The sequence below is a fragment of the Rhopalosiphum maidis genome, chromosome 3 (genome assembly GCF_003676215.2).
Source record: "Rhopalosiphum maidis isolate BTI-1 chromosome 3, ASM367621v3, whole genome shotgun sequence".
Taxonomy (NCBI): domain Eukaryota; kingdom Metazoa; phylum Arthropoda; class Insecta; order Hemiptera; family Aphididae; genus Rhopalosiphum; species Rhopalosiphum maidis.
Genome location: NC_040879.1, coordinates 13263217 through 13325598, shown reverse-complemented (window position 1 = coordinate 13325598; position 62382 = coordinate 13263217). Strand labels below are relative to the sequence as shown.

Here is a 62382-nt window from a genome sequence, read left to right as displayed (position 1 = left end):
TACGATAACTTAAATTATCGCTATAATATACATACCAATATCACAATAAATAAATATTTTTTACTTTTTTAGTTATTACTGCATTAATGATGCTCCATAATTTTTTTTTATTTCGAACTTATAAATAAATAACGGACATGTGTTTGATAAGATTAAATTATAGTAAGGAAAAAGCTCTCCTTTCGCCCGTCCTTGATATAGTATCTATGTGAAAATGAGGGCATTCCATAACTCTAAGACAGTAGGCTTTTACCGGTCCATTGCACCCTTCATTCTCGATAAGTTATATTTTACATGAGTACTTACTAATAATGTTAATATTAAATGTAAATCGTCTTAGAGTAAGTCACTGTAATGCACATGTTAAATTTCAAACTTCATCACCCAAAATTAAATATTCTTAAAAAAAAAAAATCCGAAAATAAAAGAATAATGAGTATACATAGACACACGCATCGGTAAGATAGGTACTAATAATTTTTGAAAATAGTACCCAACTGAATAATTTTGATCATATATTTGTTTCACAACGAATATGCCACAAAAGTCACGTATTTTTCTTGGTCACAAATGTTTTATTGTGTTTCATATATTATTTTTAGTCAACAATATTATAAGCTGCTAAAAATCGTTTCCTTGATCACATAGTCTTACAGTAATTACAATTTACAATAATGCATTTTTTACAATTGTAATATGTAATAGCCCTGTACGTAAGTTGAAAATATTGTTTTGTGATTCTTTTGACGTACGATTGTACGTCACGAAATTCGAACTGAACACTAGTTAATCTTTTTGTTATAATCCACATAAATATTAATACCATAATAATGTAAACATAATATTTTTTATAGATTTTTATTGTAATTTTTCCCATCGTGTAATAGCATTTTGCGTGCGAGCATACAGCAACAACCACTATCACGATTATGACTCCGACCCTATGAGTACTTGGCGTTTAGCAACAACCTAACCTAACTTACGGTCGACGGGTACCGTAATATGTTCTGAAGGTACATCGTAAATATTATTCATTTATTCAGGGAATAATAATGCAAATAATAATTATTTTTCATAGGCAGTTCATTAGTTTTCGATATCTCTCGATAAGTCTGTTGAATTGATTTACGTTAGCATGTTTTATACACTTATCCACTCGTTACTAACAAACAATCAAACAATAACAAACGATAATTATTTTTATTTTTGCCTTTTAATTACTTAATAAGTAGTTATTGCAATACTCTGATGTATACAGATATACCTAGGTACGTGTCTACAACAATCCATAATAATGTTTTAAAATGCAATCAGTTGTAAATAATATGTATATTATTTTATAACAATACTATATATTGTATGTAAACCTATAATATAAAAAATGTTTATTTATGAAATAGTAGGTATTTAATACTTATACGAGTATAATATAATTATATGCAACTATATTATATAAAGCTGAAATTGTATTGCTACGAATAACGAAATTGTTATTAACTTTTATCAGCTAAATCTTTATATAGTTTTTGTACAATAATAAATTATTATAGATAAATATAGAATGTACCATTAATTAATATGTAAATTGAATTTGCTTTTTTAACGAATTGTGCACTATAAACGTCACAACATTTAAAATTTAAAGCAAACACATATTCTATAAATATAATTTTCACATGGCATTGCATAATTATGTTTAAAATTTCTTTTTTAAAAGGATATGGTTAATTATAATATTTACATTATTATTATGCCATAAATCTTAAAATGACGGTTCAGCTGAATAGTTATTAACACCATCTAATATTCACAATATTATTTTTTAATATAAATACAATTAATAAACGTAACAACTAACAATATTATTGTAGTTAAGATGTATTTGTGTAAAAATTACAATAAATAAATAAAAAAAATGTCAGTTATTAAAAATAATAAAAAGTAAACAACTCATTATCTATGTATAATATAGCAATAAATATAGTTAATAAATAAATTATGATATAAATTTGTGTACTATTATTGTACCTATTATGGTATTGCAGGCTTCACAAAACTTGATGCTTTTTTTTTCTTTAAAAAATACTTTGTCATAGTTTATTGGAAGTGAATAAAAGTGAACATTAAGAATTTAAGAAAAAAAGAAAACGATTGATTAAAAAAATTAACATTTTTGTTATTACTTTATTAGATAGGATTTATTCATTTTTATAAGTATATAATAATTATGTACTTATTTAAAATGGCGATAAATTGTTTAAGTAGAAAATTGGATAAATCAAATTTTATGATTATTTATTTTTATTTTATTTTTAAAATGACAACAGAAAATGTAATATTTAAAAGCAATGAAATAATCAATTTTTTCTCTGTTTAAGGCTTAAGCCCTAGAATCTTAATAGTTAATAGTTAATATTCTACATACACATTGTATTTAGAAATCGTTATAACTTTTATGAGCACTGCCGCTTTGTGACGACCCAGAGATAGTGTTCATTTTTGTCGACTCACTGTGATCCATAGAACCTCTAAACTTTTTCCGTAAGCTTATAAGAACTTTGCGTTTGGCCACAAATATAATAAATATCATCACTCCCTGTAGTGCGTTAATTTCATCTAAAATGTGCCATATGAACCAATCATTTTGTAAGATTTTAGATAATATCTCGAATGTCCATGGAATTCCCATAACCAGAAATAGTTTAATGCTCATTACAAATCTGTTAAAAAACAATAAATTAAAAGTTATTTTAAACCAAATGAAAAGTCCTTCGACATTTTTTGATTTATTAATCAAAAATTGTTTGGAAGATTTATATTGACTAGTATTGAAGATTAAACCTAAAAACTACAAAAGAAAAATATTTGATAAATAAATAATATAGTTGTACGAGAGCTTAGAAGAGTAATTAAGTTGCATTAGTCAAAGAGAACATTAAATAATAAGTAATTTAGTTTAGGTTAAAGAGAAAAAAAAGCTGATGTGTACCTAAGGCTCGGAAGTTGTAAATATTGCATACTTTTTTTTTTACAATACACTTTTGAATTATAGTAGATCAAGCTGGATCAATTCTCTACAATGATGACTTATAAGTTTAAAAATTAAAAATTGAAAGTATATATTTTACATATTTTGTCAATTCAAGAAAAGAAGAGCATATTTCTTCATTTTTGTTTACAAAGTGAATTAAATATATTATATTTAATGCTTTTTAATAAAAAATTGATGTTTTTATTTGATGTCTTGCGTAGATATTTCAGTATGCAATTTCAAAAATACTGAATATATATTTTTTATAAAAACTGTTTAGCTACCGATAGTATTTTTCAGTTAAAAATAAATTAATATTCGAAATTAACCTAAACATAGTTCTCTGCACATGAGTTCATATTTATTTTATTTTTAATTAATTTAATTAAACAATTTTTAATATAATATAATTTTAACAATGTAACAATAGTAATATATAAATTTATAAATTTGATTACATATTATAACAGTTTATTTTTGTTTATACTTTAAGCCCTATACAAATCCTAAAGCTCTTCTAATGAGTATTTTAATTTAATTTTGTTATGAAGATATGCCTGTTTATATTTTTTAAAGAACCCTTCAATAAATGATCACAGATAAATGTGCCGAAATTTTATAACATAAAGATTATAGATATTTACGGTCATTAGTGACGGTTTTTTGTTGCAAGCGACAAATTTTCTACTTTTCAGGATAGCTAAGAAGGATATTGACGTTTTTTTAAAACTTTTATAATACATTTCGTCATATGGAAGTACATATACACACATATGTATATATGTATATATTTTTCTACAGTAATAACATACGAGTATTTTTTTGTATTAAACTATTAAAATATAAGTTAAAATATGATTTTTTCATTATTTTCATAATCTGTAGTCACTCGTCACTTATATTTTGACTTACTTGTGTGATTAAAGATTACACCATTGTAGATATAAATGTTGTGAGCTCCCCTAAAATAAATATTAAGTAATATTGTTTGTCGCATACTGCAAACAAATTATATCGTTACAGTACGATTATTTTTTGTCGGATAGTGGTTACAGATTTGTTTTCAATTTTATAACTCAATTTAATTATTCTTTAGCTACCAATTGTCTAATTTATGACAATAAAGTACGTAGATGGTAATCTAGATTTAAATAACTCACAATCAAGACAATTAAGTTATTGTACAAAAATATTTTAACCAAAAATCGACGAATTATAATGTCATTTATAGTGATTATAGCTCGGTATGGCTTATGTCCTTTACTGAAAAACTGTCACTTACAACAAAATAAAGTTCTTTAAACCATCGATAATAATATATAAATACATACATAGAATAAATATAATAAATTCTCGAAGTAGGCACGTACGATTATTTATTATTTCACGTATTGTATAGTGAATGAGTTTAGATAATATAAACTGAAATTAGTTGATCGACTACACGATAAAGTCTTTACCAGAGGTAGTGAATCTTTTCCTGATCAAGTGCCAAAATTGTTTAATTAAAGTTTTTGAAAAAAATCGAGTGCCAGTTATATGCTCAGAAGTACCTATTCAACATTTTTTCTCTGGGTGTGGTAGTTTTAAAAAAAAATCCATTGTCATTTTTAATATCAATTGTGTATTTTGTTGTCTTACATATTTTAACAACATATAAGCAGCATTAGCTTGCTTCATCCCACCACATGTTATCAGTTTTGAATTGAAATAATCCATTGTAAAAAATAAATTTTCACATACGAGTATGTTGACATGTGAATTTAATATTTTAAGTATATAGTATTATGTATGTTTTAAACTTTTAAAACTGGTGACTTTATTAACTACAAAATTAAACAATGAAATAAAAATATTTTAACTTAATATTAAAATTTGGCCAACAAATATATGGCTTTATGTCATCATAGGTTCACTATCTCTGGTTTAGATACCTACCAAGAGTATGTAGTGTATCTCACGCTTCATATACTTACTTTTCTTTGTCAACAAGAAATCGCTGTGTTTTTGAATCGGTTCGTTTGAATTTATTGAGTTCAGATTTTATTCTTGAACAGTGAATAGCAGTTAACATGAACAAAATTAAATTGGCAGACAGCATAACAGACACGGGCAGTATGAAGAAAACTATATTTCCGTAGTTAGTATCGTCTAAAAAAAATTTAAATATAAATTAGTAGTTATATATTTGTATGTTATGTTATAACCATTCAATATACATATTTAATATAAACATCCAGTAGCGCCGACGTGCATTCAATGTCATTTCGTGAAATCATAAACTTTAAACAAACACCCACCGCCAATTATTATTTTTTAAGTCTAGTGGTGGGCTTTGCCGCCCGCAACACCACCCAATTAATATCTTCACTTGTTTATTAATTGTATAGTACCTACTGTAATTGGATAATTGCGTTATGGGTAAACTAAAAATGTAGACCTTGGCTAATGGATTGTATATGGTTTTGACATGTCCGTTGTGACATATGTATTATAATAGTACTTAAGTAGATAGTTTATTTGTATAAGTAGAATAATATATAAATATTAGTATAGCTATATACTAAGCTTCTATAATGGATTCAACAAAAACTTTTTTCACGACCATAAAACAGAGTTATAATGCAATGAAAAGCGTTAATAAGAAATAAAATATAAGTAAAAAATATTTTTTAATCAAAATTAAGCTAATAAGATAATCTGTAAAACTATATTCCTATAATTGTGTATTTGTGTTTTTTGTATAATAAAGATAATACGTGATACTGTGATTAAACTGATTACCGTAATACCATTGTATTCATCAGGAATGAGCCAACTCCTATGCAAACTAATTACAATAATTTTTAAAGAGAAGTTTTTTATTTAAAACACTTTTTTAAATGTTTATAAAATAATAAATAATTTATAAAATTTAAGTTGCCAAAATGTTTATTATTTTTTCACAAAAATATTTTTCAAATACTTTGTACGATAGATATAGTACAGAAATTGTCATTTAAATGTTTTTCAAATAAATATTATTAAAAATATATTATTATTATTATTATATATTTTATGGTGATTTTATTCTGGGCATAGTCCAATCACTTCCTCGACTGTCAACAGTATTTAATAGTATAAACATAAACATACAACACATTGGCCCATATTATAATAAGCAAATGCAAATATACCGTATAAATACAATTAGTACAATTATTAGTACAATTTTTATAAATATTTTTAGAAAATTCGTCAGCAAAATACCTCAATCAGTTGTTTATGCTTATGTCCGCAGTTATGGTTAACAGATATAGGTATGTTTAATCAATATTATGTATCAAACGTAAACCATTTAATATTTATACGTTTCTAATAAAGGAATATTTTATGGTTTGTTTTAAATTTATTGATTTAAAAAAACCAGTTGAAGTAGATTTTATTTTAAATAATTTTGTGAACTTACCAGAAAACCAACAACTACGGGTTCCAATATCAGGTGAAAATTTCAGTAGCATTTCGTTGTGTGAATGTTGAAATAAATAACCAGTAGATACACAAATACTTGATAATCCCCAACAATAAATATGGTATATAATGGTACGTACTGATATAGACGAATTTCTGTTTATTGAATTGTTGTACCTAAATTAAAAATAAGTTGAAATTATTATGAGCAGTTATATAAATTATTATGAGTATTTTTAGATTTTAGAAACAGTACTTTATAACTTATATTATGACACATAATATTATAAGCAATAGATTGAAATCAAAATACAATTTTTTGACATTATTTTAAGTTTGGTTTATTTAAATAATAACTATAGTTGTTTTGATTTCAATTTAAAATTATAAACCGATATTTTTATTTTATCATTTTTATATTATTGCACAATATCGATTCTATTTTTTTTTATTTGTTATCGCTTTAAGATCGATTTTAACTTTGATTTCTATCCACAAGCTATATTTTCAAGATCGCCGTTTGCACGTTTCATAAACGTGTCGTCACGCATAAATCTAAGGCATCTATTTTAAGTTTTTTCCTATTCCAATTTCAATACAAATTTAATATTTATAATATTTATCATTATAAAAGAATTTTAATTTTGATATTAATTTTATTTCAAAGAGGATTTTTAACGATTTTTTTTTCGACATTTATATAATAAGTATTTAATTATAATTATTATCCATGAATTGTTTCTTTTGTTATTAAACTACTAGTTTGTAGGAATTTTTTACACGACTTTAATATGATAATTGCTATTTCTGATTATTGTTTATTAACTATTATAGACGATTATATACTTATTCGAATATACGACCAGGGGCGATGTATGATAAATTCCAAGGATGAAGGGGGAACAAAATATTTTACACATAGGTACAGCATATTTCATTTTTACTGTTGGCCATGATAAGTACTTTTATACTTATAACAACTATACACTTTATACCTGTAGGCATATGAAATAATTTTTATTTATAGGTATTCAATGTCTCGTGTTTTGATGACTTTTAAATTTACTACACATTTACACATGCCATGGAGAGACCCACTCAACGCCCTACCTCACCCATAAAACGACCACTGGTTATAACAGTAAAACTAGTACAATCAACTATAATAAATATTAAATTTTCTAATGAAAAGGCTTACTAGTAGTAATAAGTTACTAACACAACGATAATATTATGTGTGTCGCGAAAATATCCAGAAAGTGAAAACTTCACATTCGTAAGGTTAAATTATGGTGATATAAAACGATTTGTAAGTCTTAACAGTAAAATTATAACAGAAAATTACAAATTATTTATATTTAATTAATTATTACTTATAACTTATAATTATCCATCTCTTCATTTATGGCCTAAAATTAGGGTGGCCATACTCTCGTTTTTGAAGATTATGCTCCCTTATTTCCACACATTTCGGAGGAGACACTTTGCTACGTTTTTAAAAAATAATTCCGTTATTTCCGTAATATTGTAGGTTTATGTATAAAAGAAAAAAACATTGTACACGAAAAAAATACGAAACAATATTTTTACAATTTTATATTGAACTATTGAAATCAAATTTAATAATTAACTATAAATTACAGTTTATATTTTTATAACGAGCATCGAGTAACGACGACGAACAGTAATAATTGTTAGGTATAGCATATTATTATGAGATATCGGGATGTCGTAATGGCGAATATTACGCAGTGTAATTTTATATATTATGAATAACTTGCATCCTCTTCGCACGGACATCATTCTTTCCAACAACATGCGCCTGCACACGATTCTACAACATTTGTGGAATCGTTTAATACAGTATTTCAACTAAAAGGAAAATATTATCACTAAAATACGATTAAAAATTATACAATTTTGTACAATTTTCGAATGTCATTTTTTAGAGTTGAAGCAAAATTGTTCTCGTGCCGTTTTTCCTTTGTAATATAATAATGGACACCCTAGTTTAGAAGTTTATAACTTTACAAAAATACTCATGCTTAACATTGTTTTATTTTATTATATAAGAAGATAATTTACATACCTTAACATCCAGTAAATATCGAAGCATATTACATTTAACCAGCAAAATGTTGTCAGAAATGCAAATAATGTAAAATAACCTGAAATTATACTTGAAATTAATTAAAAACACATAAACAAACATTATTAATTAATAATAAATATTTTATGAAAGTCAAAATATTAAAGACAGTCATAAAAATATTAACTGAAATGTTTTTATTTATTATTGTTTAGTTTTAAGAACTTTGAATTATTTTTGAAGTCTTAATTTATTTTATAAAACAGTCCAACCCAAGGACCTCCAACTTTTATTGCGGTGGACTCAATCTAAAATACGCTTTGGCACGCGATTCAATATTGGTTAGAGAGGAATAATAAGGTAAAGACAATTTAAGAAAAAAAAGAATAATTTTATTGATATGAAAATGTCTATACGCATCCTTATCAAAAAATGTATGGCTGTTGAAATTTCATGCAAACAAACGAACCCGCGTTACTGTAATAAATACAAATTACTAATGGCTATAATTTCAGAAACTACTTGATCAATTTTAATAAAAGTTATATAAATAAAATTTCTGAAACTCGTAGGGTGTTTTTAGTTTCTTTTAAAAACTTTTTTATTATGTTGCAATAAAGTGGTTTAATGAATTTTTTTTTTTTTTTTTACTCACGAATATGGAATACTTATAAATTGACCCCATTGGCTAACATATTATAGTACCTATTACTATTACAAGGTTAAAAATATGGTAAAATTTTCAATTCTCTTTTATACATTATATTATAATCTGTTACAATTGAAAAGAGTTAGGATGGTTATAGTATTATCATACTTAAAAAATCAAATTTCTAAAAAAATAGTTTTGTAGAATATGATGAGTGTTAGAATAAGTTGCATATTTTATTTACAAATTTTTATTAAAATGATATTTAAATAAGATTCTGATTTTCAATTCTGTAAAATGATTTATTCGAACAAATTCTATCAGTGTTGATGGCATAAAATCATAAGTAATAATATATCGTTTAAATACTCACGTACGATTCTACAACAAAATATTCCGATCATCTCCGATTAACTATTCCAAAACTAAGATATGGTTGCCCCAAAATATTATTAAAGTTGTGATTATGAGTAGGTAAAATTATCGCACATCATTTAAAATGATTAAGTGTTTTTGTTATTTTGATTATGGTATTATATATTCGCGGTATAATTGTTTTCACTTTTTTTTTTTTTAATTTAGAATTTCAAAAATGTTAGAATTTGTTCTAACGATGTCTGCAGGAAGCCAAAAATTGAACTTAAAACAGCTGAGGCAATTTAAAAAGAAGTAAAAAAATAAAGTAAGTAAATATAAATGATTAGACCAGCGATTAAATAAAATCGTTACAGGTTATGACAGAACTAATAACTCATAAAAATAAATCACTTCAATAAATTGCATATAATTTGATGTATTGTACTTTAATTTAGATTTTATTACATATTTTTGTAAATTTTTAAATAATTAATTAAAAAATGTATTTTATTACTTTTTATTACATTTTTTCACAACATGCATTTTTTAAAAGAAGAATGAACGTTTCTACGAATTTTAATATATTAAATTATTTATTTATGCTTATTATTTCTTATAATATACATTTATGAACAATGCATTTTTTTCGGTTAATTTAAAACTAATTAGTTAATAGTTATTTTCGATATAATATAATATAATATGACTGTATTTGTAGGCGGAGGTTATTTTCATAGAATGTTTTTAGCAAAATATAGTAAAATTAATTAAAAATATAATTTAGTTTGAAAAAAAAAAATGTAAAATTATTTTTTTGTGACACATCATTATCGCGGAATTATATTGTATGTCGGAGGTATTATGACCGGAATATTTTGACGTGTCACTCTCACGTAAGCATTAAAATAATTGTCTGTCCAACAACCCTAATAAAAGGAGTGCTTACAACCCCATTGGACTGTTCTACCGTATCGCATATGCATTGTAATGCATATTCGCACGCGAGTGTCAACAGGTATTATATTAATGGGCAATGGCGGTGTGTAGCGTACATAATTATCATTACGACGGACACTGATGACTTTTTGGACTCGGACGGTATACTTTCCCGTTTAAATACAATACATGCCTTTAGGTACCCATTCATTAAACCAATATTTCCAATTCGTATTATTTTTTTACATATATATGTTTTTAGGTATTATTCTTAAAACCGTATTCCGTGGGACATTTAATTACGGCGCGGACACATCGGTCCTTGGATGTTTGTTTAATTTGCTCGAAACGATTTAACGAAAACAATGTTATCCGGTCGGCGCGCACACTTCATTGTTATCGAACAACGATAAACGAATAAAATGAACAGCCGACACGGCGGTATCACAACATACCGAAGAACACGCACGGCTGGCCGTCGATGGCGTCCTGCAGCCACTGGATGGTCAGCAGGCAGACGAACGACAGGAGCAGGCAGGCCACGTAGCACATGACGTTGTAGCCGTGTACGTTGCGGAGACCGGACAGCGTGGCGTACACGAGCAGCGTGAGCGCTAGGCACACGATCGACGGCACGGAACCGGCCAGGATGACGAAGTACTTCCAGCTGCCGCGCGTGTCCACGGCCGCGGCCGCCGGGCCGGCCACCGAGGCGCACACGAACGCCTCCAGGCCGACGGCGGCGGGCGGCCCGGCCACGGCGTAATACTCCACGCAGTAACGGGTGGCCGGCACGAGCGCGGCGTCGCCGGTCAGGTAGAGGCTGCCGCCCGCGGTCAACGCGAACCCGCCGCGCACCTTGTCCCGCTTGGCGCACGCGAGCCGCGCGTAGTACGGCAGCACCGTGCTGTTCGCCCGACCCGCCGGCCGGCCGCCCGCGTCCGTCTCGTAGGCGGACAGCGCGAACGGCGTCTCGCTCTTCTTGCACCCGCCGGTTCTGGATAACACGACAACATAATATGCTCGTTAGTTGGATTGCCGGGGCGGAGGGCCGAAAAGTCGTAGTTTCAAAAATATACGAAAATAATTTTATTTTACTCCGACCTTGATTTCATATAGCGTAAACAATTACGATCGGCCATAAAAGATGAAAGCTAAATACTTATAGAAAATCAGAAGAAACATTACCGTTTGCAAAAGAATGGCATATAGGTAGCTTTTATAATGTTAAACGGAATTCAATGATATATATTTTTTCCTAATACCGTTTCAAATTATTATTTTAAACTACAAAATCGTACGATTTGTGTTTTGGAAAAATAATTTTCTAAATTTCATTCAGAAAATAGACACTGGTAAGGTTAGGTATTTTTATATCTAGTCAATAGTTGACTCGAATAATGTTCGTAATTTATGTAAATAATTTGGACAAATAGATAATTATATTTTTAAGTAAATCGATTTTGAAATAAATATAATGTGTGTCGGATGCCGACGAATCGGGCGTCGGCCAATCGGTACGCCATGGACTCACGGATGAGAGTTTGGATATTGGGATTTTTTTTCTTTATACGTCATAACGTATAAATAATTTTAAATTTGTGATACGACGTTATGTGTATTGTGTATGTACTATATTATTATCACAATATTTTGATTAATTATTTAATAATATAATCTATAAACATGCGTATGGTAGTGTATTCACTGCGGTGAAAAACGAAAAATGACTGGAAAATAGTGCAAAACGCTTCAATCGGGTAGAATAAAAAATAACGACCGTTTTTATAAATGTATAAAAATAGTACATAATATTATGTACAAATACAATACAGTATATTATGTGCATAATATATATATTGATATGCTGGCCGCACGTGCATGGACGTTGTTTAGATAAACACATAGCGTATCGATAATAGTATGTAAATAGACAGTAAATATTATGTACACATATGCATGTAATGCACTAATAATAGATTCCAATAACAATTTAAAAAATCGGTATACCGGCCAATACGTTTCGAAAACAGTGTTATTCGGATATATCGGTTGACGCGTATTGACGTTCGGGCAATAGAGAGTTTGTGTAACAGAGATTCGGATAATCGAGGTTCTATAATATATGAACGAGTATATTGTACATTCATATAACACTGTAGACGCAATTTAATTTTTGCTTTTATTTTAAGGTGGGGGAGGAGGCTAAATTAATATGTTTCTTATATAAGCCCCTTAAGGTCATTACAGAATAAACATTGTTTTTGTTTTTTTTGTTAGAGGGGACCAACATTTTTTTAAATATAAATTCTGAAAATTTATAGTCGATAAACTATTTTCACCACTAAAATGTTTCTACTTTTGAAATTTTCGTGGTAACCCCGTTACAGCCTTGAAGCACCTCCCTTAGTTTATTTCGAACAATTTTTTACATATTACAAGATGTATAGGCCACATTTTATTGATTTATTGTTATTATTATTCAGGTCTATCTAGATAGGGGCTAACACCCATACACACTCGTGGACGAAAAAATTATTAACAATTCCAAATAAGAAACGACGAGGAACTAGCACTATCTAAAATCAAAAATAAAATAACCAGTAATTGATAATATTATTTTATTAAGAATCTTCAATTTTTTACAATGTTTTAATTTTTAAATGAGTTATGACCATATTTATATTTTAGTATTTTACACACTCACTTAAAAACATACGAGTGGTGAGGTTGGTTAATAATATTGTTGTACCTTAAAGTTAATAAAAATATGTCAATTTATTTTAATATTAAAGTCAACAAAATAAAATCGGTTCTACTTAACAAAAGTTTACTATTTTACATGTTTTTAAACCGGAAACAACAAATTCGAGTGTAAAAAATGTTTCAAGGCACTATGTTTTTCTCTTTTTCTACACGACGGTTGGAATATACTGACTTGTCATCAAAAAAGATAAAAACGCCATCTGTGTTAATTATGTGGACTTTTTTAAATCATTTAAATTTGTCTATGATATAATTATTATCAATTTTAAATTATAATACCTTGCATATTCATAACAGTATTTAGTAATTACTTTTCATAAAAAAAGTCATCGCACAAAAGGTCAATTCTCTCTAATATTAAATCAAACAACATAAGATTAATTCTGCTGAATGCAATATATGTTGTTCATGGTTCAGAAAGAAAGTAAATGATCGTATGCTCACGTCGTTTCAATCAATGTTATACAATTTTAATGACAAGTTTTTTAGTACATATAATTTGATGACAACCACAATATGTTTAATTCACAGCAGTTGGTTTAATAAAGTCGACAAAAATTAATGTTTAATCGATTTTAAAAATTGCATGTAATAAATTATATAAAAAAAAGTAATCATATGATTATATAAACGATTTTATTTGTAAAATAAAAAAAAATTCCATGGACGTGTCTATGCTGAGTGGGTATAGAAGAAGTTAAGTGTATCTCATTATTGATCAGGTCACTGAAATGAATGTGTTAAATTTGAGTTTAGTGATAAATCATTCTTACAATAAATAATAATTCTGATCGAAGACGGTAATATAAAAAAGTTAGTTTAGTTACACTAATACAATAAAAATATTATAAACATAATTAATTCCTCATACCTACAGGTTTTTGTTTTTTTTTATTGTAATGAAGAGTTAAGTTTAGCTTTTAGCTACGTTAATTTTTTTTAAAAAACTAAAATATTATGACAAAGTTTGATATTCAAAAAGATTTTTGTTATTTAGTTGTGATTAAAAAATAGTATCGTAAAATTTGTCAAAATTTACTTATTTATAAATTATTTTGTAATAAAAAATATGTAAAAATATTTTTTCAAGCTGAAAATACAATATTTTTCATTAGTTGTTCTTACAACAATCTAAACATATTTTAAAAATAAAAATTTTTAAAATCAATTTTTCATTAAAAATGGATAATTAAACATGATATAACAATTTTAGTTAATTTCTTGTAATTCAAAAAATATTCATGGGAACTTGATACTTTTCAGTTTTCACCATTACGTATATGTATTATTATTTACTATTTACAATGCAATTTTCAAAGTATTTAAATAAGTTTAAGCTATTTATACCATGAACCTATTCATACCATTCTTAGCTATGTAATTATGTTGGTATTGACTAATACTCAAGTTATTTATGTATAATAAAATAATATTTATATAATTATTATGTAAGTATAAAATTTGTTTTTGAAAAAATTAGTTGAACTTATTATATTATGGTATTATTATATACCTACTTATATAAAAAAATATTTGTGATATTATGTAAAATGTAATTAAATATACTTGGTAATGCAGGCTGATAGACTACTATCATTTGTATAGTTGCAAAAGATGATAACAAAAAAAAAAAAAATCATAAAAACCCATTATTGTTATGTTATTACACCTATCGTCCCGTCTTAGAATCTAAAAGTCAAAAGTTTCAAATTCTTATAAATAGCCAAAAACTAGTCAATACTTATTTTGAAATATCCAGAAAATACTATTTTACATTTTTTGTTTAAATTTCTGTAAAAGTGCCAACAACATACAACTTGCTAATATAAACCTCTTATAAAGTTTTAGGGCGTCGCATTTTTTTACTATACAACGTAATACGTGTACACACACACACACATACACGATAAAAAATCACACATTATTGTAAAATCCGTACATTCATGTTTCGCAAAGAATCCTAAATAAGGTTACAACTGATACAAGTATTTTGGAAATGATCTTATGAAGTGATTGCTGGGAGTATAACCTATTAATTAATAAAGTATTAGATATAGCTCATTATAAAAGTGAAGAAAAAAAGGGAGAAGTGATGTCAACATTGTATCCAAATGTGGTGCAAGATTTGCTTCTGGATGAAAATTAAAATTTTATAAATATAATATTATAATTTATTATGTACACATAGAAACTAATTTAAAAATTCTAAAATGATTAATATTAATATTTAATAAACAAATTAATAATAATACTTAATTTGTAACTATTTTTTTCGTAGGAAAAAGGAATTATACTTTTGGTTTTATTTTCGCGGTGAAACATTTTGAAAAAAAATTGTATTGATACTTGATGGAAACTAACTTGTAACTTGTAAGTATTTTGAATTATATGTAATTAGGTATCTTAAATATAATATAATAAAGTATTTATATGTTTGTATAGGTTTAAGAAAAATAATATTTTAGTTGGAAATTAAACAAAAATGATGCACTATGAACTCAAAATAATTAAATCTTGAAAAATCCAAAACATTAAGTTATTCAACTATAAAATGGTCGCGTGTGTTTTTGTTTTTTACGGCATTTGTACATTCAGTAAGTCAACTTAATTTTTTTGAATTGAGAACAAACAAGTATATTTTGTATCACAAACTTATGAAACATGATGATATTTTTCTTTGCATTGGAACTTATGAGTAAATGTAAATGTTTACCGATAATTTATAGTACTATACATAATGCAATAGTAGATACTGTATATGTACAATTTAATTTGAACTATAATATGGTATTTACCAACTAACGGTAAAACTATAAAAAAAACTTTTACTAAATTCTTTTAAAGAATTGATCCCTGTGGATTTTAGACTTTTTCTTATTCACATTGGTAAACCCTAGGATACCTATACAAAATTCGGAATAGTAAGTTTTTTTATCGAATACAGAATGATTCGTTATTCATTAATTTCATTATATATTACAATACTTATAACGCGCAGATCGTATAGAATATGTACAAACAATGGTGGTAAAAGTAGTCCGAGCTCTATTATTATGATCGGGAAAATAGGTTTGATATGGGTTCAATAATTTTACAAACACAATCGGATAATATTGTATTCAAAACTATAACTATGCAGTATACATAGTGTTATAGTGATTACGAATTAAATCACAACGTTATCATAATAATAATTTAGTTTTTATTCGACTATATTTTTAAAAATATTACATGTTGTATTAAATATTTTTAAACTTATTGCTTGTTTATAATATCAATATAATATCTACATTCTACATCATTACTTACATGATACAGTGGTAGTTAAACGTATATAAACGTTACGCGTTCAGTTATATTTACATACGTATAATTTATGTAAATACCTACTTACAAATCGCGTTTATTGGTTGAGTCGTTATCCAACACTTGCGAGTCCGTTGATCGTATACATTTGTATACGTTTTGTTTTATATTTAAAAATTGAATCGAATACATAATAATATATCATAATTCAAAATATTCTATTTTTAATATTATTTGTGTATCTCCACTTTAATTCTTTCAGATTATCCTCATTTTAATTATAATTACGCTCGTCTAATAACATTGCTTAAAAGTGAATTTAAGTTTAGCAAATAATAAATTTTAATTTAAAAGTTGTAATAATATTATTATTATTATGAAAAATATCTCAAAAAATGACCTATAAAAAAAACTTTTTTATCGCATAGAAACCACTAAACCACATAATATATGCAATATAAATTATAATCACATTTTGACATAATATCAGTATGCAATGATAAAACCCAGTATACACTATGAATTTTAATATTTATACTCGAGAGACCCGGTGCCCGGTGGTTTATAGGTACTCGCCCATTTATTATGAATAAACTTATCAAAATGTATGTATAATATAATATGTTGTTTGATAAGCCTGCAGTCGGTTACTATCAAATCATCCTTTCATCTCGTATATTAATATAATCAAGACGTACTGAGGACAATAATAAGAGGGGCGTATCCTGCAAGAGACATAATGCTACTTAGACCAAGATTCTCTCATTTAAGTATACGAATATATTAAAGAAAAGCATTGACGTTTTATACATTCGTAATAAGTAATAACTTATGTGTAATGCGTATATTTGTTACCGTTAAAATATGTAATGCGTTATTTAATAATTTAACGAACTGCTTTAGTTAAAGTAGGTATTTACAATTTATGATTAAATTTCGATATTATTATTATAAATTCCGTTGAATAACTAATTACTCTAAACATTCCTTAATTAAGAATAGTTAAAATAATCGCACATCAGTACCTAGTTGAAGAGTAGATATAAATGTAAATATGAAAAATACATGTAAATACGAACATGTTCAGTGGGGCACATTATCTTCTAATAGAATAAATAAATAAAAAAAAATATATTAAATTATATTAATTACATTCAAAAGTAATATAATATTTTATACTTGAAATATATATTATAAATATATTCATACTTAGGATAAAATGTAGTTTTAGACAAAAAAGATAGGTACATAGAAAAAATGACGATTTCAGAATGAATACCTTCATACACGAAATTATAAAAATACTCACAACATTATTTATTATTATATTATTATAATAAAATATAATTTTTTAATTTTAAAAATTAATTTCATTTATGAATCGCCTAAATTTAAAAGTGATGCAGTGGAATAACAACTATTTATTATTAAATGACAATTTGGTGGTTATAAATTATATAATATACATTCTTATATTTTAATTACATGATATTTTTAATTATTTATGTAAAATAATAAATATAATCGTTGTTCCTATTATCGATAACGATAACGACACTAACTAGTTTAAACGTAGTCAACATTTTATTTTATCCTGACTATACTTCCAATGTAGGTACATAAAATACACACATAACTGAACAATTGCTGGGAATTTATAAAATATCTAACTGAATTATAAAAATATATTAAGTACTTGGTTTATTATCATCTTTATTTGATTAGTTTAAACTATAAAACATCAAATATTACGAAACATTACTGTTTCATACTGTAACGCTAACATATTATAATACATTATAACTAAATAGATTAAAATATCTTCGTGTTACAGTGTTATTCCTTCATTTTATTAAATTTAATAATATTTGATGCTTAAGTCATAAGACTTAAGACAACAAAAATGTATTATTACATATAATATAATATTATGTTCAGTTTAAAAACGCTTTAATAGACTACATTCAAGAACACTATGTCTATGCATTTTGCGCGATTACAACAACTTTGGTCTACAAAATATACACAGTCTTATTATTTTTTAATGTCAGTTGTTGGCAGTAGAGTGGTTACTGGTTAGTATGATGATTACTGTTTGCGCCGGTAAAATAGTTCACGGGCATCTTTGTTTTATTACGCTGCATTCCGAACACGTAATATTTTGAAAACTATATAGGTAGCTATATGCTGTACAAATCATATGGTACTGACGGCACTGTTGCAGGTATATATCGTTATAATATATAAAAATAAATGCATGCAAAATAAAAGAATTCAAGAATTTAACGTTTCTCCTCGATCGTTATACTACGTACCATTGGGGCATTGGATTGTACTACCCAAAAACGCCTACAAAACACCAGTGAACACGAATTGTGGGCTCAAGGAAGTTTATACTGTTTATAGTATTATTACTATTAAACCATTGATTTGAGATTATTATAGGCGAAAAATCAAAAATCGAAAAATATTGAAATGAAATAGACGAGACTAAGATAAATATTCGAATAAGATGTCTCGTGAGTTTGAACGGGTTAAAGAACAATGTGGATTTCGTTTCAAATTTAATCCACCCTTTAAAAGTCTATATTTTATATTAATATTGTCTTTACATATTTTACGTACGTATGTCCACAAAAACGTAATAATGTCTATACCTGTGAATATTTTCACCGAGATAATATTTATTTAAACGACTGACATCGAAGTTGCTTTGGCGGCAATATTGTCCATATTATTTATTTATTCAAGCCGATCTTAATTTTATGACCATACGGATCAACTATAAAATATTGATAAAAATAGAAAAATCGTCACGCCAACCTTTTTTTTTTAAATTCTCGCACATATAATGTGAACCTGAGATCCGAGAGTCTTAAAAATCTTGTTTTCTAATTATTATATCTCCCAAGAAAAATGTCATTCGTGGGTAGCAGAATCCTACCAAAATACACACACACACACGTCTCCCCCCCGCACACCACAACCACTTCCCAGTCGCGACTTTAACTATATAGTTATACACTCGGAGTAAGCGCATGCTATACTTATAAACGCCGCGGACTTACTCGGCGACGATCATCCGGTCGCCTTTGCAGCACTTGTTGACGCACGTGTAACGGCCCCGGTCGCAGTACTGGTCGCGCGGCCGACACGTCCTGGCCACCAGCTCCTCGGACGGCGTCAGGTCGAAGCAGTAACCCGGCGGCAACCCGTCGGCCGACGCGTCCGCTGCTCCCATCAGCCCGGACACCCCGCCGGCGGGTACGTCGACCAGCACGTGCGCGGCGTCGCACTTTGGCGGCTCGTAATCGTAGCCCACCACCGCCGCGTCGGCCGCCGCCCGGAAGCCGTCACGCAGTCGCCGCATCATCCGCTGCCGGTACTCGTCGCCGTCCGCCCCGGCCGGTCCGCAGAACCGCATTTCCGGGTCGTACGGCCGGCCCGGCGGACAGCATTTCCGGACCGGCACGGCTGTCCGGTTGTCGTCGCACGTCCCACCGTCGATCGTCTCGATCGCGTAGAACGTCCGGTTTCCGTTCCGGCAAGACGCGACGCCGCCGCCCGCGACAGAACTACTGTCGCAACAGACGGCGGCGTCGGCGGCCGACCAACAGCCGATCGCGACAACGAGGAGCAACGGGACGGCGGCGAAACACGATCGGACGGTATACATCGCGTGTGCACACTGTTCGCGCGGCGACGGTAGACGGTCGCGATAGCGACGTGCCGACGCAATCGAGACCGTTCGACACGCTGCCGCCGCCGCCGCCGACAGCCGCGCTCGTATGCGATATTGTAAAATAACATTATACTGGTTTCCGTCGCATAAATATTATTAAAATATATTTTGTTTTTGAATTATAATAATAATAACTATATCATGTTGGGTTTTATGAATACATGTGATTTATAATTAGTTATTATACGTCCGGGCGGGTTATCGCGTAATTAATTATCATATTTTATTCTGCAACGACTGCCGTCGCAAACGCACCTACTGCAGCTGCTGCTTCTACGCGGATTGCCATTATGACCGATACTACACGCGCAGCACTGACGATTTCAAATATGATTTTAGTGTTACTGTATCACGACGTTACTCTGTTCGTTTCGTTAGTAATATTTCCGAGTAACGAAATCGTAATGAAAATTGCTTTTGACTTTTTGAGATAACTTGTTCCAATAATATAATCCGTGATTGTTTCGAGTACTGTGAATTAAAAAAATAAAAAAGTAGTTTGCTTAAAATATGAGTACAGTCGAGTCGGGATAACTCGAAAAACCTGGCAGTTCGATTTTTTTTAAGCTCCTAGAAATAAAAATTATACATAAATTCGAGTTAGATATCTCGAAGCGAATTCTTATCTCCCTCCAACTTCGAGTTATCGCGACTCCACTGTATTTGGTAACGGTACGACTGAAAAAACCAAAATGTATACATTACCTATGTTTAATTTTCATTTAACACAATTTAAATTGCAATTGTTTGGAGTACTTTAGGATATGTACTTACTCTTTAAAATATGAAAACAGTTAATTAAATAATTTTATTGTTTAAATACTATTAATTATTTTAAAACTTTTTTCTCAAAACAAAAATATTTTGATGACATAAAATCACAAATAAGGTATTTTTATATCTGTATAAAAATATTAATAATTAATATTCAAATTTTTTTTCATGTACATTTGAAGTTAAGTTTTTGATAAAATTACATATTTTAACCATGAATAGTAGAATAATTAATTTTGTTACAATTCAAAAAAGTTATTCGCGAGGGTTCAAATATTTTACTTACATTATAAATTTTACTATACGTAACGACTAATGACATTTTAAAAATATGTAAATTAATTTTTAGATATTATTCTATTATCTATTCTACAAACATATCCACACAGTTGTATCAAAGTGGTATTCACTCAAAATGTAATAACAATAATAATATAATATGGTATAACTTATAAATATATTATATTGTTATAATAATTAAATATTAATAATAAAATAAATGCAATGTTTTCGGCAAAAATTATTTCTACTTATTATATACATATATACTAATAGTAAAATAAATTACTTTAATAGCTATTATATCAGAAATAATTATATTATGAAATATCCTTAATGATATAGACCGTCTCCGTTCAGAATCGTTTATCATTGATATATCATTGAATTCAAACTTAATACATCCATTACAGTGACCCACTCAACACTTCGCATAGCAGATGAGCGTGGTACCAATTTGTCCACCTTTTTTATTTTTGGTCTCTAAAATTACCATCTAGAAATAATTTTCTACAAAAAAATCAAATCTAATTATATTTTAGGATGGTACATCGGTACTCAATATGTCAAATACGAGAAGTATTCGGTATTTGTATACAATATAGATACTAGAATAATTAGATACATTATAACAAATGAATAACTCTTGAAGGATATGAAATCAATATTTTGATGCGTTATCTCTGCGATTCGAATAAAGTAAAAACCAAAGCTAAGAAATACTCAGTGTAAAATGCTTTACAATTGTATAACAAATTACTGCGAGGAAAAACCAAAACTAAAGTTTACTTAAAATAATCGCAGACAATTGTCTGGGCTCGTGGTAAAAATGAAAACCATTGTGTATATAAATATTGACTCGGCGGCGTATCGCAATCACAACAATAATACCTTTAAAGTATATATATATATATATATATATATAATACAATGATATATTATGCACTGTGTCTTGATTATATATTATGGGCACTGGAGCGCTCCGCCGGATGCGCAACGTTTAAACCTGACCCCCCCCACCCCATACCACTACGAATGTATTGAATTGCCGATCAAACATTTATGTAGTTTTTATAGGTAAGTACTGCACAATAATACGTGATTTGTAATCGACGATATCATTATATGGTCACGGCTATAGGGATTTCGTGGTTTTGCATACCTATCGCATTGTACATACGATATATACATTATAATAATATAATATCGACTCGGACGTTATTATAATAGTACGCTGTAAGACATAAACTGTTATGTATATTTAAAATATAATATAATAGGTAAAACTGACAGAAGTAAATATACATAAAACAATATAGGTCAATATGAAAATCGTAAAAATTATAAATTTATTATAGATGTTAGATACTAGTATATACAATATACTACAATATCATAATCATACAATATATGATTTGTAAACGACGATCATTATATTCTTACCTCTGTGTATTGGTATTTTGTCTTTTAATGGTTTTCCATATTACATTTAAAGAGTGAATCACCTGTAAGCATTTTCACCCACATGTAGTGATGCGAAGAAAGAACATTTTTAAAAAGAATATTCTCAAGAACAAGAATATTCTTTTGCAAATTATTACCGGGTAATTATTGCTAAGTGGAACCTATTGTACTAGAATTCAGTGTTTCCCGACTTCTTTTACTCGCGGAACCTTTGTAGGAGCTTGAACCTTTTGTGGAACCCTATATAATTTTTGCAGCTATTCTGCGTTAGAATTATAATTCAAATCGAAAATATTATTAATTAATTTATATTTTCCCAAATTTCTCACGGAACCTTTGGCACCGGCTGACGGAACCCTTAGGTTCCGCGGTACACCAGTTGGGAAACACTGTACTATTTAGAATTTTACCACCGTCAGTTTGTACATGCACCATAGTGATTACTGATGTCTATCTTAGAGAATATTCTTCATATTAGAGAATATTCTCAAGAATATTCTTTCAATAAATAATTACCGTAATTTTACATCACTACCCACATGTTTTCCTTTAAGATAATGATCTTATTGAAACTATTGAGTTTGTAAGTATGACGATCTATTATACGATAGTATACTTTTAACTAAGGTTAAAAAACTTAATTCAAGGTTCTCCATAAGTTTTCTTTCAAGTAACTGTAAAAAAAAAAAAACTCCAGCGTTAATATAGAAAATTTTTTATGAGTGTATGAAATTTAAATTTTTACGAAACCACGTAAAAAAAAACGATCTACTATACAGCAGAGCGATACCCACTTGCACACCCTTTTTCCATATTATATATTAATTTTGTAAGAAATTTTGTGCTGGGTCTACTTATACCACTGATCTGAATAGATTTAGGACTGTTATCAAGTTATTGAAATGTGCGTTTTTTCACATATCGTGATTAATTTTTTTTTTTTTTATGTCTATATCAGCACATGAATACGTTTCTTAAATGAAATAACAAATGCAAATTTAAAATTAGATGATTAGGTATTGTTAGATACTTAAAATTAAAAATTAAATTCATTAATAAAGGTTAAAATTAATGTTGTAGGCTTGGTAAATCATGCTCTATATACTATATAGTATAATATACAATATTATAAACATTAAACATACTATATTTAATTTGATATGACTGGATTTGGATGTTATACTGGTACATCATATAATACGATTCTATTTGTAATATATATCCTAGCAGTATCGAATATATGGACAATTTATGACGAAATAAATGTATTAATAATAATAGATATTATAGATAATAGATATCTATATAGAAGATAGCATATTACAAATATTAATATAACATATTTACTAAAGGTAAATTTATTTCATCTTCATTAAACTGCAGTATGCACCATGATAATAATATAAGCATTAGCTATTGGGTTTAATAATGATCAGAAAACATCATATTAATTAAATTGATAACAGTGATTAATAATCCTAATACTTACAGACGATAAAAATACAAATTATACATCAGATATTCAGATCGAAAAGCAGATGCAGACGTAGACACAGGTCGCAAACGATGAAACGAATGACGATGACAATATTGTAAACTTAGAACAAGAATGCTTATAAGTTATAATAATATTCTGGAATTTTTTTAAAAACGTCATAATATTATGTTTATACAAACCCAAAAACCACGATTATTGGGAATATGTTGAAATTCGATTTAATAGCGAGTACTCCAAATTATTCGAGATCCCATAATACGCACGTGTAAACGATTAACTTTTTTTTTTCGCGAATATCGTTTAATTGGAACTATATAAGTAAGTGACAAGGTACCTACTATATGAGTGCAAGTTCATTATATGCCATTTGGGTACTTTAATTACGAGGTATGACACGGCTACGGCGGTAGGTGCTCGGTGAGTCCGCGGTGAGCCGGTCAGTGCAATAGAACACGAATTTCACTATTTGTACGGTGTATATTTTTTATTGATGATGAACAACGGTAGACAATAGCTAGTTGTTAAATGTCACTATGTCAGGTGTTGACGACATAAAAGAGAATACACAATTGTATGCTTTACGCGGTCTTACGACTAGGCGACGTCGGTAAGACGGTTTACGGAAGAGAGCAAGACGGCCGGCGGCCGGCACTCGTCCAGACCCAATTGTCTTCTCGTCCCACCCTGTGCTTTTGCGGCGCGGGGCAGTGTCTACGGTGTCGTGTCGTCGTTGCCCGTGGTGGCGGTTGATAAGGCGTAGACCGGTCGCTGCGGTGCCTGTACTTTGTACCGGCAAACGTTGCGTACCGTGCCAGGTACACATCATTGAGTATGCAGTCTATGCTTCTTTGAACTAGTTATCGCGCGTGTAATGTGACAAAAGTTATGCAATGTGTCTAAACATTTTTAATTGTATTTAAACCAAATTTTATAATCATTTTACATTTGAAATTTATATTACTTAGTACAAAATACTAACTTTTGAATCAGGCGGGACAGTTGCGCCATGGTTATGGTTGCTATAACTGTTTCATCATTTCATATGGTTATATTTGAATGCTACTAATTTAAATAGTTGCAATAAGTATGATGCAAGTTGATTTGACTAGAATTATTCAACTAATTTAGTACTTTTAACTGAATAGGTACATTTTTCGACATAATTAAAATATTTGTTACGCCGACTAGAAACTATCCAACTATTTACCATAGTCAAATTTTGTTTTTCCTTGGATAAGTCAACTTATTTTTGTAAGTGATTTTTCCGCGGAAACGGTTTCGTTAAAGAAATATATTTATACAGTTACAACAACCATACAAATCCGATTATTATCTTCGGAGTTATCCTAAATTTCGAGTCTTTGGGTGTGTAAGGACGTCACATACAGCTACCTATAGCTAGGTGTTTCATTCATGTGTTTCTTCTGTGCGTTTCATTCGGACGTTTCAGCCTATCAGTCGGTGACGTTACGAAATATTTTTGTCATACCCTCAGTAAAGAAGTTTCACTTCAAAGAAAAGAACATCGTATGATAAAATAAAAATATTTAGACATTTCAAACAAATTAATTTGTTTAAATAATCACTTATTGTTTTTTTCTATGCAGTTTTTTTTCTTTTATCTTTTTAGAACAAAAAATAATAACATTTAAGAATGTACACCATATCTATCACTATTAAATGTTACAGATTTTTATACATTAACTTTCAATGATAGATAAAATATTAAAACATATTAAAAAACTTTATACACATTCTTATGAATATGTGAGATGCTAGATATATGACACCACTTATTAATTTAATATTTTAAGAAAACACGTATAGTTTGAATTCTTTTTTCTTTTGAATAGGCTTTACTAAAATAGGTTAACTTAACTCATTATTATTTAATAATGGGTAATCCTTATTTTTTTTCATTCAAACACCAGAATACTCTATAACGTTTTGATGAGCTTTTCTTTAAGTTCATCTTACCTTGTTTGTATATCGAAGTTTGTCATTTTTGTAATATTGAATAAATCATATGCATTCAATATTAACTAATTATTAATAAGAAAAAAACAAATAAAAACTACATTCAAGATGAGTTATCAGCTAATGACTATTCTATTCTGCAGTTTAAAGGTTTGAAATATATTTAATATACTAGCAAATAAAAATCATTTGAATAATGAAAAACGTTGGCGAATGTGATTAAGGTAGCAATAAAACGAAATTCAATTTTAGTCGAATATTATGTTGAAAATACCAATCACAACTAATCGATCAAATTTTAATACTTGTCAAATGCGACAAGTTGTTTTAGTCGAACGGCTCTTATACGCTGGTGGGCGGAGTGTCCACCTGCGGTAGCCTAAAGTCAACGTATTCTAGATCGGACGTCACTGACAGAATTTCATCGAGACACTTCATCACCTCATTGAACGCGGGTCTGTGACTCGGATCGATATTCCAACAGTCCTGCATTACCGAATATCTATAAAAACACACACGGTAGCCGCATGTTAATAATAATTTTTATCAGGAGTAATTTTTAATACACATAGGTATAATATAATATCATACTTAATGCAGAGGAGTGTCAGTGTCGGTCAATGATATCGATATCATTATTCGAAAATATATTTGGTATCATATCGTTTTAAAATTATAATATATATATACGGATAAAGATTTATAGCATCGTCAATCCTTGGTTTCATGAATATTTAAAATAAAAACAGAAGATTTGTACAAACTTACATTTCCTGAGAACAGTAAAACGGTTTCTCCATACGATGTCCACTCTTGAGCAAATCCAACAATACCTCCATATTGGGTACGGAAGGATAAGGCCTATCCCCCAAGGTCATTATTTCCCACAACAGCACTCCGTAAGACCATCTGTATTTTTGAATAAAAGTAAAAAAACATTGTATGGTTACTTTATCGTTCATAATTGTATTTATCACCTATACCTATGTGTCAAGAAGGTAAAATAACAAAAATCATAGTTTTGTAAATATTCATATTGCATATTTTTTCAATGAGGAATTATGTACGAATTATATGACAATTTCTCCTCCCCCCACGACGTAATTTTCAAAACGTGATATTAACTTACACGTCGGACTGAATCGTGTACAGTCCACGGGAAAGAGCTTCTGGTGCCATCCATTTTAATGGGAGTCTTCCATTGGTTGTTTTTCTGTAATATTCTTGATTTTGAATGTCTTTTGCTAATCCAAAATCTGCAATTTTCATTACAAAGTCTTCGGTAACCAATACATTTCTTGCTGCCAAATCTCTATGAATATACTATATGACGAATAAAAAAAAAACTTGATGTTATATATAAAATTAAATAAATACAATACCTAAATATAAATTATATTACACATATTCATATTGAAATGTTTACATCAATAAAATAATAATAGTAATAAATTATAATATAATTTACAGTTATAATCTACGGTTAGTTAATACATGTGGTTTACCTTTTTTGACGCTAAATACTCCATTCCTTTGGCAACTTGATATGCAAATGATAATAAATCCTTTGCCATTAAGGTATCATCGAAGTTTGCTCCTATAACTGGTTCGTAGCTTAATAATGGTCTGTGTTTTCTCAAGAAATCTCGGAGATTACCATGTAATGCGAATTCCATTAGAATAAACAAAGGTCCGTCTTGTGTACAACATCCCAGTAAGCTTATGACGTTCACATGTTTACCGATCATCTTCATAATTTCCATTTCTGATACTAAATCTATCATGTCGGTATCAATGTGTCCGTCTACTCATTAACCATGAGTTAATAAAATAATAAATCAAAGATCTTATATTTTAAATAGGTACCGTTAAAATGAATGTCTAGAAACAATTATTAAAATATAGATAATAATAATATAATTAAGTACCTTTTAACATTTTTACCGCTACCGTGTTCTTTACATTATCGCATAAATTTATATCGATTTCGCCACGTATAACTTTACCAAATTCGCCTTCACCAAGAGTTTTATTTAGTGATAGTCTGTCTCTCGAAAATTCCCAATGAAGATCGAGAGGCAGCTCGTATTCGGTCAAGCATGCTTGGTCTTGTGTTGTGTATTTGCTTTTTTGTTTTTCAATTTGCACTATCGGTTGAAACTGAAATAAATAATTATTTTTATATATTATATCTTATAAGATTTATTTTTATGTCATTGTTTAATAACGGAAACAAAAATATAATGGATATTTGAACATGGTTATGGGTATACTTTAATATTGCATATTTGTATGTAGAAAATGCAACTCACTACTTCTTTGCTGGGATTTTGTTGTTTTTCGATGATTATTTTCTTGGTCCATTGAATGATCATTCCATTGCTATCCGATTGTCTGGCTACCGATTCCATATTCTCTCTCTGATTGCGTACTAGCATTATGACGCAGACAAAAATTACCAATACAATACTAATGCCCAGTGCAGCCAATTGGTACTCTTGCAATTGATATGTTTTCACATTTCGAATTTCCGACTCTAAAGATTTTTATCGCATATTCAATTATTTTAAAGGTAAACCGTTTTTATTATATTGAAAACATTTTTAATATTTCAAATTACTTACTTTTAATCACTTTCAAATAGGCACTACGATAGATACTGAAGATATTGGGTTCAGGAGATGAATCATTCGTCCGAATGCTGAGAGTGAACACGCATGTATACCATCCTTCGTCTAACTGCGTTACGTTATTCAATTTCAGTTCATTGAAGTTGTCATTGTCGAAACTTTTATTCTAAAACACATATGAGGGGTTACGCACGATTTATTTACAAGATTATGATAAATATGTGATAGGTTTGAAAATATTTAATATTGTGTCTCTGAGATCCAATACAGAATCGAACAAAAGTGAGAAAAACACTTTAACCTTACCGGGAGTGTATGACATGGCATATCCTTAGTAACCTATCACCCATAGTGGCGTGCTCATGGGGGGGCCGGGGTGTCATATTCCCTCTTTGGATTTTTTTGAAATAATATATTATCTACATGAAAAAAAATGTTGGGTCTGTGACAAGTCAAAAATGAATATCCCCCCTTTCAAAAAAGCTGAGCACGCCACTGGATGGGGCTATATGCATAGAAGGTTGTCCATAACTAAAAATTAAAAGCAGTAAAGATTATATCGAGCCTGCTCTTGTTCCTTGGACGACGTGCGGACGATTGGACGTCATATAACGACTTCGCGGAACTTGGGAACAACGCTAATGTGAGGACCATGGTTATAGCCGTTAAGCATCAAACATAGTAATCCTCGTGTCACCCGTGTCGAACAATTAATATTAGCCCTTTAATATTAACATATTTATAACTTACATTGAAATAGAAGTTTTATATGGGTAAATAACGGGAGTACGTCGCTTGCATTGGTAACTATAAATATATAACTACGTTTGTATTAAATAATAATTATCACAGTGATCGAAATATTAAATATTTATTATGTATAAACAATATTTTATGCATAAGTAGTCCATTGTCTCACTGAATGTTATGAATAAAAAGTATGGGGTACAGTTCCAGTAGACTACTAAATTAATAACTATAAAACTGTGTGTTAATTAATAATTGTTTCTTATTCTTAATAATTACAAACAAAAAAACATCTAAACCACCCAAAATCAAAAAAAGATTGTATGTAGGTGCTTCTGTAAAAACTTGACAATCGTGTAACCATTAAAAAAAAAAATTCCAGTGAACCCATCAATAAATGTTATGCTCGTGACACACGATTATTATTAGGGCTCGGATTTATATGTAAATATATATTTTTACTGTGACTTGATAAATTAATTTAAGTGAGTGATAAATTCGTTTCAAAGGATTTCCAATGAAATTAACTATATTTTATTTTACATATTTTTATATATTTTGCCATAAGTACATGTTTTACATATTTTTCAATAATTCCATTTTTTCCTACATATTTTGACAATTTGTTCATTTACGAGTTTTTTGATCATTATTAATTATGTACGATTTTATGTGTATACTATATATTTATTTTATATGTACATAATTAATTATAATGAGCAAGCTTTGAAGTCACCAAAAAGCGCTATCATAGCGTGCCATCCACTTTTAAAAGTTTTGATTTTGATACCTTTATGATAATGCCGTCTTCTAAATTTTCTACATCTACATTCCCGACCGTGGCGTTATGATAGCGCCATTGTATTGAATCGTACATGATACCCATAGGTTCACCGCATCTAAACGATATGGTAGTGCCTTCCAGTGTGGTGACATCCTGAAGGATTTCTTCAAAATAGTACCAAAATGGATCTCTAGCTGTTTTTGCGCAAGTATTATAATTTGTGATTAATTTTGTAAAATTAGTTTAAATATTTTATTTTTTTTTCAATTTAGTTAAATTTATTATATAATCAATTACTAAACAATAATATATTTCTTATACCACGATGATATCTATGCTCACTTTTTATTATTTTGACCTCATAAGTGAAATTTATAAATCCGTTCTCGTTGCTCACTTTACATGTATAATTACCGGAATCCATTATCATTAAATGTTCCAGTCTCATGGTCCACTGTGTGTATATGATCATACCATTTTGGCGTGGAGGTGGCGTGACTCCGTCTTTATACCATGTTATGTTCGGTATAGGATTACCTGTACACGCAATGAGATTTATCATTATTAAACATTATAATAAATGTAAATGTTAATTCGAATTAAATTAATTTATCTTTGAAAATGTTAACGACTACTACTTCTCATTAGTTTATAAACTTTAAATTTACCTTCAGCTTCACATTTCAATTCTAAAAAATGTCCTTCGGTTCGTATGATTACGCTGTCATCGAGTTTTATGAATTTGGGAGCATTAGAATTTTCTATTTTATCGAAAAAACTGATTTTTCCTGAATTGTTGATAATTTCTTTAGTGTCTATTTCGATTCCTTTGTTTTGGTAATTAGTAAATTTTTTCAGAAAAAAAAACAATTAATTTAAAAAGTTAATAATTTGAAGTTTATGTTACATAATTTTATTAATGTATTTATTCATTTATACCTTCAAATATTATGTTTTTTGAACGAGACGGTAGACACAATCCTTTAATTAAAAAGCCAATTACTAAAACTACTGTTAGTAATATTTTAAATAGAACTCGATTATTGATCATTTTTCAATTATCTGGAATAGAAAAATAAATATTTTAATTTAACATAATAATATAACAAATACAGGAAAAATAAAATATATCTTTGACAGAATAAGGAAAAATACAAACTTTACATAAAAGTATGTTTTAATACAAGCTTTAAAGTTTTGTATATTATCCCATTTCAATCCATCTAAGATTATACATTTATTTTCGATTCGAAATATTGTGATAATAAACGTAACAGGAGGTTTCTAGTAAAAAAATAGTATTAATAATTTGTGATTTAGAGCCTTAAAAGTTTTGAAAAATAATTTGTTCAGTATTTTCAAAATAACCATGAAAAAAAAAAGAAAAGAAAAAGATAAGTAAGTGGGTATCACTTTGCTGTATAGTATGTGACAAGTGAATGGATCACTGTAATAGATGTGTTAAATATGACTTCAAAGCTATATCATTCTACATGAAAAACGGTTCTTGACAGAAAGTATTATAAACGTATATCACTAAGACGTGTTTGCGTCAAGCAACTTGCTTATCCCGGGCCGCTACTCTGCGTGACGGCAGCACCATAATTATCTTACTTCTCATGCATACGGACAAACAAAATAGTAATTACCATAGTTAACTAGTCTAAATAACTAACCTAAATTAACCCTATTATAATTAAGGTTTGTCGTATACATCACGCAATGGCTTAACGTTTAAAATAGGTATATCAGTATCCGATTCCCAAACCGTCAAACAAGTGGTTATCGATACCTGCGGTAAGCGCTTACTCAACTTCTTTGGTGACCACAATAACGAGTACTACGCAAAGGACAATTTAATAAGACCTCGCAGGGTTTATACGTTATAACTCTAAGGTTGCTTTACTCTCAAACAACTGACCACGATAACAAGTACTGGATGTTTAAGAGTGAGATCCCTTTAACCTGGACAAAATCGTACTATTTCTCAACTGACTACGATAACGAGTACTGGAAGAGAAATAAAGTATTATAGTGTCTTGCTATTTCTACTAAAGTGTTTCCTTACCACATACGTTTTGGTGCGTACCTCGATATGAGAATAAAAACAAAAGTTATATTAATCAAAATAAAATAAATATAAAATAGCACAACGAAATAATTAAAGATATTAAAATAAAACAGTTGTCAGCCGTAACACACCACAACTGCCCGATCGCTCCGTAATTGTCGTCGCCGTTGACAATTTAATTGTTAATTTTTGTTGAATTGGCATTTGTTCACTCCCGCTTCGTATATGAAATAATATTTTGCTATATATACAACATTACAACAGGTTATAGTTACGGATCCTAAATTTTACGCAGTTAACGAGTTGTGTCTCGATGAAATTTCTCCCAATGTTTAAAGTGAGATACACGAGTTGTGTCCTAATGATAAAGGAGGGATACACGAATTGAGTCCTAACTGTTTTATAAAGTTTTACACAAGTTGTGTGCTGATAAATTCAAATCGATATTTTTCATAAGAATAAAACATGTTGTTTCGTTAATTGAAACAATAAAGTCCTTATAAACTTAAATCGAGAAATTTTTCCATCTCAATGTTGTATAAATACCAACATATATTTCATAAGATATTAACCGGATAACATTTTTCAATTCTGTTCATTATTATTATCGCGTGGAGTAAGGTATACGTGGACCTACGACGAGTATTGAGTATTGAGTATATGACTTTTATACGAACTTTTTCATTTTTCGTGTAAAATATTATAATACCTATATATAATATACTTTTAACTTTTTTAATACACAAATTCACGATTTGAATTTATATAAATTTTTGGACACAATTCGTGTAACCAAAAAAAAAAACTGCGGAACACAACTCTTTTGCAGCCATATTACATTAGGGACCAGAACCGTAACCGAAAAGAACCGGTAACCTTTAAAATTTGACTGATGTAATGTAACAAAATAATAATAAATTACTGTCCTTTTTGGCCCAACAAGTAAAATATTTAATAATTTGAGTCACCTGTTCGACACAACCAATTATATCGACGATAATAAATTTAAAAAAAACTCACATTTACAGTCCGTGCTCGGCTGGCCAGGTGCTATCTATCCTGAGCTATAATACAAATTATATATAATAATAAAGGTTATATACAAGGCAAATCTTGCTTGCATAAATTATAAGTTATGGTAAATACTTTCGTAAAATTACTTAATAAGATAAAATATGTTATCCTATAACTTAATGAAGATTTTGAAGTTTTTTTGATTTGTGGGTTTTATTTTAAAAATAATTATTCCCAAATGCTTAAAATGGACAAATGGAGACTACACTATTCAACATGAACATTGTAAAAGATCTAAAAAATTATAAAATTTAGGTACTTTATTATATATATATTAATGTTATGCATTCTATGAATTTAAAATACCTAAAATCTACCTTATAATATTTACTTTTTTAATATTTGTATTTTATTATATAACCGTTGTTATTGTAGGTAGTATAACACTATTAGTTTTAATTTTTTTAATCTATATTTGAAGTACACATATTTCTCTTTTGACCAATATAATTTTCCGGTTAAAGATTAAAAATTGAAGGTTTTTGAATGTTTCTCAAGAAACATTAATGATTAATGGCCTATTCACATCTCCTTAAAACGGATATATTATATATATATATATGTGTGTGTGTGTGTGCTCCAAATTTTTACGATCCAGTTTTGTCCATTCCAGATCTTTTCGGATTTAAAATTTTGAAATTTCAAAATTTTACTGTCAAGATTTTTACGATCTTGTTTTGTCCAGTCAGGTTTATACGGTTCACTTTTGTCCAGTCCAAGTATTTACGGTTCAGATTTGTCCGGTCAAGATTTCTACGGATTTCAGATTTTTAAATTCCAGTTTTTTACTATCCAGATTTCTACTGTCCAGGTATTAAATTCCAGATTTTTATGCGTCCCCCTGTATATCGTTGCTATTGAAGTACGAACATAGTTCTCCTATGCCCATGTTTGTATTATAAAGATAAAAAATATAAATAATTATATTATTTTGCACTCACCGGTAACCTTCTCTCAACATACCTACATCATCCCGAGACGCCGTCGACTTTGAGCTCATTAGATGATCACTGTATCAGTCACATTGCCCCCCGGGCCATCCCCGCCTATTTCGCGTAAGTTCGACACCACTCATTGTGCGGTGTGCGATAGAACGAGAGGACACGAGCCGCCCCGGTCGTCGAGTTAGGCCAAACACCAGCCAGTCACCAACCAGTAGTCAGCTATGTCGTACGCGTGTAAGACGGAGACAGCACATGCGGATAGTGATGTAAAATTACTGTGATTATTTTTTGAGAGAATATTCTTGAGAATATTCTCTAATATAAAGAATATTATCAATATCAGATATCAGTAAACACTATGGTGTACAACTGTCTGTGGTAAAATTCTAAATATTATCTAGTACAGTAGGTTCCACTATAGCAGTAATTACCCGGTAATAATTCCGTGTCGTTGTTGTACGGTGATTAGATTGCCTACTCGTCCAAAGCCTGGCGTGCATAAGAGTTTGCCTACCTAACACTTAATAGGGTTATCACAGTTCTCCGGCATTACCGAGTGGTCTATCGGGTGTCCCGTACGCTCTCGGGCGCGAACACTAAGTATATTTCATAATATATTTTTTGATACAACTTGTTGACCGAAGCCAAGTTTTGAAATGATTAAATTTAATCTCAAGATTTATGTTTAGAAAAGTACATAATAAAAATTGTTACATAATTCATATTACCATATTATAATAACCATTTACGGTTTTACAAATACCGTTTGATATTAAATTAGGATAATGTATACAAAATTATGACCTGCTGCTGACTCAAAATCTGTGACTAAATATAATAAATTATAATAATATCCCAATACTAAACCGAAAATAGTATTTTTATTAGCAATACCGTCGATGTTAGTCAATAATATATTTATCGACGTCTAATACCTAATATGAGACTATGATATTAGTATATTATATTGTTACCCGATACTAAATTTGCAATATTTATAACGTGTCTTCCAATGACACGAACGAATACCATGAAAATTAATAAAATATTGATTTTATGTACTCACAGATTTTGTTGACGCGTCGATCGCTGGCCAGTAATGACGATCTGTCGCTAAGTAATATTAATAATACACAATGATACAAAAAAAAAAAAAAAAACAATAATAGCTTTAAAGATGAAAACAACAGTACAATTTAAAATAAGTGACGTATAATAAATAACTCAGTAACAATTAAATCTGGCCTGATGGCACATTTTTACAATTATAATCATTTTATTGATGGTGGTGTTCGATGATGTATGTGATGCTGCCGTTGAGAAAAATACGACAATATTCTATAGATATATAATATTGTGCGCGTGATACGATTATACATCCGATACGTTAAAAAAGTTAATATATAACAATGATTACTATTACGAAACGGGTGTCCCGGTCGTAGGGTATACGGGTGATACTAACACTGACGCCGCGCGTTTTCATTATAATAATACGAAAATACGAAGAAAAAAACACAGATAAAATGACCAAACGGCACTGCAGATTATGTGCATAATATATATCACGCATGACACCGTAATAGCATACCGGCTGTCCTTGAACTTGTCGCGATCAATGGTTCTGGCCTAGTGCGATTAAAATGACAACATAGCTATTAAGTCACTTATTATACTTTTGGTATAACAGTAAGTAGATTTAATTTAACATTGCATTTATTGTAATAGTGTTGAGTTAATAAGATTTTACTTATATTCTTAAAGTAGGTATTAGAATTTTTTACTTTCGACCTCTTTAAGTGTCGACTATATTCAATTTTTTACCAGAATCCATCCTCAAAGTTTAAAGTCAAAACATATTATTGACTCGGAAAAATGATAACAAACAAAAAATAAAAGCATATCATTTTAAAATCAATACATTCATTGTACTCACAGAATCTAAATTTATGAAAAAACAAAATGTTTTATTCAACACCTGCAGTAGGTATTCGATCAAATTGATTTTTTTTTTTTTTACTGTGATTTAAAAACAGAAATCCCGTTGTGCCTTATTGAATTTGATATTCGTTACATACATGCATTTTTATGACACGATAAAATGTTCAAATTATTGTGACTCTTATCTTGATATATTTATAGATATTGTAAATATTTGATTTTTTTTGTTTTTATTACATTTACCTATGATAACATTTTTGTTGAGTAAAAAAAATTACCTAACTGAATATTAGTAGAAGTTTTTTCAGAAGTTATTCTTATAGCAATTAAAAAATATAAAAATACTTAGACATAATTTATTTTTATAAACTTACATAAATTTCAAATTTTTTTAAAAATCGCAATAATTATAGCAAACTATTTTTTAGTTAAAAATGTATTGAATTTTAAAACTGCACACCTCAGGTTTGATAATTTACTACACGGTTTATGTTCTTACGACAAAAAAAAAGTTAAGCATAGATCGACATTAATTTTTATTTTGATTTAAATTTAAAATTATAACTAAATTTCTAAAAATCTTGAATTATTTTGTACTTTGCCGACACACTACCACTGCTTAGAAACGTGTTTCAATGTATTAATTTACTTATCTTTCCGGTATAGTGACGTACTCAAACTGTTATCTATACTAATTATCCATATTTTTAATTAATAACGTAAATATGTATTTTATTTGACATTAAATGATTTGCTTGCATTTGTCATTTACTGTCTTTCAATAATTATTTATTTGGTCAAATTCGTTTTAAATTTATGGCCAACTCTTCGACTAAAATCTATTCCATCATATTTTTTTTTCTATGATTCTTATATAAGCTTGGAAACTGGAATCGTACGAATAATACAAGCACGAAAATAATCCCTAAAATAATTTTATTATCAGGGTACAGATATTAAACTTTCCATATTTAACTAATTTTAAACTTTTTATACCATGAACTTATTCACACAGTACTTACGCAGTACTTACTTGTAACTTATAACTTATAAGTTAATAATAATTATGTATAATATAATAAATATATTAAAGATAAAAAACGCGTTTTGATTTTCTAACCATGAGTCCATAACTTTGAATATCATGTTAAATACATTTTTTAAATCAAATAACAACTTTATTATTTCAAATTGAATTGTGTACAACATCATATTATTATCTATATAAATATTTTGTTCGAGCTGTGAGCTGCGAGTCACTAATAATTCGTGACCCATTCGACTACGTTCATTAAATACTTCGCGTGCTAAATCACCTGTAAACTACCAATACCAACCGCGTTGGTCACACTATGCGTAATGCAAGAGTATATTGTATAATATTCATATTAAATAATATGAGGATGCAGTTTAATCAGAGTGGTTAGGAACATCTGACGTGCTACGCAGTAATGGTGTATGTGTATGTGTATACGTGAGTTTGTGTGTGATAATATTAATATACTATGAAAAACGGTACAATAATTGGTAATAAAATTATATTGTAGTATTCAATATAGTGAAAAATATTTTTCATGTACAAGAAGTATAAATACAATAATAATTAAAACCCTTTTGGCTCAACAAATAAAAACAATAATATGATTAACAGGCAATAGCAATACAAAAAAAAGTGAAATGCAAATACTTACCTACGTTTAGTGGAGCTACAGTCTAGCCAGCTGGTGCCTATCCTACAAAAATGGTCAAATGTTCACACCACACACACACACAAATAATACAGCATATTACAATTAATTAGCGATGGCAATGCATACTTCGAAAGACATAATAAAAATTAAATTTTGCCAAAAGCTCCTACTTTCAACTTTAGAATGAACACAACAAAACGTAGTCCACGTTGTTCGGTGAATTTTTTATTAAGTTTCGAGACGACGGATAAAATATAAAAAAAAAATCAACATTATTAGACACTGTGGGCGTTGGCATTTTTTTATTTACTTTTTTGGTACATAGTTCATAAAAAGAAGATACTTTGTAATAATTGGTTATTTAATAATTTAAGTGTTGTGGGTGTGTGAACGATTGGTGGTGATATCAGAATTACTTTTTTCTCGGTTATATATATATATATTGTTGATACATAATATAAACGTTATTACTCAATTACAGGGTACATAGATACTGTTTCATTAATATCAACTTGTAAAATAATATTACAACAAACGTTGTGTATTAGTATGTCAAGACTCTACTTAAAATAAATTTTCATTATTTATAATGTTTAGTTATAAATGTATAATGTATAAAATGAAATATTTTGTGTAAAATGAATTTATAAACGATAAAATATATATCTATATGTATAAGAAGTACAATATAAATATATAAAAAACTAATATTTTATAATTTACCTAACTATTTTGAATAATATGAATTATGAATAGTAAAAATCTTGGTACTTATATTAGAGAAAAAACATGAAAATTAAGTTCCACGGGATAATATAGATTAATTTAGATAGTAAAATATTGTTAAATTATACGGTATACAATATAATTCCATATTAAAAAAAATATGACATTTGTAAAATCTTGACAATCTGCTTAAATCATACTTACTGACTATAGGTAAATATTATACCAATTATTATTATATCACGTAGATGTTAGCTTAGTTTTGGGCAAATATATAATTTTAATGATGTTACTAAACTTAATTATACAATGGTATGTTTGATTAATTACTACAATTGCTTTCTTAATATAGTTTTTACGTAATTATCTATTTCGTAACACTAGTTATACTTTAGTCTATAAGTAATTTAAAGCGTAATACAACAAATACGGTTAAAATGTGTACTTAATCGTAAATAAATAGGCGTGTTATTTCAAAAAAATAATCATATTTTTATCATTTTTATCTGTTTGGCCAAAATAGCCGTAATAATTATTTTATATTTCTTATAGAATCCAAAAAGCGATTTATTAAATTAATTATTTATACCTTAATTATACCATATTTATGACTATACATCGTTTCCACTGGGTTACCTTTCTTTATTAATCGAGTTAATAATTATAGTTTTAGTATAACATTTTTAACCTCATTTTGAATTATCTTCTAGTGTTGTTTAAAATCGTTTCTATTTTAATTTCAATTTGTAAGGATGATAAGGTAAAAATGTGCGTGGCGAGGTGTGTAAAGTAAACGCGTTGGCTTGCTTCTGTGTTATTTCATTTCCGTATAATTTAAATCTTAATAAAACATTTTGTTAAAATGTGTAATTAATCGTGAATAAATAGGAGTATCTGTTCAGATCAAAAATTCACATCAATTTAAAACTTTCAACAAAATAATATGCATATGCTTGTTCTTTGTAATAATCTAAATAATAACAAAGATTTCTTTTAAAATTTTAATATTTTTACAGCAACAAGTTCCAAAAGCCACACTGATTCCAACACTGAAATTTCCACCGATGGAGGTAACAAAAATAATTTTAATTATATATTAAAATAAAGTAAAATAAATATTAAGTAATAAATACACAAATATCATCATATTATAAAAATTATGATTTATATTTTAAAGATTTACTTGTAAATTATAATATTATTTTTCAATTATTGTGATTTTCCTGAAAATATAGAACGGAACATACAGGATTATGGGTTATTTAAATATTAAATACAAATATGACACATTATTAATAAGCCAATAATATGTTTATACAATTTTAAAATCTAAAACGGTCTTAAGTTAAGCCATAATTAATAATGTTTATTGTTTAAACTGTTATGATGTCGTAGGTATACTGTACTAGCATTACTCAATACACAGTAAACACATATTTCGTTCGGTTCTCGATGATATTAAGTCGTGAATGTGATAAGATTATAAGAAGTTACAGTTTTAAATTTTGCTAATCTGAAAAATAAGTTGATTCACAAAATCAACTTGTCTATGATCCAAGTATAAGTTCTCTTATAAGTTGTCACTATTATAGTATAAAAGTATTTCAAATATAAATAAACATTTTTTATTTATAAGTATTTTTAATTTTTTTTTTCTTAGAATACTTTGGTAAGGCATATCATACTAATAAATAATATATTTTTTTATTTGTTCATACTACATTTACATTGCATTTTCGGCCCATCCGGTACTCATGCCATATTCTCCATATTTATTATCAACAACATGCAACCATGTACTATGGCCTATGCAACTATGCAAGCACAACATTTAGACATTTTATTTTTAACTGACTAGAACCGAACCACTAAAAGGACTGTAACGGACATGGCCTTACGCTTCGAATAATCACATCTTGTTTCGCGACAGCCGCGCCACACCACTATAACGGAGCACCGCCGACACTCGTCGTCGTCGCCTCCGCGTACTGCATTACGGTCGAACTTCGAGATAGATAGCGCTCGTCGGCCGCTTATAGTATCGGCAGTCGACACACCAAAAGTATCGTAAATTCTAACCAAGCAATACAGTATAAGTAATATTAATACATGATAGGAATAAAACAACGAGTTCGTGATCACGAAGATGCAACGATATCCTCTCTAAACAAACTCGAAAGGCGCAGTTACCCCATACATAGCATTAACTGCCCATAACATATGTATAAGTACCCGGCCACCAGCCGAACAACCGCCTCTCGCCTTCACTTCTAAAAGTGATCGATATTGATATTGTAGGTACAGAGCTCTGGGTACAAGTTATTTGTACTGTCGGGTTGCCTGGCCGAAATATCAATATACCACTAAAAGTCGTCGCCGCCGCCGTCGCCGCCGCTGACGTTCAGCACCACACGCCCTTGCTAGCTGGACATCGTAAAGTCGTTCGTCTAACAGTAGTTGTGCTATTGCACTACTCCTGGGTACCAATTCGCTGTACTGTCGGAAATTTTTAGTGTTAGTGCACTACTCCTGGGTACCAGTTCGCTGTACTGTCGGATGTGGATGTGCCTCAAACTGATAGACAGTGATTATCTCACCCCATAGTATAATTTATGTGTATGTTATTCATATTGATAGAATTGTATCTATTAGTGTATTATAATTACCCATTGATTTATATTCATATGTTTTCTTTTTTTTGTGTATGGTGATTATTTATAAAAAGTATATTCAAGAAAGAATTATTACTGTGTATTTTAATATGTAAAATAAATTGTATGATTTGTGAAACTATTTAAAAAGTTGTATTCAAACCACAATAATTACAGGACTATGGAATTGTCATTTTTATTATTAATATTTTTATGTTAATATGAGTTCTTTATAATTTACTTGTATTTATTAATAATTACATACGCATTATTATTATTATTTGTTAAATTATACTATTTATCATATTGTAATCATGTTTATATGTTTGGCCAAAAGAGTCGAGAGTCGTAATAATTATTTCATATTCCTTATTTAATCCAAAAGGGGTTTTATTTTATTAATCATACCATATTTATGACTACTTATAGTTGCTACTGAGTCACCTTTATTTACTATTCGAGTTAATAATTATTGGTCAAGTATGACATTTTTAACCTCATTAAAAAAAAAAAAAACAAAGTACATAAACAATTTATTGAATTTGCTAGTATTGTAAAAAATAGAACAGATTTTATATAATGATGAAAACTACGTGTACCTAATTTATTTTTTGATAAACTGATAACTGATAATTCTATAAATAATTCAGATTGCCTAAAAATTGACTTAAACGAATTAATAGTAACAATAAATTGTCAAATATGTTCGTTGATATGATCGATTTTAGGATCAAATAAGCGATATCAATATTATGCCTAGATATATCTTATTTACATATGTCTTATAAGGTCAACGTTGATTTAGTACCTATGTTATTTTTATAAAATTTATATGTCGTATACGCCGAAGCATTCAGACATACACAAAAATAACTACCAAATTCTATTAATATAAACATTTTATCCTAGTCATCTTTATTTGTTAAATTGTACTTACTGACTATAGGTAAAAATTATACTAATTGTTATATATTGCATAAATGTTATCTTAACCTAGTTTTATTATTATTATAACAATTATGATTATTTTTTTTTAATAATTATGTATAAAAGTTATTAATTTTAAGCTGTTATACTGATTTTATTTTTTGGCGGAGTTTACACGAACCAAATTTTTTCTGTTCATATTTATCGAAATTCACACTAAAAAAGGAACTTGATACACATAGCATATTTATATAATCAAAGATGTAAAATAATATGATAATTGAACCATATATAATCAAGACGTATTGAATGAGAATTATCATTTTTACCCATATAAAACGTATATTATATAATATTTAATATAAAATAATATTTTATTTTATTCGTTTAATATTACTTTGTTAATTTAGTTGAACGTAACGTAATATGTAAGTTACGAATACTTTTTGAATATTTGTTGAGTACATAAATTTAATATACAATTTGTCGTTTTTAGAGTAATATTGAATATTTAATTAAATATAGTTACAGGAATAGCATCGTATTTTATAGATCTATACAAGCAAGGAAACTTAAAAGGTAATGATTTTCAAAATATGAAAAAATTAAAAAGAACAACATTATTGAGAAACTTGTCAGCCAACCTCCTTGTGGCGTCTTTTGAGTTACGATAATAGGCTGGACATTTGACTAAATATTGAAAATAATATATATTAACCTGGGAATCAACTTGTACGCAGTCCAATAATTATGTTTAATAATAAATGTTTTACAAAAATAATCTGTACATACTAATTTATGGTATTAAAACGACTATAACTATAAATCAGTAGTACAGTTGTAATTAATAAAAAATGAATAATCTAATCATACCCAGATGTTATTATTTTTTTAGATATATATAAAATACCAGGCAAATTTTATCATGGTTATTGTGATAAAGCTCAATTGCTGAAGACATAAATTAGAATATTGTAATTGTTTCTTAATTATTTTGTGTTATTTATTTAATTCCATTATAACTGATTTAAATGTTTACCAAATATACTAAATATTTTTATTTGTGTAATCTACTATTCCTATTATTTATTATATTATCCTTCCCCTATTACAATCCATCTGCAGTAGTGTATGAGCAGATATTTATGCTAATAGTTGTGGTTTATATAATCCTTTAAAATCCAAAAAAATCTAGGTCGATATTGCGATAACTTATTTTTGTTTTTTTTGAAGACTAGTTCCATCTTATAGTTGCTTATAAAATGTTAACGATTTTGAATGTTGCGTAGTATAGTACACACATAAAACATTGATACAATGTACATTGTAGTATTGTACAAGCTTCACAACAACATCATGATACGAAAATGTCTATTTGATAAGACCGTATACGCGTGTCGCGTGCGTACACGAAGGACAATTAATATAACGGATCACATATTAATAAATAGTTTATTAATTTAAGAGTATTTATCGAATTTGTAAAAAAGGATACACGTCAATTGACCGTAAACAATTTACCGCAAATTATTGATCGCAATTGTAATTTACTGCACAGCAATTGATCGGAAAATAAAATTTTCAGTAATAATTTTTAATTTGAAATTCAAAGGCGAATATTTTGAATATATATTTAATTTTAATAAATTTGACACAACTCTGGTTATATGTATGGTTAAAAATATATTTTTTTCGTCTTAGATTAAAAATGTTTAAAAAATGTTGTTCGGTGTATAAAAATAAAAAAAATTTAACTTATAATTTAAAATTATAATATGCAATATTTTTATATAATGTTTCTTTATATGGTTTTTTACTTTGCTTTTTAATTTTATATGTGTATCAGACTGTATTCTTAGAAGAGTGTCCACAAGAATAAAAATATTTGGATGTCCCGAATGGGCCAAATAAAAAAAATGCATTTAATTTTGACTTTTGAGTAAATTTTACTGTGTAGGTAGTTTTTATTACATTTTATCTATGTGAAATCAATTCAAATACATAAAAGTATGGACTCAATTCAATATCACCGATTATTCTAATTTGTTAGTATTAAATTTTTATTTTTGCTTTAACTGGTTTTTCACAAACACAATGTAATATCATACCTGTTTATCAAAGTATAATATGACAATTAACATTAAAATAGAATAAGTAAATAACCATACGAAAACCAAATATTTCGGGGGGGAGGGTGTTTGAACACCTAAAATACCCCCTGTGTACGTCCCTGATTGTGTCAGTATTGATATATTTTCGTAGTGGTTCATGGTGATCTATACGACTTAGGGAAAAATACGGATGATAAAATAGGGTACGAGTATAATGTTAGATAAGACTTGATCGTAAACGATCGAATAAAGTTACGAAAAAATAATATTGGCCTTTAAATAACCCTGAAATAATCTATATAGTTTGCGATCAATTATCGTGCGGTAAATTGCAATTGCGGTAAATTGTTTACGATAAATTGACGGTACACCGTCGCTGAGTGATTCGCCAATGACGTAGGCACGACGATCGTGCATTTTAAAGTGTTTTCGAATTAGTGTAAATTTTATATTTGCTTTACACCTGAATAAAAGTGTTTCCGACTAATAAACCCGAGTCTGAGATTTTATTTAAGTCATTTTTATGTTCTTATCATAGCTAAGAACAGCGCCGGGTATATGTACTATGTGTCAATGAAATTTTTAATAAAACTGAACAGTGCCAAGGTATATTATGTAAACTTGACTCAAAGTTTCCAGCCGATTAAAAACGAACGTAAAATAAATAAATAAGTTTTAATTTTCAAGCATTTTAGTATGCGCTAAACAAGCGCAATTGGTATACTAACCCTAAGGGTTAAATAATGTGTTTTCGGTGAGTGACGGTGATATACAAGGGAAAGAACGTCGATTGCGTATACGAAATATTCTATTGCGTTACCGTAATATTTCTTAATCAAGTTCAAAAATCACTATCTCGGTCGAAATAAGTGCGTGTATTATTAAGCGCCAGCTGAAATGTGTTTTCGGTTTTTTTGCGGCAGAACTGTATTGTGCAAAGTTACGAAAATATTGACTTGTAGGTACGGTATTATATGGAAATTCGTCATAGATAGTTCAGGTGGTGACTGTGTTAATACTATTTTCGGAACGTTTACACTTGTGAATCGAACTTACCTAAACAAACTTCATAATAATGAATACCTATTTACTTTTGTTTTTCAGAGTGGTTATTCAGCCAATGGTGTAATTTCGATTTATTTTTAATACGCAAGTCACTATCAATTATCCAGGCCAATAAATTTATAAAGGGAGCCAAATTATAATAATATCGAATTTTAAATACGCAAATGTATACTCTGCGTTGTCCAGTTGACGCCACTGTTATTTAGTCGCTTTTAAATAAATTTTTTTTTTTTAATATATTCACCTAATAGTTCATTAAATACCGTTGTTAAACATAATTTGATATTATTTTCACTGTATCTTAATTAATGCAGTCAATAATATTATTTAATAGTAGTGACATACAGACATTGTCATTGGTCAACTATAGTAATATGTTAGTTCTTTTGCTTATGTTCTATTTTATAAGTTTTATAAATGCTATTATAGCTAAATTTTATTTTTTTTCCATATGCTAAAGCACTGATTATTATTCACGGGTAATGTTAATTAGAGAATACATAGCTATAATAATTTAAATGTATGGTGTCTTTTTTGTTTTAAATGAAATAATTATAATATTAAATTTACGGGGGAACCTCGATTGTCCGAGGTAATGATGAGGAGAGGGTCACACAGAAAAATGAAAACCACTGTTAATTTCACTAACAAGATCATTTAAAATTAGCTTAATTAAGAATTTTAAAAACAATATAAGTTGGATTTAAGTTTAAAGTTAAGTTAATTAAATCAATGAAGTAGTAAGTTAAGTTGGTAAGTTAAAATTAACTTAACTTTTAACTTATTAACTCGTTAATGTTCAGACTTGTAAAATTGTGAGCGTTCGGATTGGGTGATTTTAATTTTGTAAAATTCTAACATTTATTAACATCTTCTCTAGAGAATGGTCGAAGAATTTTTCAGAAATATATATTTCTTTAATACCTACATATGAATGAAACAACATTTTGTAAAAAAAGAATTTTGTATAATATTATAACATTTCCTAAAGTTTGAACCTTGAAAAAGTTCTCTAGAGGTAATGTTAAGATATGTTTTTATTTTTATAGCATTAAAATCGAACCATCTAAATTCTAAAATCATACAATCTATTGTCACTGTAGAGAGACTAAATATGAAAAAAAAAAAATTGTACAACGTAGAATTGATTTTAAATAACGATAAAATGTATGTGTACCTGTTTTATTTTTTAATCAACTGATAACTGATAACTCTATAAATAATTCAAATGACTGTGGCGATATGGCGAAAATTACATTTTTAGGGAAACATGTTTTTTGCCCCTTTAAAGATGAAAGAGGCTATTGAAAATAATTATTAATAATAAATAGGGATTGACCGTTTCTTAGAAAATAATCGGTTCTGATTCTTGTCCTGTTCTAAAATATTTCTCATCGGTTCTCGATATCGGTTCCGATACTGGTTTTTCTTTAAAAAAAATCTTAAAATTAACAGTAGTAATTAATAATTATACCGTATAATACTATAATTTATAAAGAATTGTACCGGTACTGATAAAAATTTGTTCAAGATCCGAAGAACCAAAAACCGGAACTGGTCCATCCCTAATAATAAACAAGATGTGAAAGAAGTTCTCATACAGATTTCAGTTCTGAAATTAATTTACAGTGACCAGGAAAAATTGTTTAGGATCTTAACATCGTCATCTTGCCCCACCTTACCCTACACAAAAATAACAAACAAATATGAATAAAAACACTTTAACCGTTAAATCATACTTACTGACTATAGGTAAATATAATATTGCTATTATATTGCGTAAATGTTATCTTAACTTAGTTTTAGGTAAATATATAATTTTAATGATGTTACTAAACTTACTTAGTTTGTTTAATTACTACAAATTGCTTTCTTAATATAGTTTTTACGTAATTATCTATTTCGTAACACTAGTTATACTTTAGTCTATAAATAATTTAAAGCGTAATACAACAAATACAGTTAAAATGTGTACTTAATCTGTTTATCATGAATAAATAGGCGTGTTTTTTCAAAAATAATCACATTGATTTTAAACTTTCAAATAAATAGTATATGCTTGTTCTTTGTAATAATTTAAATAATAATAATGATTTCTTTTAAAATATTAATATTAATAACAATGATAAGTATCATAAACTGCAATCATTCCAGCGATGAAAAATCCAATGCTGAGATGTCCTCCGATGGAGGTAACGAAAATAATTATATATATATATACTATATTTATTAAAATATAAAACTAATATTAGGCAAGAAATACAAAATATCATCGTATTATGATTTTCCTGAAAATATAACACAGATCATATATGATTACGACTTACGAGTTATTAATAAGTTATAATGTTTAAGCTTTGTGCTGTCGTATTTTGTTGCATTTCTCAGTTGTACACAGTGACAGTACACACATATTTTATTCGTTTCTCGGTAATATTAAGTCATAAATGTGATAAAAAATTACAATTTTAATTTTTGCTAATCTGGAAAATAAGTAGATATACAAAATTAATTTGTTTGTAATCCAAATGTAAGTTCTCTTATAAAATGTCACCATAATAATATAAAAGTATCACAAATACAGATTAACATTTTTTATTTATAAGTATTTTTAATGACATTAATTTTTTTTTCTTTAGAATACTATGGTAAGGCATATTATATTAATAAATAATATTATATTTTATTATTTTTTCATATAAAATTTACATTACATTTTCGGCACATCTGGTACTCATACCACATTCTCCATATTTATTATCAACAATATACAACCATGTACTATGACCTATGCAACTATGCAAGCACAACATTTAGACATTTTATTTTTAACTGACTAGAACCGAACCACTAAAAGGACCATGGATTTGTCATTTTTATTATTAATATTTTTATGTTAATATGAGTTCTTTAAAATATATTTGTACTTATTAATTATTACCTACGCATTATTATTATTATTATTTGTTAAATTATACAATTTATTATATTGTTATCATTTTTATCTGTTTGGCCAAAAGTGCTGTAATAATTATTTCATATTTCTTATAGGATCCAAAAGTGGTTTTATTTTATTAATTATTTTTACTTAACTATATCATATTTGTGACTACTTATAGTTGCTACTGAGTTACCTTTCTTTATTTAATAAACTCGTAACTGGTAACTCTATAAATAATTCAGATTGCCTAAAAATTGACTTAAACGAATGTATAGTAAAAATAAATCGGGTAATATTGATAGAAATTTAGTCAATATTATATAAATTGTTAAATCGTACTTGTGTTATGTTAACTTAATTTTGGCCAAATATGTAATTTTTATGATTTTTCTTAACTTATAGATATAAAATCGTATGTTTGTTTAACTAAAACATAATTGCTTTCTAAATACCTATAGTATTTACGTAATACTACGAGTATTTTGTATCACTAGTTAATTCAGTCTATAAATAATTTAAAGCTTAATACAACAGTCCCAGTCCCCAATATAACAAAAAAATATGATCTCATACTTTGGATTACCTTTTAGAGTTGTTTAAAATAGTTTTTATTTTATATTCAATGTGCAGAGAAAATATAAAAATGTGTATGACAAGATGTAAACGTGTTGGCTTGCTTCTGTGTTGTTTTTGTCCCGTATAATCTTAAGGTTAATAAAATTTTTGATACTTTTTTTTTGTACTTAATCATAAATATTTATTATGCGTATTTTTTCAGAAAATAATCACATCAATTTACAACTTTCAACAAAATAATATACATAATATGCTTGTTCTTTGTAATAATCTAACCAATAACAAAGATTTCTTTTAAAATTTTAATATTTTTAACAGTGATACGTTCCAAAAACCTCAGTGATTCCAACGATGAATTTTCCAGTGGTAATTCCAGCGATGATTCCATTGATTATTTAAGCGATGATTCTAATAAAGGACATTCAAAAAAAAAAGGTAAAAAAAATGTATACACATATATATTTATTAAAATATAAAATTAATATTAAGTAAGAATTACAGAATATCATCATATTATAAAAGTCATGATTTATTTTTTAAAGATTTATTTTTAAAAATGTAATATTATTTTTCAATTATTGTGATTTTCTTTAAAATATAACACAGAACATAAATAGGATTGCGAGTTATTTAAATACAATTATTACTCAACCCAATATATTTAAAAAATTTTAAAATCTTAAATGGTCTTAAGTAACTGATAAGTGATAATGTTTAAACATTTATGTTGTCGTATATTGTTGCATTACTTAGTACACATCAGTACATACATATTTTGTTCCGGTTCTCGATAATACTAAATTGTGAATGTGATAAAAAATTACAATTTTAATTTTTGCTAATCTAGAAAATGAGTAGATATAGGTACAAAATGAATTTGTTTATGACCCAAATGTAAGTTTTCTTATAAAATGTCACTTAAATAATATAAAAGTATTACAAAAACATATGATCATTTTTTATTTATAAGTATTTTTAATGACATTAATTTCTTTCAATTTTTTTTTTAGAGCACATTAGTAAGGCATATTATATTAGTAAATAATATATTTTACAATATTTTTATACAACATTTACATTACATATTTGGCCCACTCATACCATATTGTCCTTATATAATACCAACAACCCACAACCATGTAATATGGTCTATGCCGGCGTTTCCTAAAGTGTGTTCCTTGGAACATTAGGGTTAGGTAAGGTTTTCAAGGGTTCCGCCAGATGTATGTGTTTATTAAGAAAATTATTTTATATTATATTTTAAAAATAATTATTTTATATTATATTTAAAAAAATGAGTTCTACAACGTTAGGTTAAGTTAGGTTACCACCTAACTATTTCTCAAGGCTGCTGTGCTCGTAAAAGTTTTTGGAATTGCTGGTCTATGCAACTATGCAAGTACAACATTAAGACTCCACTTCTTCAACTTTTAATTCTTATCATATTTTCCTTCAGAATTCCTTCATGACCTGTACGGCCCAAAATTGTTGCGTCCCTCTATGTTTTACTCTGTATTTCGATTAGCCAATCTGACCTTGAACATTATTATATTATTTATATTTTATGTAACAGATTTTTACTGTTATTTTCAGTTGACTTCTATGAATGCACACGTAAGTGATAACTTATCTACATTTTATTTTACAGTGTATACATTAATTATATGAATATGTACAATGTATTTAAATTTTTAACTTCACATTACGGCAGTGTAATAAATTAGTATATTTAGATTATTATAAATACGGATACAACTTGATAAATAAATATACAATGCATCCTGATAATGGACTGTATTAAATAAAATTACATGGCATGACATACATTATACATACATTTAAATATATTTTAATATTAGAATAAAAATATGGATAATTACGAAGATAATGTAGAAGCCCACCAGCTATATAAAATAAAGCTTAATAATATAGTATGTAATGCAAGAAAACTCAAGTCATATCAGCCATATACAAATAATAATAATTATGGTACCTATTACAACAACAACAGTTGATAATATAAAAGGAATGATACAACAAATCGCGTATTTAATTTTGGATGACCGGAGGCAATGTACAATAGTTTCCTCCGCGAATTCCCAACGTTGTCGATATCGGCCAAGTCGTTACCTCCATACAGGTGGCGTGGTTATCAATTACCTCCAACAATCGTTGTCTGCACTGGAATGTTATGTAGGAAGTCAATAGTGAACAAACACTAATTATGCTAGTCTTTTTTTTTTCGTTTTGGAATTGTTGGCAGGTTGGCCAATGTGAATTCCCACTGCTGTCTCGCTGTCCACCTCGTTTATTAAGTCAAATAAATAACTATTTTACTCGTTCAATGAGAAATACAGATTATTCGGGGCATATTACCGCCTTAGGATTAACCATGTGGTATACAAAAGTAAACTTCACTAGAGATTGGAAAGATAATCTTCAGACTGTCGCGAAGGGTTCATTCCTTTCTCTGTCTCGCTCCAAAGCTTCCTGGCGATCCATGATCGTCTCCACCACCGTTCAGAACTGCTGTCGCATCACGTTATCTCGAATTCTACACTGTTGTTCTACATACACGATTTGTGTGTTGAATTTATGTATATGTTACAATGTGTATACAATTCAATTAATAAGTATTGGCTGTTGTTTATCTAATATGTGGAAGGTATATGTAACAACTGCGAAACAATAAGAATTATTATTAACTTATAGTATAATTATATTATTAGTAAGATTAATATGCACGATAGTATCGATAGGTACGTTTTGTTTGATATATTAAGGAATATAAATATAAAATATTATTAAAATGTAGACTTGTGACAACAAATAAGAATGTGTAAAGCCAGTTACATAATGTTATTTTTAAATATATAATTAAAAATCTTCAATCTTAAACGTACTTTACGGGTGGAATAGTATCGTTCTGTTCTATGAAGCAATTTGACAAATCAAGATTCTGAGAATGGTAGTTAATATCGGATTGCCAATGTATAAAAAGACGTACCTAACAAAAATTGTATGTTTGGCGCATGCGAAGAAGACATTTTAGCGTTAGGTGAATTGCAGGCTACAGCCCTCGTCAGCAGCTCCTTGTGTTGACGTTTGTCCGCGACTGAAATAGTTCACCTTTTGCCATTGCTACATAATAATATACTTTGAAAAATATATAAATATTCGCTGTTACTTAAAAGTTAACCCTTTGCAGAAACTATGGTTGACAATGGTTTAATGTATAGAGGAGAAAGTAAGTATAATCATACGTAAATAATAATTATATTATTTCAACAATGACACGGCAGTTGGTGCTCGGTGAGTCCGCGGTGAGCCGGTCCGCGGCGGAAGAGTCGTAGGTGTCGTGTCGTCGTTGCCCGTGGTGGCGGTTGATAAGGCGTAGACCGGTCGCTGCGGTGCCTGTATGCTTTGTACCGGCGACCGTTGCGTGCCGTGTCGACCTAACCAGTGATATTAGCTCAATGCGAGGAACACGTCTTAAACCCATCGTCGCACAGCATCTGATCTTAGGAAATTTGAGCATTTATTTGCAAACTTAACTGACATGACATTTTTTTAGCTTTGTTATTTGTTTAACATTTCGTTATCTCAATTTGAAGTTTATTTTTATATTTGTGTGTGAAATTTGTTTTTATTTTTATTAAGATATAGTTTATAGTTATATATTTATAATTATCTATATTCTAAATACGTTTACTGTAAAATATTTACTGCGTAATATGTTTTCTGGACATAATTGATCGGACAATTTACTAATATACTGATTGTCTTGAATAATCGCAGTACATGATACAAAATTAAGTTTGCCTTTTTAGATTTACTAATATTTTTTCAAATTTTATTTAAAAATATAAGATTCATCGACACATTTTGTAAGGATTTATTTTAAATTGTTGGTTTGATAAATAATTTAAAAATTTTTTTACTATTATTTTTTATGTATACGTTTTAACTGTTAAGTTTATTGGAATTTCTGAAATATATAAAATTTTAGAAATTTAAATAAAATATTTTAAGTATGATACACGAAAGGCAAATAAGCAATTTTAAGATGTGAAGCATCGGTATTCGTTCGAGTGTAAAGATTATTTTTTTGGCAATGGTCAATGTATTTTTTTATATTGTACTCATTGTTTTTTTAATTATTATTACATTAGTACTCTAATGTGTGTTATATTCTTATTTTTATATAGTGGCGCTGAGCCTGTTTGATGTATAAATTAATGTTGTGAACTGAGAGCTGCTTTTGGGAGTGCCAATTGACAAACATCATGTATGTACGCCATAATAGTTTATATAATGAAAGGTTATGCCAAGTAATTTTATATTGTATTTTCGAGGAATATTTGTGTTATACATTTTCAACACTTGGTTGTTGGGGAAAATTTTTTTGAGAAAATAATAATGAACCATGATTTATCCGGGAAGAATATAAACCTGATGTTTTACCCTATCGTAGTAAATTTCTTTTACTTTTATGTTTTTGAATGGATAGAGTGGGTGATCCATATTTTTTAAAAAAAGGAATAATTTTACTTGCGATTTCTAATGTTTCTAGTCTAATTGTACCATTTTATTAGATATTTATATAACGGTTGGATTTGTTTATGCTTAGTGAGTTTTGGGCGTTTTAGTGAATTAATTGACTTATCAACGGTGGTTTTTTTGAATATGTGTTTTGGGCTTACGCCCTGGTTGTTTTTGTTAAGTTTTCATGTCTACGATATTAAAATAGCAACCACAATTATCTGAGTATGTTGATAGCATCGATTTGTTTGCTATTGTACTTATTAGAATCGCCATTCGCGATAAGAAACGTGTTGTTTGTACGTAGTTTGAGTACTAACCGAATTTAAGTATTTTATTTCTTTTCTAATATAATAACAAGTAGGTAGGTACAAAATTTTGTGTTTATATTTAATATAAATATACATTTTTATAGATGGAGCGGCTTTTGATTATGATAATTATGATGAAATTATTCTAAAAAAAAGTAATAATGTATTCATTTTTAATTATATCGTTTTATTTAAATATTTTTTTATGCATCAAGTAAAAATCAGATAATAGGGTATAATATTATTGGTAAAAATAAATAGGAAATATTCATAAAGTTATAATATATCATATAACATATATATTATTATAGGAACCTTAAAGGCTTAAACAGATAAACATAGAATATTTATATAATCAACGATATATTAATATGATAATTGATCCACATGTATATCAAGAATTATAAAATACTAATTATATTTTTTACCAATGTAAAATATATATATGAATATTCAATATAAACAAATATTTTATTTTATTCATGTAATATTACTTTGTTGATTTAGTTTATTCTGAGGACGTAACATGTAAGTTATTGTTTTGAATATTTTAGGAGTACATAAATTTAATATAAAATATATCGTTTATAAAGTAATATTAAATACTTACTTAAATATAATTAAATAGTTTCAGGACTAGCTTTGTATTTTACACATTTATACTTGCACGGAATGTTAAAAAGTAATTACTAAATTGATTACAATTTAAAACGCTTGAATGTTATACAAAAATAGCCTATACATATTAGTATATATATGTACTAAAATTGTAAATCAGTAGTAGGTACAGTTTTAATAATTAATAAAAAATAAATAATATAATCATATACCAATTTTATTATTATTTTTTAGATGAATTTAAAATGCCGGCAAAATTTTGTTATGCTTATTGTAATAAATTTTATTGGATTAAAAAATTGAAAAATATTCCTGTAAATATTTCATAAATATTTGATGTTATTTATTTATTTTAATTATAACTTACGTTTTAATGTTTACAATTTAGTATACTAAATATTCTTATTTGTATAATTTACTATTCTTATTATTTATTATGCTATCCTTTCCCTATTACAATCCTACGTGGATCCATCTGCGGGCTGAACTCAGTTCTCCTACAACCTATAAAAACGGACTACTTCAATGTTACTAATCGTGGAAAATCAAAAGCTAAATTAAAAAATGGCTTATCACAATCGTCATAATCAACACTCAGAATACACTATAATACTATATGGAATAAAATAATATACATTATTAATTATACATATTTGATATATATCAGCACGGTTTTAAATGAAAATTTGATTTTCTTCAATGTTAACTAAGAGGCAAACAAATTCGTTTCAAACATAAAATAAATAAATAAAAACGGATATTATAAATATTTACAAGTTCAAAACTAACTTATAAACATTTTTTCATATATATATATGTATATTGAATAAATGTTTATAAGTTAGTTTTACATATGCAAATATATATATGTGTATGTTGAATAAATGTTTTTAAGTTAGTTTTGAACTTGTCAATATTTATAATATCCGTTTTTAATTATTTATTTTATGTTTGAAACAAATTTATATTCATATATGTATTATTTAAATAATTCAAGACCTATAGGGCAAAAATAAATGCTTATTGTGTATCATAAAATCAATTAAGCCTTAAGACCATATTCATAGTCAATGCATAAGTCATAAGTTATGACTCAAATGAGATTCAAAAACAAGACTTTGGCTTAAGAAAAGAAAAAGTTTTACTTAAATAAACGTTGGTAAATTTAAGTTATAATCACAATCTTTTATTTTTTAAATTATTAAAATTACCTTAAGAAATATACTTATTCTCAAGACTTTGAACACGGCTCATACTATTAAATTAGATAAATTTAAATCAAGCGTGTTTGACACTAATAATCAAAACTGATTTTACTCAATTGTCTTACGTAACAAAATTATGTTTTAAAAAAATACAAGGAGTCCATACTACAAAACTATAAGTGTAACTTACAATTTGAAATCCAGCTAACCAATTACAAAATTACACACAGCTTAAAATAATAATAAATATTTCTATAAATCATAGTTTCTAAAAAAAGAAAAAAAAAATTAAATAAACATTAAACAAGAAACAACAAACTATACACACTATTATTGAATTATATTTTTTTTTTAATTTTATTTATTTTTTAAGACATAATATACAATCTATACAATATAGCATAATAAGTATATGTGAAAAGAGTAGTTATACATGAAAAGACTTGATCAAGAAATCACCCTATGGTAACCCTATAAAATTGAAGATAGGAAGATGGGAGTAAGAAGGCAGGAAATTTATTAAGCAGTGGGTAAGGTGCACATTTTTTTTTTTTATTTTATTTTTAATTTAATTTAATTATGCACCATCTTCTTTTTAGCCTCCTACGAGGGTTTTCCGGGAGCGTTAAGGAATTTAGGCTTTGAATCAGAGGATTTTCGTGATTGTTTAGGCGTGAGAAGAATCGTTTGTAAAAGATTACAGATTCTTCTTCTAAAGATTTCATACGTAGATCGTTATGAAGGGTAAGATTAGAAATGTAAGGTTGGGCGTTTGTGATTTTTCTTAGGGTTATATTTTGATATGTTTGAATTTTGTTTAGGTTCGTTTTTTTGGCTGTACCCCAAAACTGTAGTCCGTATGACCAAATTGGCTTTAACAGTGATTTGTAAATTAATAATTTAGTTTTTAAACTTGAACATTTATTATTTGTAATTAAATTTTTAAGTGAGTGGGAGCGAGAGTTTAAAATTAATGATGCCAAGATATTTTACTGAGTTGGACATAGGAATTGGTATATTGTCAACTGTGACAGGCGGGCAAAGACCATGTTTAAGAGAGAAGGTAGTGTGAACTGATTTACTGTGGTTGAGTTTAATTCTCCATTTGGTATACCATTGGGAGAGTAGATCAAGATGGGATTGCAAATTGGCTGAGGCTTTAACTGGATTTTCATGGATCAACATTATAGCTTTATCATCGGCATAATCGGCAACTAGGGTGTCTTGTGAAATGGGTTGATCGGAGGAGTATATATTGAAAAGAAGAGGCGATAAAATGGCTCCTTGGGGTACTCCTGCATTGATTGGGGCTAAATCGGAAGTGCAAGACCCGAGGCGAATTTTGAAATATCTATCTGTTAAGTACGATTTAATAAGAAGTAAAAGTGGCGAGGGGAGAAAATTACGAAGCTTGAATAGGAGGCCATCGTGCCAGACGCGATCGAATGCCTGGGATATGTCTAGGAATGCACAGGTACAGTATTGTTTGCGTTCGGGAGTTGTTGAGATGGTATCAACTAGTTGATGTGTTTGGTGGATTGTACTATGGTTGGTACGGAAGCCGAACTGAGATGGAGGAAGGATGTTATTGGTGATAATATATGGGGAAATGCGCGGAAGTATGAGCCTTTCACAAATTTTTGAAAGGAACGGTAAAAGGCTTATAGGCCTGTAGGAGCCAGGGGAGTCAGGTGGCTTATTGGGTTTGGAGAACATAACGATGTGAGAGAATTTCCATAGTAAGGGGAAGTAAGAGAGTCTTAGTATTGCGTTGTAAATGTAAGTTAATAGTATGATTGCTTTTTTCGGTAGACACTTGACGACTTCTGCGGTTATTAGGTCGAAGCCAGGAGATTTTTTGTTAGAGTATTTTAAAATTATGTTTTTCACCTCGTTAGGAGTGTAGTATTTTGTAGGAGGTCCTATTGATAAGGGGGAATCTAGAAATTTTTTAACGTTACACATGTGTTGGTTATCAACAATATCAGCGTGGGGTTGGACAATATTTGAAAGGTGTGATTGAAACACTGCAGCTTTTTCTGGGTCACTAATAGCTAAGGAGTTATCTTCTTTCCTGAGAGGGGTTGAGATAGATTTATAATTTATTAATCTTTTGGTTTCACGCCAGAGACTGCCATCTACAGCCGACAAGCTGTGTAATTTCTGTTCGAAAGTATTTGATTTATGTTTTGCAAGAACTTTTTTTAATGAGTTTGCAAGTTTATTATATTTTATTTTATGCGATGGGAGATGGGAGGCCTGGTACCTTGCTCTTGCCCTGCGTTTTTCGACAATCAGGTTACGGATTTCTTCTGGGAGAAGGCGTGGCTTGGAATTTAAGTTTCTATTTTTGCCGGGCTTGGTGGTTGCCCATGCTGTCGATTGAATGAGATTTGTTAAAGATAGCAATAGATTGCTTCGTCTATATCTGTGCTGGACTTAAGTTTAATATTTAAGTTTATTTTTTCATTAATTAGATCGTGGAATTGTTTACGATTAGTTAAGGGGGAGAATAGTTTGGGAGGCTCTATGCGAACTGACGGTGTTGCAGAGATCGAAAGTAATACGGAGGAGTGGTTTGAGTTTAAGTCTAAAGTGTTATAGGTAGAGCAATATAAGTTGCCCGGAATTTTAGCTGAGAAGATATCTAAAATATCTGGGCTTTTTTTAGGAGAGGTAGGCCAATAAGTAGGCCCAGGTGGTGATAAAATTTGGAAATGTCTTTCGTTGGCTAAGTTGTAAAGTACGGTGCCGCGAGGATTGTTGGCACGGCAACCCCAGCTCTGATGCTTGGCGTTGTAATCACCACCGACAATAAAATTATTTTTAATTGTATTAAAGTAATTTGAAAGAATTTCTTTAGTGATCTTGTGACGAGGGGGAGAGTAAAATGCGCCAATAGTAAGTGGTATGTTGTTTAATTTGATTTGGATAGAGCAGGATTGTATATGATCGAAACTATAGTTAGGAAGTGGTTGATAAAATAAGGAAGTTTTAACTAGAATTGCTACACCACCGTGTGCGGTATTGTCTGGGTGGTTTGATTTTAAAGAAAAGTAACCTGGGATATTTATAAAGGAGTATTTTGTGAAATGGGTTTCTGTAATTAGTGCAATATCTACCCGTTTATTATATAAAACTGTTTGTAATTCATTGATATGATTTTTGAGACCGTTGGCATTGAAGAGGAGGATTAGGAGTGAGTTATTTGTGGCATTATTATTCTTTTTTTTTATCTTATAGGCTTGAGATTACTTTAGTTGGTAGAGAGATTAGAGGATTAATTAAGGTTTTGAAATCATTCAGGAAACTTGTCATTAAGAGTGTGATATTGGATTCTGAAGGAGAAGAGGTATTAGGTGTTGAAGGTGGTAATTCATGCCGAGCTGTCTGATTGGCTACTGCCTCTGCATAGGATTGATTTTGCCCCTTGTGAGAATTAGTAGGAGTGGGACCTACAGGGTGATTATCTTGTACAAAATTAGACTTAAAATTAGTATCTTTAGTATCGAAAAAAAATTTGTTATTATTAGAGTTTGATTTCTTACGGTGTTGGAGCTCTTTGTAAGTAGAACAACCCTTGTAGCTCGCCGGGTGGTTGCCGTGACAGAGTGCACAGCAAGGAGGTTCATCTCGAGATTTCGGACAGGAAGAAGAGTGGTGATCTTTACCACAGCGGACGCAGCGAGGTGGGTGGCCACAATATGCCTTTGTGTGCCCATAGTCCTGGCAATTAGTACATTGGGCGATCGTTTTGGTTTTGTGGGGTTCTTCAACCTTTACTTTAGTATGAAAAAGAGAATTGAGTTCGAATATTTCATTTGAGTGGGTCGTTGGTTCTAAATCTACAAAAAACAGTGGAAGCTGTTTTTTGTTTAGTCTGTGGAGTACCTGAGAGACTTGATGGACTTCAAAAAGACGTGTTTCCAGTTCACTTTTTATTAAACTAGTTGGTGTAGTAGGATGTAAATTGCGGATCACCACGCGAGTTGGTTTATCCTCTTTTAATTGAAACGTGTGAAATTGTGCTCTTTCATCTCTTAAGTACCTGACTAGCGTTCTGTATGCTTCAGGATTTGTTGTTTGGATTTTTAGTTGATCTGGCGTTGACTTGCACTGAAAATTATCAACACCAATTAACCCGCAGAATACGGTGCATAATCCAGGGAAATCCTCTACGTGTTTCATGAATATAGGAGGGGGAGGTTTGATAGACGAGGGAGCGTCTGGTTCGAAATTTGTGTCCTGCGAGTCTTCAGCGGGAGAGTCTGCCGTTTGTTCCAATGAACTGAGAACTTCGTAACGATTATTCGTAATGAATATTTTTTTTTAGTTTTAGAAGGGCGTAATTGTGGAGAGGTTGGTGAATCCGGATTAGAATAAGAGGAATTGGAGTGATTCCTTTTCTTTTGAGTTGACCAGTCACTCGATGGTGCGACGTTAGACGAAGAAGCTATGTGATTAGAGTCTTATATATTTGTATTTACATTGAGTTTTGGTTTTGCGGGTTTGTTGGTCGGAGGCATATCAGCGTTGTTGTTTTTGTTCGTAGTTGTTGGCATTGTGGTCGATGCGGAGGTGATTAGTTAATCAGATTAATCGGTCCGTCGAAGACGGTCCGCAGATAAGGAGACGCCGATCGGTGTGTTACGTAATAGAACAGCAGTTGGACTATTTATGAAAATAATTATTTTAAAACTGTGTAAAATAATATTCATTCGTACGACTGTACGAATGCGTGGTAAAACAAAATATAAGTATCTATAATATAAAAATGAATCGCAAAATGTGTTGGTAAGCGCATAACTCAACAACGCCTGGACCAATTTGGCCAAATCTTTTTTTTAAATGTTCGTTGAAGTTCAAGAATGGTTTTTACGGCGAGAAAAATTAGAATTATTGCTGGAAAAACCCTAAAAATAGCCCTTTTCTTTTTCCCATACAAATGATTTGTAACTAAAACGTAGTCAATTTGAGCTTTATTGCTATGGTATAAAGTTCATATTAAACTAGCTGGTTTACCCGGCTTCACCCAGGAGGTATTCAACTATTATATATAAAAAAAATGAGAATGAAAAAACTACTATTTTCTTATATTATACCTTTTTTATTTATCTATATATATATTGGCTTCGCAACTTCTTATCCAATTCTCATACAGTTTTTTTTAAATGAAAGAGGATATCACGGTTTTAGGCATAAATAAAGTCCGATAATGTTAGTCAATAATTAGTTATCTATACATATAATCCAAATACCACTGACTCACTGATCGCTGTATCTCAAAAATTATTAACTACTCAACGTAAGTTTATCGATAAAAATAATCTCATGCATCGCGCGTACACCAATACTCCTATTTTATTATAATGAACGATAAAATGCACACCGATAACATAAACCAATACACATACTAATTCTATTTGTAGAATTAATTTGGACTTGCGTATAAAGTTATAAATATAGTTTCGATTTATTCTTATCTACACGACGACGACGACGAACAAAAAGGATAGGTTGCAGGTAAAAAAATACATAAAAAAATAAAATTTTAGGTAAAATACATATTTGAATACATAGTTGGAGGAGTTTAATGTCGCGTTCCGAAACTCGCGTTTCTTTTGTATTAGTTTCGGCACGCGAGATAAAATGCATCAGTTTCCACGTCATTACATCAGTCAAACAAAAATCGCGTTACCAACAGTGTTTTATTATTTTTAAATAAATAAAACAATTCGTACGGCTTAAAAGGATTTGACTTCAAGTCATATCAAATTTTAAAAAAAAAAGTTGTCTGTTACCTAATCTACTGAGTTTGCTTTTGTCAACTGATACACGAAACAAATTCGTATATCGTGTTTTGTGCAGAGTGTTTAGTTAGTTAGTGTTTGTTTAGTTCGTGATTAGTGAAAAAATAATTTATATTTGATATGCTTCCTATAAGACGAAGCAATTTAGGTAGAAGAACCAGAAATGCTACAAACCAAGCTAATTACCGATCTAATCGTACTGCACAAGAACGTGACGACGGAAATGAACGTGAAAGAATTCGGATATCACAAACGCGTGAAGCGCGAGCGCGACATTCAACTAATAATCGCGCAAGTTTGAATCGAGCTGCTTTCAGTTACGATGTGTCAATTGACTACAGTAACTACCAATGTGTTGTTATTGGTTCTATGAACTCGGTTTGCTCACACTGTAAGGCATTAAAATACAAAAACGAAGCCAATGGATTGTGTTGCGCAAATGGTAAAGTGAAATTGATACCATTGGATCCACCACCAGAACCATTGTACTCATTGGTTTCAGGAATAGGAACAGATTCTATACACTTTTTGACACATATCCAACAATATAACAATTGCTTTCAAATGACTTCATTTGGGGCAACAAATGTAGTTCGGGAAAATTTTATGCCAACTTTCAAGGTATGTATTATAGCAGTTACTCATAATTATTTTAGCGAACAAAATTTTCTGTCACCAAAGTTAAGATGTGTCACTAAT

The 62382-nt window shown here is 29.0% G+C and overlaps 3 protein-coding genes across 3 annotated transcripts in view; 1 reads left to right on the top strand and 2 right to left on the bottom strand.

Moving 5' to 3' along the window:
• Positions 1-2260: 2260 nt before the first annotated feature.
• Positions 2261-20287, bottom strand: LOC113559729 (probable G-protein coupled receptor Mth-like 3). The gene is made up of 6 exons (XM_026965471.1): positions 19653-20287; positions 10968-11509; positions 8571-8649; positions 6480-6658; positions 5008-5182; positions 2261-2720 (listed from the first exon to the last, which is right to left on the bottom strand). Exons 1-6 carry the CDS (start codon positions 20258-20260, stop codon positions 2435-2437), a joined length of 1869 nt encoding a protein of 622 aa, XP_026821272.1. The 5' UTR covers positions 20261-20287; the 3' UTR covers positions 2261-2434.
• A 6373-nt stretch (positions 20288-26660) lies between these two features.
• On the bottom strand, positions 26661-31543 carry LOC113559756 (fibroblast growth factor receptor homolog 1-like). The gene is made up of 11 exons (XM_026965502.1): positions 31419-31543; positions 31148-31306; positions 30894-31016; positions 30486-30673; positions 28943-29114; positions 28631-28854; positions 28247-28478; positions 27824-28122; positions 27448-27641; positions 27087-27227; positions 26661-26820 (listed from the first exon to the last, which is right to left on the bottom strand). Exons 1-11 carry the CDS (start codon positions 31528-31530, stop codon positions 26661-26663), a joined length of 2004 nt encoding a protein of 667 aa, XP_026821303.1. The 5' UTR covers positions 31531-31543.
• A 30260-nt stretch (positions 31544-61803) lies between these two features.
• The window catches only part of LOC113559755, a 2350-nt gene continuing 1771 nt past the window's right edge, over positions 61804-62382 (top strand). The window contains exon 1 of the mRNA XM_026965501.1: positions 61804-62304. Within this exon, the coding sequence (XP_026821302.1) occupies positions 61804-62304 (501 nt within the window). The remainder of the gene's footprint in view (positions 62305-62382) is intronic.

Coding starts and splice junctions, on each gene's coding strand:
- LOC113559756 (XM_026965502.1), bottom strand. CDS start 31,530: ATGATCAATAATCGAGTTCTATTTAAAATATTACTAACAGTAGTTTTA. Junction 31,307..31,418: donor AAAAAACATAATATTTGAAG/GTATAAATGAAT, acceptor ACCAAAACAAAG/GAATCGAAATAGACACTAAA. Junction 28,855..28,942: donor CTATTTGAAAGTGATTAAAA/GTAAGTAATTTG, acceptor AAAAATCTTTAG/AGTCGGAAATTCGAAATGTG.
- LOC113559729 (XM_026965471.1), bottom strand. CDS start 20,260: ATGTATACCGTCCGATCGTGTTTCGCCGCCGTCCCGTTGCTCCTCGTT. Junction 6,659..8,570: donor GATATTTACTGGATGTTAAG/GTATGTAAATTA, acceptor TTTTTAATTTAG/GTACAACAATTCAATAAACA. Junction 2,721..5,007: donor TTTCTTGTTGACAAAGAAAA/GTAAGTATATGA, acceptor GTTTTTTAACAG/ATTTGTAATGAGCATTAAAC.